The 69,681-nt window shown below is 39.8% G+C and overlaps 1 long non-coding RNA gene across 1 annotated transcript; it reads right to left on the bottom strand.

Annotated features, from left to right (window-relative positions):
* Positions 1-39,586: 39,586 nt before the first annotated feature.
* LOC109498584 lies at positions 39,587-59,749 on the bottom strand. Its single transcript, XR_002155409.3, has 2 exons — positions 59,573-59,749; positions 39,587-39,907 (listed from the first exon to the last, which is right to left on the bottom strand). It is a non-coding gene; the product is annotated as an uncharacterized LOC109498584 (long non-coding RNA).
* Positions 59,750-69,681: the final 9,932 nt, after the last annotated feature.

Genomic DNA, 69,681 nt, shown 5'->3' with positions numbered 1-69,681 from the left:
TTCCCACTGTGTCCCTCGTGTGGCAGAGGAAAGAAATTCTGGTGTCTCTTCTTCCTTTTATAAGGGCACTAATCCCATCATGGGGTCCCACCCTCGTGACACCATCTAAACTGATTTACCCCCCAAAGGTACTATCACGTGGATTAGGGCTTCAACATACAGACTTTAAGTGGGCAGAAACATTCAGTCCATAACATGCCCAAACATAATTAAAGGTTTAATGGAAATGGTCCTGAGGTGCCATTAAAAATTAATCCAGATTTGAGGTATTCTGTATAAAAAGGCAGAGTAGCAATTAAGCCTTTAAAATGGTTTCCACCCAAAAGTTTTATAAGTTTTTAATGTCCTATAGCCGGAAGAGGGAAACTTTTCAATGGTCTTGGAATGAGCTCTCCAAGCTGACATCTCCAGAGACTAGTAAGAAAGAGTCACTGGAGGAGTTCTTGCTACCATGGGAATTGTTCCGCAACACCAGTCAGTACTTCCTGCTCAGTGATGCATCTCCTGGGCTCAAAATGAGAAGACATCCAAACCCAAGAGCCCAAGAAACATTAGCTTTTCTTCTTTCTGGATGGTACAACTGAGAGAAGAGGTTGGGGAAAGACCATTGGGTAAAGCTTTTAATGCAGACAGGGCTTAGGTATTCCTCCGCCATCTAGTCCAGCCCATGGCAGAAAGGAAAACCAAGATACATAGGGATTCAGAGACTGGAGCAAGGTCACAGAGCTAGATCCTCTCAGGACAGAGCTGGAACCATGGCTACAAGGCTCCCAGTAATCCAGTGCTCCTTCTATTTTGGGAGTCTCAGGGCAGCACCAGTGACAGAAATAAAATGTTTTCCCTGCATACTTAATGGCAAATTGAGCTAACAAAAAAAAGCTGGAAGTTATGGGGATAAAGGAAATGCATGAAATGGCTTTTCTGTTTTTGAGGAGTACTGTTTGTTATCTGCCTTTTGCTATCTACCCATTTTTCACTTGAGTCATCTACTCATCCCCAACCCACTCTTTTATCACTAGTGGTAGACATTCAGAGTGGACTGGAGGGGCTGTACTCCCTGTCACTGAGGGAGGGATTTGAAGGCAATTCACAGAGGCTTTGTGAGTATCTCAAGCTCTGTCAGTGATTAACTTATGAATGCACATTTTAGACCAATAGTCAACTTAAATACATTTCCTAAACTGTTCAAACTGCATGGTGTTCCCAGATCTCAAAGTTGGCTTTGGATTTACCTCCAAGGCCTTAGTTTTGTTTTTTTGGTTTTGCTTTACTTTGCATTATTTATTTAATTTAGTAATGAGGAAATGCATTCTAGAAATTTGTTTCTTCCTCTCATTGCTGCTGGAGGGTTTGTGTCTTCCTCACTAGATGTGGGGGCAGATTTGTAACCATAGCAAAATTTAGACATCCTTTGGTATTATTAGAGTGAGTTAGTTGAGCAGTCCAGTTACTTTATGCTTCTGATTTGCTTTAGCTGAAAACAGCATGTGATCTTCAGAGAAGCAATTAGCATTTGATCTGTAAAAAGAGAAGAGGTCATTATTAGGACTATTAGAAAATAGGTGGATTTAACTGAACTTATTGTGATGGTCATTTTTCTACATATAAAATATTGAATCATTATGTTGTACACTTAACACTAATATAATGTTATATGTGATTATACCTCAATAGAAAAAGTGATAATAAAGTAGGAGTTTTTCCTGTAAAACGTAATTTGGGGATGAAAGTGTGAATACTTATAAGGGGAAAAATACGTGTGTGTGTGTGTGTGTGTGTGTGTGTGTGTGTGTGTATGTGTGTGCTTAACATCTCTAGATTTAGGTGTTTTTACTCTTTGAACAGAATATATAAAATTTATGTACATATATATGTATGAAATGTAAAAACATAAAATAAACACATGTTGATTTTTCAGCTAATTCTGGAGTGAATTTCAGGTCTGTTAAATGTTAGCACTCTCCATCTCTAATGCTCCAGCATCAGCCTAGCATTTCATGTAGCAATAAATTGATGTCAATTCCCTATAATCCTCATCACGGTACACGTTTGCATTCTCACCTTAGAGTGTCCTTCACCCCTGTCCCAAAGGCCACAATTCTGTTGCCTGAACTGTCATCATTTTCCCTAGCTACTTTTCACCAAACAGTAAACCTGCTGTGGGAAACACAAACCCACTGGGAAGCTAACTTGTATCAGTTGACCAGAGAGTGGGAGAAAGATGCTGTGCAGGGGGTAGAATGCATTCATGGGAAGCATCTAGGTGGAGAACAGATGGATTTCTACATCACTGTCTCAGGAAAGCCAGTGCCTCCCTGCAATGACCGTTTGGCAGTGGGCAAGCTAGTCAACCATTTTAGGCCTCATTGTATCTATAAAACACACCCACGTTTTAAATAATGTCGGTCTTCAAGGTTGTGATAATATTAAATTTGAGGATATATGTGAAACAGCTTAGCATCGAAGAGTAAACCAAGCACTCCATAAATGTGTTTTTGCAGAGGCACCTCTAGCTGCTTCCACATGCAAACTTATGTGTTTACAAATGCACATGTGGCTGCAAGCATGCATGTGTATGAATGCATGTTCATATGCGCACATGCATGTCCATGTATGTGTGCATGTATGCACATGTATATGCGTAGGACGTAGGCAACACTGAAGCTGTCAGGGATTTGAGTTTTAGAACAACCTTAGAGATAGAGTAGAATAGAACTTCCGTAACCTCTTTTTAAATGGTATTTATGTTAATATTATTTATGTTAAATGTTGTTTATGTTATTTATTTTTGAAAGACAGAGAGTGCAAGCAAGGGAGAGGTAAGAGAGAGAGGGGGACAGAGGATCCCAAGCAGGCTCCCTGCTGACAGCAGTGAGCCTGATGGGGGGCTCGAACTCAGGAACCACGGGATCCTGACCTGAGCCAAAGTTGGACGCTCAACAGACTGAACCACCCAGGCGCCCCTAACTTCCATCACCTCTTGATTTGCCTCTAACCAGAACAGAAAACTCATAACCTAATTCATAGAAATATTATAAATGTATAAAAAGTAATTCAATAAGATCATTTGGTCTTTCGTCTTAATGTGAATGTTAGAATAATTAATGACAGTATTTCTCAAGAAGGGATATAGAAATTCATTGAGTTATTGAATCAATAAATAAATTTGGGGTGACTAACATATGCTGGGCATCAGGAAAACACAGTTGAATTAGCTGGATATCCGGCCCCACCTCAGGGAGCAGACCTTATCCTGGGGACCCAGAGGGGTGTAGACAAACATCTACATCACCTTTCACTAATGCTATCACAGAAGCCAGGGTGTTCCTGCAGCAGGAAGGAGAGTGATTAGTTGCTCTGGCATGGTCAATGAGGGCTGCTGAAGACATGGCATCTATGCACACCTATCCAAGCCCTATCCAAGTGTATGGAAGTCAAGGCATGGGGTAGAAAGACATGAAGGCTTGAGAAAACCAGGCAGCATTGAGAAACAGCAGTGATTTGTGCCTTTGTGTATAAACAGGGGGGCAGGTAGGGGAGAGGGGCTGAGGTGATAAGCTTCCTCACACCCTGGGAGGTGAAGAGCTTAGACGTTCTTCCTGGAAGAGATAAAGACAGGATGCTTCTGATGTTCCAAGCAGGAGTAGTCAATGGCAAGATCAGCTGTGCATTTCAGTAAGATAACCAGCAGTGGTGTGAAAATGAAAAGAAGTGAGGAAATAGAATCACTTTTTACAGTATTTGTGAAGGGCTGAATAATGAATAACCTGGAAGAGGGAGTAAGGAAGAGCACATCTCAGATGCTTTTGAGACATAATTGTTAGGATTTATTGGTGAGGGAGAGAAATCGTCAACATTACTCATGCTTCCAGCCCAGGCAATTTGTAAATGTTTGTATGTAAACCAAGAAAGTTTGCACTAGGTTGAGATGGGACAAACACCAGAAAAGGGTGATGATCATGATTTTAATTCCAATATTTGATTTAAAGAGACATGTAGTACTTTCTAATGGAAACACTCAAATTTCCTGACATCATCTCTATGAATTGGGTAAGCATTAGAATAAGCCAAAAGTCTGCTAGAAAATCCTAGACTGGGTTTTGCTAACTATAAATTTGTGTAATAAGAACAGATTTTTTGTTGTTGTTGAAGTGTTTACTTAAAAATGACATGGCGGGGGGGGGGTGCCTGGGTGTCTCAGTCAGTTAAGTGTCTGATTTGGCTCAGGTTATGATCTTGTGGTTCACGAGAGCCCACGTTGGCTCCGTGCTGACAACTCAGAGCCTGGAGCCTGCTTCAGATTCTGTGTCTCCCTCTCTCTGCCCTTTCCCTGCTCTCTCTCTCTCTCTCTCTCTCTCAAAAATAAATAAGACATTTAAAAAATGGCATTTTGGTGTGTGTGCATGTACACACACACACACACACACACACACACACACACAGATGTACCTATATATATTTGGTGTCTTGTTTTCCTTGACTAATATTCAGAGTTCTGCTGTTGAACTGTGGGCATTGTATGTGCATGTATGTGTGTGCAGGTGTGCTATGTGCACCAGTGTCTACACCAGCTTGCGGCCCACCAAACCAAGTCTTCTAGAGTTGTGCTGTTTTCTTACCTGCCTGTTGTCCAAAACTTCATAATGTGAGGCTCAAGAACTATAGTACACAAGCTTTTCCAAAATTCTCTGAAACCGCAGCCATTATTTTGTAAGTATGGGTATGTTCATACTGTGTCTGAGAGAAAGTTCAAAGCTCTCTTAACTTCTCAAAGGAGAAGTTAAAAAACAAAGAAACATAAAAATATACATAAAGAATTAAAGAATTTTGGAAGCACTGTCTTAAATTACTTTCTTCAATTCACCCTTGAAATGTATGGGAGAAATCAGAGTCCCACTTGAGGTGGAGATATTTGCTCAAGGACTGAAAACAATTATATTAATCAGAAGGATCCCATTTGTTAATTCTGAGAGACTTTTCATCCAGATGGGACATCTTATTTCATATAGTATGTTGAACTTTAATAAGCCCTAATATGATTGTTTATTGCTTCTGACAGTTTCTATGTTACTTATGGTAAATTAAAATAATTAGAATGAGGTTCAGATAGATTCTATTTCAATATCTCAACCCATTCATTGAATAGAATCTAATGATTTTATTCATGTTTCTCCTTCTTATTTTTTAAGTAGGCTTTATGCTCAGCACAGAGGCTAACTCGGGGCTTGAACTCATGTCCCTGAGATCAAGACCTGAGCTGAGATTGAGTTGGACGCTTAACTGAATGAGCCACCCAGACTTCCCTTAGTGTTTGAGGAATAGTAGGATCTTCACACTCAAAATTTTAGAATTTTCTTGACAGAATAAATGAGCTTATGCCAAATGAATTTGGATAACTCAATAAAACTGTCTTTGGCTTCCTGACAGGCACATCTAACTGTGTAGGGGGAAACCCCAGGAAGAGTGCAGTTCCACAGGACCACAACAATGAGGAACTGTTAGGGCTCCTGGTCCTGAAGGGGCTAGGGGAGGAAGCAGCTACCAGAACCCTGAGCAGGTACCACCCACTGACAAGTGATCAGGCCTTCAGTAGAGGGACAAGCCCACCCATGGCCCCTCAGTGGGGAGAGACCTGGGAAGATTCTGTCCAGTCTCCTGCTGGTGGTTCCCATTGGCCAAGCCCAGCCAGAAGCAGAAGAGAATCAGGCTCCCTCCAGTGGAGGAGGGTGGGGAAAGGTGGGTATTGCATATAGAAGACAAAAGGAAAATATCCAGCATAGCTTTTTTTCCTCAGAGAAAGATAGATATCATATGATTTCACTCATATGTGGAATTTAAGAAACTCAACAGATAAACATAGGGAAAGAAAAGGAAAAATAAGTAAAATGAAAGAGGGAGGCAAACCATAAGAAACTCCTAAATACAGAGAACAAACTGGGATTTCCTGGAGGGATGTTGGGTGATGGGCATTAAGGAAGGCACTTGTTGGGATGAGCACTGGATATCATATATAAGTAATGAATCACTGGCTACTACTCCTGAAACCAAGACTACACTGTATGTTAACTAACTTGAATTTAATAACAATAACAATAATAAAGAGCTAATTGTATATCACCAGGTGTGAACAAAGTGTGGAATTACAAGTCCTGTGGACTTTTCATCTGCTTCCTCCTAAACTGTATTCCCTCTCACCCATTTGCCATCAGGGCTCTTCTGCCTGGGGACTTGGTTATTGGGTCCTCCAGAAAGCAGACACCAAGAAGAAGTTAGAAGAGCAAGAGGTTTATTGTGGTTAACGACTGTGAAGGACAAAGTGTAGAGGAAGCAGGCATTGACTGCAAGAGTCCAGACTGTGATGCAGGTCTGTGACTTATGAAAAGAGAGCAGAAGGAAGGAAGTGTGGGAAGGTAGAGCCTCAGATAGCAGATAGACTGGTTCTCCTGTGCAGTCATTGTTTGAGGTTCCCCCTTATAGAAGTGTCACAGCTGGAGAGCAATGGCAAAACTAAGGGTGTAAACAGCGGGAGGCTGTCAGTTCCCTGACATTCTCTGAGGCTGGGTAACCAGGTCTTTCTTGAAGGAGGATCTGAGTGGTGCATCTGTGTGTCTGTCACAGATGCCATGAGTGTCACCGTGTCACCTTACAGTGGGAGGCTCTGATACAGGGAAGTTCCAGACAGACAGTAAAGGGAAACAGTTCTCTGAGAGGGAGGGTCAGTGTGGAGGAAAGACAGTCGAAGCAAAAGGAAGTGAGTAGTCAGTGACCTGTGACATGATCTTCCTTGTGTGGCTGGAAATCTGGTGGGATGATGGGTTAGGGTAAAAAAAACAAAAACTGGAAACCCTGGCTGGAGAGCACAGAGACAGGCCCTGAGTTCATGAGGGATGACCACAGTTGAATGACAATGACACATCAGCCTGATTAGGCAGAAATAAAGCCTAAATTAACCTTGGAGTCTACCTGAGTTGCTGTGTACTATAGGAAGGATACAGAAGTCCTTGCCTGCTTCACAGCAAGTGTGGAGGGCAGCTGTCTGTGGTGGATGTTGGGTCTGTGGGGTACCACAACTGTGGTGGAGACAAAATACTCTTTAGCTGAGATTAGTCCTTTGACTGTAGACCAAATTGGCAGGTAAAGCTGGAGCTCAGGGAATTTGTGGGGCTAGAGAGGGGGAACTACTCAGCATGCTCAAAAGGAGGGTAGACATACATCCATAAGCTGCAGATTTGGTCAGCAACACAAATCCTGGGACAGCAAGGATCTGGAGGATCAGCTTCTCCCTCCTTCACCAAGCATCCAAAGCCAAAACCACCCATAGTCACCATCTTGGGACAGGACTAGCCAAAGGATTATGAGCTACCCTGATAGGAGCTAACTTTGATTCAATTGAATATTGACCTGAAATGAGCTTGTGTTAAAGTGGAAGATACTGAGACACCTTTAAAGACAAGGTTAAATTCTCTTGCCCCCTCCTTATTACTTCTTCCCAGTTACTATTGATTGTCAACGTCCAGAAGACCCCAGGAAAACCTACTGATGCAACAAACCCAGGTTTTCAGATTTACTGCAGTCTGAGAGAACATTACCTCAGTGATCTCAGCCGTGTCTCAGAATGAGGAAGTCAGTCTGCACAGGGTGATCTTTAGGGAAGGAAGGTTTCTCTGGGTGAGGGAGCAGTCTGGGATGGGGCCGACTTTATGACTTAGCAGCTTTGGATTGGTGAGCCCCACAAGATAAGCGTTTTGAAGCAAATTTTTCCTTGAGTAAGCTGCTGGTTTTGATAAGTAAACTATTTGAGTTGACTCACAATATTATTTCTGAGGAGCCTGTATTCGTGGAACAAGCAGGTAAGTTATTTTTGCTTGGTCCCAAAAGTGCTTAACACAGAGCCACAAAAGAATAGCTGGGGCTGTTTTAAGACGTTGACTGGGAGTTATGATGGCTTCCATTCTTACTACTCAGAGGGGTGAAGCATAGTGAGAAGGAGCAGATAAATTGGAAAATCAAAAATATATTTTTTGTCTTTTTTGATAATTTTGAAGAATTGACACACTATTATTATTTTTTTCTTATTTATTATTTGAAGGGGGGCAGAGACAGAGGGAGACAGAGAATCACAAGCAAGATCCATGCTCAGCACAGAGCCCAATTCAGGGCTCAATCTCATGAACCATGAGATCATGACCTGAGTTGACATCAAGAATCAAATGCTTAACTCAGGGTACCCTGGTGCCAGGCACTCAGGTGCCACCCAGGCACCCTGACACACTATGAACTAAAGTCCATACTTTATTCAGGGTTCCTTAGTCTTTACCTAATGGCACCTTCCTATTCCACAATCCTGTCCAGGATGTCACATCACAGTTAGTTACCATGTCTTCTTAGACTCCTCTTGTCCATGAAAGTTTCTCAGACTTTCCTTGCTTTTGATGACTGGTCAGCACATTTTGCAAAATGCCCCTTATTTGAGATTTACCTAATGTTTTACTCAGGATTCCAATAGGGTTTGGACTGGAGGGGAAGAAAATCACAGAAGTAAAGTGCTATTTTCATCACATGATATCAAGGGTGCTTGCTATCGAAATGGCATCACTGTCAGTATGGACTGTGATTGACTGGATTAGGTGGTGTTTGTGTTTTCCCCACCATAAAGTTCCTCTTTGTCCACCTTTCCATACTGTATTCTTTGGAAGGCAGTCACTGTGTGCAGCCTATACTTAAGGAGTGAGGGCTTATACTCCATCTTCTGGGGATCAGGATATCTACAAAAACTGTTCAGCATTTTTCTGTGTGGGAGCTTTGTCTATTCTAATTCATTTATTGATTTATTACATTTATATCAATACAGGCTCATGGCTTTTTATTTTGTATTTTGGGTTATAGTCTAATATATTTTACATATTTTGTTGCTCACGCTGTTCCAGCTTTGGCTGTTGGGAGCTCTTTCCATGGGCTGTGTCCTTTGGATATCCCTCCATCATTGTGTGCTTTGTTTGTTGTTGTTGTTTTTAAGCACTTCCTTGTTTCTTGGCATTCCAAGATGCTCCAGTTTCATCTTGCATATTCTCTGCCCCAGTGTGAGAATCAGCCATTTCTCCAAGGAGTCTTGGTTTCTTTTATTGGAGAATGGTATTAGACACCAAGCTCTGGGTGCTTGGTGTGTCCGTTGCTACTGGGGTATCCTTACTTCTAGTGGAATTTCTTCTTTGCATCTGAGTACTATACTTAACCTTTTTAACTGTGAATCTGCTTCTATACTTCCCACAATAGTGTCAGTTTAGAAGTCACAGAAGTGAGCTATGGAGACAGTGACTTAAAAACTTGGTCTTTCACAATGAAGATATTCCACATGACAGAAACAGTCTAACTGGAAGGAGTTGTCTGTGCACTGCACCTCCAAAACATTAAAAATGGCCTCCATGTGGTACATATGGAAAACCACAGAGTGGTTTTCATTTTTTTAAGGCTAATTTTGAGTTTTGAGCAAGGTAAATTAGAAGTCTGGGAGGCAAAGACCCCATCCTGATGTGACAGATGACTGCTGATGAAGCTGTGATGAATGAGTCCCTAAACCAAACACATCAATACCTGATGGGCATGAGAAGGACAATGCTCCTTTACCTTCAATGAGGTTAAACCCTTTCTCTCAGGCATCGTGTTAAACCAGGCTCCATAGTTACAATTTGATCCCAAGACAAAGAAATAAAGGTCAATGATTGAAGGCAATTCTTTACCTTCAAATTAAAATGTGACAAATTTGTCTATTCTTCACTGACAATATTTTGCTTCTTCTGCAAAACCAAGATTGAAGTGAAAAAAAAAAAGATAAAAGAAAGACTAAGCTTTAAAAAAGTTCCTATTTCAATTCTCTGATTATTTCTATCTGTTGGCTCATTGAGATATTCTCCACAATTGTTATGAATCTAATAAGGTACATAGAACAAAACACAGAACAAAACAAAACAAAGCAACAAAATAACATTAACAAAGAGAACTATGTTCAACTTCAGTGATGGTTTGGATTTCAACTAAAGGAAGTGGAGCTTGATGAGACATTACCTATAAAGGGGAAAAATGCATGCAGTGGAAATCCCTTCTGCTACTAAGTTCTATATTTTGTAATAGGGCCTTCCAGGTGAGGGACTTTGAGAGCAAAGACTCCCCAAGCGATTTCTTATACTTTGTCGTGTAACCTGTTTTATGGGCCACAGTTGATTGGGCCAGGATTCTGTCATGATCTAAAGACACATAGCTGGCTCCTGGCACTGATCTAGGGACACCATTGTCTGTGGGCTGGTTGATGGGTTGGTTTGGTTTGAAAATCTGGGAAAACAGTTGTACTCCATCCTTCCTAGATTGTGGCTAATCAACCAATCACTCCTTTCCTCCAGGAAATGAGATGGGACCTCCCAGAATGGCTGCCAGATCACTGGAGCTACTATAGTAGACCTAACTGTAGCCAAAAGTGTTTCTGGCCTCCATGAAATCTGGTTTTGGGGCTGTTGAGATAGTTTCTTATGCTTTCTAATTTTCTGGGGGGCACCCATGATAAATATGCGTATGCATGGTTCCCTGAGCATGCTTTGGTTTCTTCAACTTAAAAGAGCCTAACAGAACAGTAACTCATTAAAAGGACCCAAGTATATATACAGTGAGTTCCTTGAGGGCAGATATCAAGTCTTACCTTTATTTTTTTTAATGTTTTTATTTATTTTTGAGAGAGAGAGAGAGAGAGAGAGAGAGAGAGAGAGCACGAGCAGGGTAAGGGCAGAGAGAGAGAGGGAGACACAGCATCTGAAGCAGACTCCAGGCTCTGAGTTGTCAGCACAGAGTCCAACGTGGGCCTGGAACTCATTAACTGTGAGATCATGACCTGAACTGAAGTGGGACGTTCAACTGACTGAGCCACCCAGGTGCCCATCAAGTCTTACCTTTGTATTCTAAGTATATGTATTCAGCCAATTCTCAATATATGATTAGTGAAAAGGTGAATTAATGACTAAACGAATGGCATAACAAGACCCAAAGAAATTAACAGTCAGAAGGCAACTGAGAGTAGAAACCAACATCATTTCTTGACCCTGTCTTAAAAACTTGTCATTCTTTCCTGTCCTTATATTAAATAACACTGAGGCCAAGCAAGAGTAGTTTAACTGCTTGTTCTAGGAATCTGTTTCTGGAAAATAAGACCATAAACCACTTAACATTTTATTTATCAAGACTAATAGCTTTCTTAGGAAGACTCTCTTCAAGATGCTCTCTCTGCCATGCCCACTAATCCAAAGCTATAGTATCATAAACTCTATCCAGTCCAAGCCAGTTCCCCAAATGGGAAGAACTACCTTAAAAATCATCTAGCCTGGGCCCTAAAGATGCTATTGATACCTTATCCTAATTTTTATTTTAATTCACTATTAAGACCCACCAAAGTGATGTTCTTCCTTACTACAGATGTGGCAAATTTGACTATTATTCACTGACAACATTTCTTTCTGTAAGACGAAGTGGGCCTTATACACATAGTTTTACTTGATAAGTAGGTTTTTCTGGTAGTCTTTGAGGGGAATTGACAATACAACACAATCTGTTTCAGATTATTTTCTTTTTAAAACATGATTCCCACTTTTTTGAATGTACAAAAATCTACTAAGCACAGAGAAATATGTATTTTTTTTTGTTTTTCATAGAGAAGTTGGAATGAGAAACAAATAAGCATTGTCTGTGTTACTTTGTCTAAGGGATAAAATAATTGAAATAGAAGTTATTTCAAAAACCTTTCCTACCTTAGGATTTGGGTTTAAGTAAATCTATGGACATTTTCTTCAGATTCTTTCTTGAATAAATGTCCTAATCACTTGTGACCATGCTAAATGCATAAAGAATCTAACATTGTCTCAACTCTAACATAGGAAGTGGCTCATGGTACATAAAACACTATGTTAAGGCCTCATGACCCATTAAACACTGAGCTTAATTTCTCAAATACAGACAAAAATACATAGCTCTGGACTTGCAATAAAGTATCTGTCATGAGAGTCATTTTAGCCCAAATGATGCTAAGAAATGTCTGTCAATTCCAGACGTTTCCGACTGGATGGGACAACAGCCACCACATGTCATACAATACACCACACACAATGTAAACATACCATTCATGTCTACAACTGAGATATTTATGGCATTTTCCATGGTTGCCATATCAACCCATGGAGCAACCAGGCCATTAAATCATGTTGTCAGCAGGCCAAGACAGTAACACCGCAAAAAAATTCCAGTTGCTGACATGAAACATTACATTTATCATTTCAAGACTTTTTTTTTTCCAGAGGCTTCTTGCTTTATGCTCATCACTGCTTCTGAGTTGGTCTTTTAGGGTGCAAGGAGAATATGAATGAGCTGTTTAAAATGCAATAGAAATCCCAGCCAATTCTTGATTACTTTTATTTTCCTAGAACTCATTCTCTTAAGGTTATAATCTTGAGGTCACATGCCAGGAGGAAAGATGTGTTGAGAGCTAACGTATCATTGATGTGACTGGCCAGTTTTTAACTTTCTACCTTGGATACCTTGCTTCATTTTTCTTCTCTGGATGATTTTTTTTTCAGCAAATCTCCTAGGTTTCAAAAAAAGTCATTCTGATTTCTTCCAAAACTAGTTTGAGAGCCTCTTATCAAAATTGTTTTCCAAGACCCTAGAGAAAATCTAATCAATGGATATGGTATGGGCTCCACAATACATAACAACAGGACCAAGAGTACATTTTCTGGGCAGTTCTTATTGTATATAATCATATTAATTTCAGAAAAGGGGATTAATTGACTGTATAATTACATATTATTTAAATCTTCTACCATTATAAGACTTTTCACATAAATTCACAAGTCAGAAAAAGTTCTTGGTCACACGTAGTCCTAATGGTTTATTTTTGTTTTTGCTTTTTTGCCTCAGGAAACATAAAGGGGGAAAAAGAATTATCTGTCACATGAAGTGTTAGGAGTGTGAGATAAAAAATAAAGTAGCTGTGATATTTCAGTGTGTAAAATGACAAAATTCTTTTTTTTAATTTTTTTAAATGTTTATTTTTGATATATAGAGAGAGACTGTGAGAGGGTAAGGGGAAGAAAGAGAGGGAGACATAGAATCAAGAGCAGGCTCCAGGCTCTGGGCTGACAGCAGAGAGCCCACACGGAGCTAGAACCCATGAACTGTGAGATCACGACCTGAGCCGAAGTCAGACACTTAACTGACTGAGCAACCCAGGTGCCCCTATAATGACAAAATTCTTACACCAAGGACTATTATGCATACATAGAACAACAGTGGTAGAAAGTTTGTTCTGCTATGCTTCATACTCTTCCCTCTCCTATGTATATCCTTCCTCACTTCCCTTGGCCACCTCCACGCACATTAAACATGCAGGATTGGATGCAATTTTGGCATCTTAGCTGCTTGTATACCCGCTGTTTTGCTCTTCATTCTTTCTGGAGGACAACTTAAGAAAGTATAGTCAGTGGAGTTTTCAGAGAACAAGCTGGACATGAATCTTCTATAACTGGTCATCAGCATAGCTTTTCATTCCTCTCTCATCTCTATATGACCCGCAACCCTTGAAAGGCATGCCCTCCCATAGGTATTGTTCTAGAAAACAGAGGTGGACAGTAACCAAGTGGTGTGGAAAGAAGCCAGGGTGATGGGGTGTATAACATGCAGGCTGTTGCCATTGAGCAGATACTGAACAAAACTGAGAACCTGGAAGGGAATGTGAGGATCTCAGCCACTCATAAGTTCATAGTCAAGCAGGAGAGGTAGATCCTTACAGAACAAACTTTGATATGAGGCAACCTGAGAAAAGGGGTTGGGAATAACATGAGCTGGGTCTTCAAGGATGGGTTGGCAGTTTTTGACAATCTGTAAGTGATGTCCAGACTGAAGAAATCCTTGAACAAGTTCCATAAGGCAGGAAAATGCTGATTGGAGTCCCTGAAAGAAAAGTAGATTATGTGCTTTTATTTATTTATTTTATTTATCTTATTTTAAGTTTATTTAAAGAAAGAGAAAAAGAGAGTGTGTGGGGGAAGGGCAGAGTGAGAGGGAGAGAGAGAATCCTAAGCAGGCTCTGTTCTGTCAGTGTAGAGCCCAACATGGGACTTGATCTCACAAACAGTGAGATCATGACCTGAGCCAAAAACAAGAGTTGGATGCTTAACCAACTGAGCCACCCAGGCACCCAACAGGTTGTGTGTTTCAAAGAAAAGCCAAGCCATGGAGGGTTATTGGTACCTGGGTAAAGAAATTACAGCAGCAAAGGTTTTGAGTGGAGAGAGATGTGGTCAGATCAGTGCTCTCATGGGATATTTGCAAGGTGAATCTGAGGGGAAGGAGGATGAAGCTGCAAGATCATTAAAATTTATTGGAATAATTGGAATGGGAGAGGGAGAAAATAATACAAAGGGGATTTTAAAAAATGGTGATTCACAGCCTGAATGTGTTAGGTGTGGTGAAAATTCCTCTCTTGGATGTTTTGAAGGCAAAAAACATATTTAGAATGAATAAGTAGAAACATATTCATACGATGGAAAAATATACAGCAATGATAAAGAGTAAGGTGTAAGTAAGCACAAAAATACGGTTAAATCTTCTAAAGATAAAGTTGAGTAAAAGAAACCAGGCAAAAAAAAGCAAATACGGTGGGATTCCACTTTTTTAGAATTCAAAAATGAATCCATGCTGCTGGATAGATGGTGGGGGCTTTTCGAAAGGGTGAAGTGACTAGAAGGTGTACCGCTGGCCCTTCCAAGGAGCTGGCCACGTGCTGTTTCTTGATCTGGGCGCCAGTTACTGGATGTGCTTGGTTTGTGAAAATTCACTGGGCGATACATTTCTGCTGTGTTCATGTTTCTTTATGTTAAACTTTTCACAACATGGAACATCTTGTTTTAGAGATCTCAGTGTAAGGAGGGGGCTTAGATATTTAACAAGTGGTCTTTGAAAGTTCAGCCCTTGACTTTAAATATAAGTGGGGTCATGTTTCCTGGATTCCGAAAAAATTAGGAGCTACAATTTGGCAAATTAACCCATTGCATCTTGCAGTGAAACCTGGCATCCCTCTGCCCCAATCTCCCCCTCCCCCTCCCCCCTTCCCCTGCCACAGCTGAAGACCTGGAGCATCGGATCAAAACCCACAGGCCTGGAAATGGGCAGTTGCCACTGGTAATACCAAGAAGCAAACAACTGAGTCATTGTCTTATTGATTTAAAGGAAGCAGAAGAATAAAATTTGATAAGGGCAAATGCGGAGGTGCTATCTCTTAGCAGCTTCAGAATAAAAGCAGTGGAGTTCAGTTCCTGCCGGGGCTTGGGTATTAATCCATCATCCCTTGCTTGCCCCAGTGGTCAGCCCCGCTGTGGTGATTAGCAGAGAAACCTGTAATGATTAACCGGCCTTGTACATACAATGGTGACCTACAGACACAGACTTCTTATCATCCAGGAGCTCAGTACTTTCATACTGAGTCATGCCTGGTGTTCAGACAGGGAAGTTCACAGCATTTAATATGTTTCAAAATCTGGATTCAGTGTGAATTCCTGTAATTCACTAGAACCCTTCCCAACTTGTCCCCACCTGGAAGAAAAGGAAGCTTAGAATTAAAAAAAAATAATAATAAATAAAAACCCAGATTGCTCCCAGATAGATTCCTTAGAAGCATTTCTTAAATTGGGAATTTACATAAAAGCATTTTCCAGACTGTTTACATATTATTAGTTCCTTGAGTTGGGAGTAGTGAAGAATGATGTTAGTGTTGGAATGATAAGGAAAAAAGAGGTATCCAGAAAAAAATGGGACCAAGATTCCAAAAAACAACTCTTGATATCCACATTACTACCTTTTTTTTTTAGTTTCTATTCTTTTATTTTATCCAGTAAAACTGTCAAAAGTACTAGAAGTAGTTGCCAATAAATCCACATTACTTCAAGAGGTTCCTATAAAGATTGTTGATTGCAATCAGTGTTTTCAACTTCTCATCAGACCTGGGTTAATCAGATAGTATCTTGGCTTACCTACTTTGATCAAGAATGTGTTGTGTTCATATGGAACTTGATGTTCTTCGAAGCTGTTTCACAGGTAATACACTTGCTTGAGATCTCTTCCTGTCACTCCCAGCTTTTCATTTCAACTGTTCATTCATTAGAAAATGTCACTACCCGCCTCTACATGCCAAGCCCAGATAACTCAGGTCTGATCCTGGTGACTGGAACCCACAGTCTCCTTGTTGTGACCTGGTACAGGGTCTCCTTCCCTCTGGTGCTGGCTTTGTGAATTATTCCTAACTCCCTTCATCTCATTAGCCAGCTCCCAACCTTTCCAGGACCCAGCGTATTAGGGTGATGTCCTTAAAGATCTAATCTGATCATTTTACACTCTCCATCTTGTTTCCTGCTGGCCTCCATTCCACAAAACGATAAACCAGAATGATACAGACACGCAAAGTATCCCCCACCAAACAAAAACAAAAGAAAACAAAACCTCTATGAGGTAAAAGGAAAATCCTTAGAATAAGAAAGTCATTTAGAGTCCTTCTGAGTTTGACTCCAGATTTCCTTTCCATGTTCCCACCTGGTCTCTCAAAGTCTCTTGAGGTCAAAATGGTTTTTATTTTTTTTTTAATTAAAAAAATGTGTATTTATTTATTTATTTTGAGAGAGAGGAGAGAGAGAGAGAGAGAGAGAGAGAGAGAGAGAGAGAGAGAGAGAGAATGAGAATCCCAAGCTCTGACACAGGGCTGCATCTCACAAACCATGAGATCATGACCTGAGCTGAAATCAAGAGTTGGACGCTTCACCGGCTGAGCCATCCAAGCACCCCATTGAAATGGTTTTTCTATTTGGCTTTTACTTAAGATGTATCTTTTGCCTGAAGTGCTCTTTCCTTGCCTATGTTTGTAAAAATTTACCCATTTTTCAAACCTCAAGTTCCCACGTTACCTCCTCTATGCGACCTTTAGATAATGGTGTACTATGGTGTCTCTTCCCAAATCTCTGTTTAGTGACATCATGTTGGCAGCTTGCAGTCTGCCCTGATGAGAGTATTTAACCACAACAATTGACAAATGCTACTGATCAGAGCTTGATTTATTGTTTTGTTGACGAGATTTAAGAAAGTGCTGGAGAAGATACTAATGGAGCAGATTACATTTCAGAGTGTACTGTGTTTATAGACATTGTACTGTAAAGCACACACATTTGAGGAAATATTCTTCCAGTATTTGAAAATTATTCTCCAATTCAGTAAAGAAGCCACTTAGGCCATTTGACAGATAAATGAAGTTCTTACACATGTTTTTATGGTTTACTTTTCATTTTAGTAGTTGATAGCAACAAAAGATATCACATGACATTCATGTTGGAGCTACACTTGCTCATAGATGAGAGGAACAGCTTCTTTATTGAATCTAGTAGTAACCAAGGATTTGTAGCCTATTTTTAAAACTCATAGTTGAATTACAATCATAGGTTGGGTATGCATACAAAAGTTCAGCAAAATCAACAAAAGCATTCTTTTAGAATCAATTGGCTATAGGTAATTTAAAATAAAGAGTATTTTATATTTTATTATGATTTGTAAATTGCATACTACCCATTCATTATACCAGTGAAATATACAATAAACAAATAAAGACACATGCATGCGTGTGGGCACACACACAGAGACACTTTTTTTTCAGAGAGTCAGTTGTTGTTATACATTTACTAGGACACCACTACCTGTGGGCAAATGCCCATAGAGGGAGGAGGAGGAAGGACTGACTAGCTTAGCTGTTCACCTGCTCACCTGCTCACCTGCCCACGATGTAGTTTTTCTTAGGGATATTAAGGAAAAACCGGTAATGGATGTAGAACTCTCGGCACACCAGCCCTGGACACAGCAATAATAACAGCAATTAGCATCACAACAGTAAATATGACCAATGTCTGTTGAGAGCTTGCTACATCCCAAACATGTTCTGAACTCTTTGTTTAGTCTCCATGGCAGTCCTACTTAGTAGGTTCTGTGTTACTCCCATTTTACAGATTAAAAAAACTGAGGTACGCACAGATGAAGGGGTACTCAGTAAGCTACTCCTAGAGTTAGATTACATTAAAACATGGTTCTTGGATGTGATTCTCTTCTTTTTCCTACCATCCAGTTGTCCTACTCTGTTCTTCCATTCTCTCTTATTTTCCCTTCTTGTGCCTCTCCTGTTTCCTTGCTTCAGCTTCAGCCACCTGAAATAGGGAGAGGAAACATCCAACAAGAGTCTTCTTTTTTCTCTTTCTTTGCTGTTCCCCTTGAGGTTTTATTGACTTAAAAAATATTTTGATTTAACTTCAAGCTCATAGAAATGTTGCAATAATAGTACAAAGAAATACCGTGCACCCTTTATTCAGTTTCTATGTGTGTTTCGATTTGGTCTGATTTGTTTTATTATCCTTTCTCTCTCTCTTTCCTCCACCTACTGTGTGCCAGACATTAAACTGATGCCGTCAACTGCTCAGGCCAAATTGGTTCATATAGTAGCAACTTATATCCTCATTCCCTCCCTACATTCTTATATATGAATAGAGTGATATCTTCCTTTGCTAATTATGATGTCCTTCTTTGTTCACAGCAAAGCACCATTAGCCACAAAGTTTAATGGTTTGGATGAGTGTTACCTTGCTTTTCTGTGGAGTTGCACAGAACACACTTTAACAGGTATGCACGACACTGTCCAAAACCCTTGGATCCAAATTGTGTTTCAACATCTAGCAATTGAGGACTTTTAAAAAGGTAAGATGGGTAATATTGCATGTATTTAATAGCATCTCCTGTGAGGTCTAGGGGAGCAATCCTGTAATCAAACATAAATATTTCTGCAGCAGATGAATGCAGAATAACAAAGACTTTACACTTCTCAGTTCCATTCATGTCAATTGGAGTCACCAATTGAGTTTTGGTGTCAAAATGTCAGTATTCCAGCTCCTTGCTTTGGGGGCTGCATATAAAGGGTATAGGTAGGACTGTGCTTTTTATATGATGAGGGATAGGTGCTAGATTTATACTTTAGTGATTGATCAGCTCTGTAGCATCTACATTTAATGGAAAACTTAGTACATAGATCAGCTCTGTTTTAATTAACAGTATTAAAATTGTAATAATCTCAACAGTACTTTAAATGGCAGGATGTCAACAACATCCTGCTAAATACCACCCCACCGTACACACACACACACACACAGCAGAGTAGAATTTAAGTTTTAAAGGTGATAAGCAAAGGCTAATGCTTTCTCACCAAGAAGGGATCTTTTGGCGTCCTGGGGAATTAAGACTCAGTTGCAAGGAAGATAGTGGCCTTCTAAGTTAGCAGGGACATGTCAGAACCATTGGGACCATAAACTGGTAATAAAATTCTGTGTTAAAGAATAGACACATCTTGGGGCACCTTGGAGGATCAGTCGGTTAAGTGTCCGACTCTTGATTTCGGCTCAGGTTATGATCTCACGGTTTGTGAGTTCAAGCCCCATATCAGGCTCTGCACTGACACCACAGAGCCTGCTTGGGGTTATCTCTCTGTCTCTCTCTCTCTCTCTCTCTCTCTCTCTGCCACTCCCTTTTTGTGTGCTGTGTTTCTCTCTCTGTCTCAAAATAAAGAAACTTGAAAAAAGAGAAAGAATAGACATGTCTGTATATCACAACACAGTCCTTACAACAAACTTATTCACATAAGAGGAAATAATATAATTTATTTTATAATAGCATACTTGTTATCACTTAAAATCACCAGCTTTTCAATAGATGGCTCTTACTAAATAGAATGAATAGTCCCCAGTTAGCAGCCTCCATGGAAAGCTCTTTTCTCTGAAATTTGAATTTTGTTATATTTCCAGCCAGATTCCATCTAACATGAGATCGGATACTATCTCAAACTCTTCTCAAATGACTTCATGCATCTTACCCATTCAGTATATCTATTAGAATGTTTGTTTCTTAAGCTAAACAAATATATGGTACTAAACATATAGTAAACACATTAGTATATTTGGTACTAAACATATAGTAAACTATTTTTGGTACTAAACTATACTATACTAAACTATATTTGGTACTAAACACATAGTAAACACATTAGTATATTTGGTACTAAACAAATATATGAGGTTGGTTGCAGTCGACTTAAAGAAAAAATTGCAAATTTGCGGTGGGCTGGATTTTAACACTTTTCCTGAGTATGTAAAAGCATTTGTGGTTCATTTCTTGATACATATAGTTTATTCTCAGTATTCGTTTATTGGGGTTAACATTAGGCCCATTTTAAAGATTGAGGAGGTGAGAGTTTAAGCACCTTGCCATGGTCATAAATCAAATTAGAGTACATCAGCCAGTGGTACTATGTTTTAAAGGTTCCAACTTAAGTAATAGATTGTCTAATACATGGCCGTGGTACTCGGGATCTGACCAAGAAATCACAGGTTTTCTGAAAGATCACTCTTTCCCAAAGAAGGCAGCAAACGATCTGTCAGAAAAGTTGCCTCTGGGTTGATGCTGTCCTTAAAGTATGAGACTGAAGTACAAACAGCTGAGTGCCTCCTGAAACTGGGAGCATGCAACAGCCAGATTACCAGCACCAGATGCAGTGAGGTAGGTGACCATGCTGAACCCTTGTTTGTTTTTGTTTTTGTTTTTGTTTTTGTTTTTTGTTTTTTGTTTTTTGTTTTTAAGGATATGCCTCATCCACTCAGCAAAGTGGCAGTATCTGCAGCCACCTGCCTGCCACCAGACAGCTGGTCTGGTGGGAATTCTTAACAGAAAGTACTAGGACCTCCCTAATAACAGAGGAGGCATCCAGGTTTGTGGGTGATGCCCTAGCAAGCTGGCAACCCAAATCAGGCTATGTTGGAGAGGAGGTGAGACTTAGTGGTGCTGGCCAGCAGAGGAGCTATTATGACCCGGGGGTGGGGGTGGGGGGAAGGGGAGCCAAGAAGTCCAATAGGTGCCCCAAAGGTGGCACATTCCAAGGACTAAATCAGAGGAGGAGACACCAAGTGTTGGTGCAATATAGCTGCAAGCTAGCGTGATGACACTTCGTAAGCACCTCTTCTGGGCTCAGACATAAAATTACATTTAAATTTCCTGCCTCTATGCAATCAAAAGAAGCCAACCTAACTGAAAGAAATGCACACTTCAAGGCTATAAATCTGAAACTTCCTAATCCCCAAAAGTCCACACTAGACTTCTTGCCTCCATGGAAACAACAAAGCATTCAGCCAACTGATTGGCCTCCAATGAATTTTAGATAAGACAGCTTGGAAGGGAATGGATGTGATTTTAATGCAGAAGAAAGCGCTGGAAGGGAGGTCCACTTGGTTCATATTTGAATAAAGCAAACAAGGCAGACGAAAGGCTGACAGCTGTAAATGACATTGTCAGTACAAAAATTATCAGCCAGTTTACAATCTGTTTGCTTATGTTGAACAAACAGACTGTGTGTGGCATCCTTCGGCCTCATGAATGGCAGAAATACTTGCAGGCTTCAGAAAAGCTATCTGCTCTCCTGCAGCCTGGCCACAATTAGATCGCCATTTGACAGCCACACTGAAAAGGAAACTGTGTCCCCCGCCTTTCATCCACACCCCCTTGCCTCTTTGCTTTCTCTTTTCCTTTCTTTCTTTTTCTCTGTCTTCTTCTTCATAAGACAAGCACTGAAGTTGGGCAGAGACACTCGTCTTGTTATATCGATGGTGTGAATTATGTTAGCTCTGTTGCTGGATCAAGCCGTTTACTGATGTGTCTGACATTCCAAGTGGGAGATCTTCAGTAACCTAGCAAGGCTCAGAGCCAACAGTCTTCATTTTTTATTCCTTACAGGAAGCAGAATCCGGGAGCCCCCGAAAGAATGTCACTTTTTCTTCTTTGTGCGGCCTGCCTCCAAGACCCTTTGCTTTGAACTTACTAACATCGCATTCGGTACAGAAACAAAACACAGCATAAGAAGGGCTATGCAGTGAGCATCCAGCCCTATTCCTCCCTGAGCAAGGCCCAAACCACCCGAATTTCAGGACGGAATAACAAACCGGTGGGCTGTCACTGCTCTTGGGGGATGGGCCCTAGTCTTTAACCCAGCCCCCAGCCTGAGAGGAATGAGTTGTGTGGTCTCATTGCCTAATCCCCTCTGTGTTCTGCAAACTCATAACACAGAAATAGTTCCTTTTGTTTAGAAAGAATGGAGAGCAAACACAGGTACTAATTTTATCCCTCACGTTCTCAGAGGCTCACCCTTGTTTAACTGCATCAGAGAGTTTTAAGCCTCTGGTAGTGGTTTTTCATGGGGCCAGAGGCTATTTGGATACTCTTGGCTTCTTACCTATGAGATTCCTGCTCACCTTGGAGTAAGTGAGGAACACAGGCTCCTGCCCCAGGGCCATTCACCTTTGTAGAACTACATGCTGGAAACAGAATAATCTCTAAGGAAAACAGCCCTTGCCTACAAAAACCAAGGTTTTGATTTTCACATTCCACTTTGGATACTGTCATTATTTATTGCATCTCTTCATTATTTATTGCATCTTCTTCTTGGCATTAGCCAAGAAATCTCTTCCTTGCTAGCGTTAGCCACTTTGCAGAAAAGATCAAGCCTTCCCTTTGTAGCCTCCTTTCTTTCTTCCTTTTTTAACATAAAGGATCTGTTTAAAGGTACTTGGTTTATTCAGCCAGGAAAAAAAAAAATACTGGTGATAGGTGAGTGCAGTGTGTTCATAGCAGATAACATGGGGCTGAACTGGCACACACAAAGCTGGAAGACTGTGGTAATTACTGCTAAGCAGTGAAGCATCAAAACACCTCTTGTACGGAAAGTTCATCCAATTACCACTAACCTAGAGAGGAGGGTTATGTTGTGGCTGTGCTTTTCATTTTAATCTAAATTGCTATTTCTCTTCCTCTGATATGGCCATCGGTCATAAAGAGTTGACCATCATTAAAACTGTTTGATTTGGAACCCTGTCATGTTTGGCTAAGAGGAGAAATGCAAATTTGATGAACGAATAAGGATAAATTTACATATCAGCCTCAGCTCACATGGAGAGAGTAAACATTCTGTTTATCTCAAGTGTCACTGTATGATTTCAGTAGGATCTAAAACTGACCTTGGCCCAGTCATTGCCAAAGACCTACATGAAATATACAGTTGTCCAAATACGATTCACTCAAGTAGAACTTGTGGGCAAACCCCGTGGAGCTCAGCAAACAGGGTTGGTGAGAACAGGGCTGGGAAGCAGTTGGCTCTGCTAAACTCCAAAATGAAACTCTGGAATGAGGGTTTGGTGAAGAAGAAAGAACAAAACATACAAAACAAAACAAAACAAAATAAAATCTGACTTCATGAATCTTATTCCATCACCATGAATTAAAACATCCTGTTTAGCTACTTTCAGTCTTTAACTACCTAACAATTAAAAAGAGTAAAATCTTAAAAACCAGTGTGAACACTTGAATTTGAAGTATGCTTCCACCAAACCTCTGTTTCATCATTTGGGCACAAGACGAAGATCATTTATTTGGTTTCTAAAAACTATAATTGATTCGAGGAACTTCCACACTTCATAGGTAGTTTACATTACAGGGGGATAATTTCTTTTGGCTGTTTGAATCAACCATGTTTTGCATTTTCCACAACATTTTTAATTAGTTTTTCTTCTCAAGCTAAGTCAACATTCATCAGTGTGTGAAGGAACATAAGACTTCTGTTCATAATGAGGCTTTTGAGTGTGCAGAAAAACATTTAGAGACAATTGCAGGCATCTGTATTGATATTTTCACCTCCACTTGCTCACACCCCAAAATTCATTGTAGAAAATGAAGGAGCAGAATGAGATTACTTTCTCTTACAGCAAAGTACACAGAAAGGTGATGGGGATTTTATATGTGTGCATATATGTATTATATATTATTATATCTGATACATATAATATCATAGCATATATTAATATATTCTAAAATGTATTTATTTTTCATTGGAGCTAGTCTGGAAATTTTGCCCACTGTAGAGCAGAAAAATATCTTGAGTCAGAGAAAAGAAACAGTGAAAACTATTTGACAGATACAAATACTTTTTAATTAGAATATCAAAGGACATTCTTATAGGACACGTTTGTACATTTGCTTTTATAGCCTACAAAATAATTCTTTTTCAAAAAAAATAATATAACCACATAGAATAATGCAAAGCTTTAATAGCAGATCCTATAGGAACTTCCTATTTGGGTACAGTTTGCAAATAATTACAAGTAGTAATTACAAATGATTAAGCATATTTAGCAACTTCTTTGGTCAGAGTTAAGCTGAGGTTTTTTGAGGTTAAATGAGTGGGAGTTTGAGAAACTAACACAAATAAGGAGAAAGCATCTCATTACTACCAAAACTATGACCAGGTTTTCCAGTGTTTGAAAGGAAATTGCCATATTGTCTACAGTAGAAAAAGAGTAAGAAAAAATAGTACATGTGTGGGGGAGTAATATATATTTGAGGAAATAAGTCACTTGAGAATCTCTCCTTCAGTATTCTGTGTTCACACACATAGAAACCTCGAGTATTGTACACAGCGTTGTTTCTGGTCTGAAGTGGTTGTAAAACACCAAAAAACTAGAGGCTCACAGTTGAATAAATGATCTCACAAAGTCAATAGGCCCATTCTTTCCCACACTCAAAGATGTTCAAGGCTGAGTTACAGAGTTTTCAGGAAGCAAAGTGTGTCTACAACAAATTGAATATTGATATTTAGTATTAAAAATAATAATAATAACTAAGAAATGAAGGAATAATCACCAAGGGACAGAGATCTGAGTTCCCAGATGAGGACATGGGCAAGCCATGGGCCATCTCTGACCTTGCTGCATTGGTGAATATGCCATTTACTAGAGTATGAAAATTACGCTCTACTTGTCTTCCTGGGAGCCTTCGTAGGCTAGATCCATCCAGCGCTAAAAGTGGTAGCTAAAAAAGTGGGAACCATGATGAATGGGTAAACAAATGTGGCATATCTATCCAAGGGATTATTACTTGGCAAAGAAAACAAAACAAAACAAAACAGATGAATCTTGGAAATATTATGGGAAGTAAAAGAAGCCAGTCACAAAAGGCCACATAGTATATAATTTCATTTCTGTGAAATATCCAGAATAGGCATATCTAGCAATTGCCAAGGATCTTAGAGCTGGCGGTAGAATGAGGAATAACTGCTAATGGGTTGGGGGTTTGGAGCAGGGACTGAAATGTTATAAAATTAGATTGTGGTGACAGCTGCACAAGTCCTTAAGCCACTGAACATTACATTTTGAATCAATTTTACAGTATATGAATTCTATCTTTTAAAAAATGTTTTTATTTAAATTCCAGTATAGTTAATATCCAGTGTAATATTAGTTCCAGGTGTAATATTTAGTGATTCAACACTTCCATACACCACCCGGTGCTCATCACAAGTGAATGATATCTTAATAAAGCTCTTAAAAAAACAATAAAATAAAGAAAGAAAACAAAAACTGACCACCAAGACTGTTAGAAAGCCAAAGACAAGCTGTCAGAGAGAATTGCGTAGGATTCTGAGGAACAAATGGAAAACACATGAATATTAACTCAAATTAGGTCACTCCCCATCTCAGACTATTTCTACCCATGAAGGCAGTAAAGGTTAAAATCAAAACTGAGCTAAAATGTGATAAATATTTGTGGGTTATCTGTGATGTGCTGGGCATGGTAGGTCACAAGGAAGAGAATAAGACACCTTGAGGAACTCACAGTCTAAAAGGAGACAGGCAAACACACACAATTTGCTTGGCCACATGCTGGACAACTGTGCATGCTATTAACAGCAGGCTTGGAAGTCATGGATTGCAGCACAGAAAGAGGAATACAGGCCTGAGGATCTTTGATATAGCAGAGCTGCAGGTATTAGTGAAAGCACCTGGGAGCTTCCTCTTCTGTAAACGCTTTAGAAGTTGAAAGTATCATGTGGCTCTCTCAACATCTACCAAAACTCTTGGTTGCATTAATAATAGTGAGTCTTAAATGAAAATCGGGGTGAATTTACCACTCTGAGATGTGGAGATATCCAAAGTCCAGACACCTAGTTCTGAGGGGCTGCATTTAGAAGAATGTGTTCAGGACCTGGGAAGAGCCACCCATCATGTAAGATACAGAAAGTTGAAGAAAATGTGAAAAAACTACCTGGGCATCTTCCAAGATGACTGCACTTACCAAGGTGAGTGTTGAGTAAAACATAGAATTGTTAAAGTGATATGTTGTCCACCTGAAACTACTATAACATTCTATGTCATTTATACTTCAATAATAATAATAAATCTACCTGGGCAGGAGCAAATGAATGCCTGGTAGTTAACATTGCACCTTAACAACATCTTTGCTATGGGAATCACCTCATTCAATTCTCAAAATCCTAAAAGGAGATGATAAGCAGTGATGTTATTATCCCTATTTTACAAGATAAAGAAGCTAAGGATAGAGAAACTAAGGAATTTGTTCAAGGTCAATTAGCAAATAGCAAAACCACTCTGACATAGCTCTGTTGATTATTCAACTTACGCCCTTTACCACTATCCTATTCTGATTTCTTGTTCCAAATGATCCTAAAGTATGTCCAGCTTACCAATAAATACAATCTCAAGAGGCAGCACGTTCATTTTCTGTACTCAATAAGGGAAAACAGAGAGATACTTTCAGAAATAGCATATTCCCAGTCACTGGAGATGTTCACGCAGGCCCAAAAGACTGTTGGAAATGTGGACGGTCTAAAGTATTGGGATCAATGACCTTTACAGGTACTTTCAATCTAGTTGTTCTGATGTGGTGACTATGGAATGTATGACCAGTACCGGAGACCCTGCATATGGTTGTACAAGTCGGGCACTGCACAACTCTGGGAAGGGGGGCATATTTCATATTCACAGCCATCACGGATTTGAATATTTCTTAAGTTCTAAAAATATTTCTTGGCTTTCCTGAAGATGTTTGTACAGAGTTTTAAGGGAGAGTAGCTATTCCTTATATGCCCCAAGTTTTGATCTGGGTCTTTGGGAGCTCTGACCACACCTGATTTAGAATTATGATTGCAGAAGGTGGGGGGGGGGTGCAGGGGCATGAAGCTAGAGACAGGAAGACAAGTTAGGATGTTATGGCAATTGGTCAGAGATAAAAGGTGAGGGCTGGTGATGGGGGTGAGGAAATGGTGGTTGTATCCATTCAGGAGAGAGATGAGCTAGAGACTCCAGTTTAGAAGTCACATATATGAAAAGATAGTTGTAACTAAAAGAACCAGTAAGTTTACATATGAGAGACAAGGGGTTAGAAAAGATAAATATTGCATCATAACCCTGAGCAGTATGCAAATTTCAGTAGCAGATAAAGAAACCAAGAAAGATTTTCTGCAGCTGGTAGGTAATCAGCAGGGGGCCTGGTTCAAAGAGGAAATGCAGGTGGAGGATGTGGGGGAAATTGATGGAGCTCACAGTGGTCAATAGTTGCTGATCTTTAGGAGACCACTTTCAGTGGATTATTGATGGAGGACAGATGACAGACCCTCAGGGTAATTAGTTCAAAGTGGCTCAGGGTAATTAGTGGAAAGGAAGGAAAGGAAAGGAGAGGAGAGGAGAGAGGAGAGGAGAGGAGAGGAAAAGGAAAAGGAAAAGGAAAAGGAAAAGGAAAAGGAAAAGGAAAAGGAAAAGGAAAAAGAAAGGGGAGAAGAGAGAAAAGGAAAGAAAAGAAAAGAAAAGAAAAGAAAAAAGAAAAGAAAAGAGCAGAGAAAAAGCAAAGAAAGCAACTGGAACTCTATCAATTGACTGTATTCTTATTAAACTCTTAGAGAAAGGCATTTGGCAAAATAAAAACCATGGCATGTTATAACAGAAAAAAAGCATGATGTTAAAGCATGACATATTAAAGAGCAAAAAATATGGTCTTAAAAAACATAACATGTTAAAGCATGTTAAATCTTAAATCTTCATTATTACTCTGACTTACAAAGTATCATGTTTATTAAAGTGAACAATGGTAGAATTATGGATGATTTCCATTTTCTTCTTTATGATTTCAACACTTAAAAGTAATCTTTGTTATTTTCCTGTCTTTTCTCTATTTTCTTTACATATAGATATAAACTATTATTATTTATGTAATTAAGCCCAGCATTTAACGTGTTGGATAAATGAAGGAATACACATACTCTGGTAATTTTTCCCTTAGAAATACATTGCAAATTGTTTCCATAATTAAATGTTTGTTGACAACATGACATCTACTATCTTCACGTGACTCCAATCTTGTGCACACGCACCACGATTTGTTAGATGTTTTTACTATTGGATACTTAGATTGTTTCCCTTTTTTTCCCAATTATAACCAATGCCACAGTGAACATCTCTCCGCCAACCTCTTTGAATCCTTAGGAGAGTCTCGTATCCTGACATCGTATATCCTACTTCAAAGAGAAAGCCATTTTTTAGTGGCTTAAAACAGCACAAATTTCTTTTCTTACAGCTACGAAGGTCAGAGTTCTAAAATCAAGATGTCACCTCCTGGAGGCTCTAGGGAAGGATTTGTGTCAGGCCTTTCCAAGTTTCTAGCAGCTGTCTGCATTCCTTGGCTGGGGTTCTTTCCTTCATCTGTGAATCTCTCCTCCATCCTCCCTTCTCCTTCTCGACTAACTTCTCCTAATTCTCCTGCCCTCTCTTATAAGGATCTGAGTGAGTACATTGGGCCCCATCTGGCTACTCCAGGATAATAGAAAACATATTCTTTTTCTATGTTTATTTATTTATTTTTGAGGGGTGGGGCAATAGAGAGAGGGAGACAGAGAATCCCAACCAAGCTTCTTGCTGTCAACACAGAGCCCTAGGTGGGGCTTGAACCCACGAACCCTGAGATCATAACCCAAGCCAAAATCAAGAGTTGGATGCTTACCCAACTGAGCCACCCAAGTGCCCCTACAAAATGTATTCTTAAAGCTTTTATATTTATTGTAAAATTACCCCTAAGAATGGTTTTTCCAGTTTACATTTCCATGAGCTGTCATGAATGCTTAACTTTTTTTTTTTCTGCACTTCTACTAAGGGAATATTCATTAAAAATGGTTTTGGCCAGTTTTATAAGATAAACATCGAATATATGCATCCAAATGCTAAATTTTGAAACTATTGAAATGTGATTACAAATGAGATCATTGTTTTCATCTATCATTCATTTCTTACTCTTCTTTGATGAGTTGCCTGTTCTTATCTTTTGCCAAAACTACTGATCTACTGATGTGCCTACCTACCTATGTATCTATCTATCTATCATGTATCTATTTTCATTTTAAATCCAGTATAGTTAACGTAGTGTTCTATTAGTTTTAGGTGTACAATATAGTGATTCAACAATTCTATACATCACCTGGTGTTCATCATGATAAATAAATTATTAATCCCCATCACTTATTCCCCTCATCCCACCACCCACCTCTCCTCTGGTAGCCATCAGTCTTTTCTTTATAGGTAATTGTCTGTTTCTGTTTGTCTATTTTTTCCCTTTGTTCCATTGTTTTGTTTCTTAACTTCCACATATGAGTGAAATCATATGGTATTTGTCTTTCTCTTACTGACTTATTTCATTTAACCATATACTCTCTAGACCTATGTTGTTGCAAATGGCAAGAGTTCATTCTTTTTTATGGCTGAGCAATATTCCATTATATATGTATATGTATACCATATATATATATATATATATATATATATATATATATATATTCAGCTATCAGCGGACACGGGCTGCTTCCATATTTTGGCTATCGTAAATAATGCTGCAATAAATATAGGGGTGCATATATCTTTTCAAGTTAGTGTTTTTATCTTCTTTGGGTAAATACCCAGTAGTTGAATTACTGGATCATGGGGTAGTTCTATTTTTAACTTTTTGAGGAACTTCCACACTGTTTTCCACAGTGGCTGTACCAGTTTGCATTCCTACCAACAGTACAATAAGGTTCTTTTTTTCTTTTTAAAAAAATTATTTATAAAATATTTTATATAGTGAAGACATTACTCTTTTGTCTGCTATGTATATCGTAGTATGTGTGTGTATTTTGAAATTTGATATTTTACATAATCAATACAGCACTCATTTACATGGTGGCTATCTCTGTTTGCTATTATGCTTACACAACACTTTCTTCTCCTGAAATCATCTATTCCTCTATCCCCTTTGTTTTTATCTTTTTTTTAAAGAACTCATGACACTGTTTATCTTTTTTTAAAGAAATTATAATTCATCTGGAATGCATGTGAGTGCATGTCTGATATTACATAGGACTTTAAATTTTATTTTTCCCTCATATTTAATGAATTATCTGATTAGCTCTATTTTTTTTCTTTTTCTATCATTTTGAAACCTACTCTTATCACATCCTGGATTTTTATACATGTTAGACTCTCTAGGTTTCTGTTTTGTTCCTTTAACCTGTCTATTCTTATATTGATATGCTATTGTAATCAAAAGTTTTACACAGCAGTATCTTCAAAGGAGACCAATGGCAAGATGACGGCAGTACATTTAATGTGGCTGAGCAGCAAGGTCTCCAAACTAATCATCAAAAGGCCCAAGTTCTAATGCGGGCATTGCCACCACTTTGCTGGATGATATGGAGTCCCCTAAAATTTTAAATATATTTCTTCTTTTAAAAAATGCTGCAGCCCATAGGGACGCCTGGGTAGCTCAGTCAGTTGAGTGTCCGAGGTCGGCTCAGGTCATGATCTCGCGGTTTGTGGGTTGGAGCCCGCGTCAGGCTCTGTGCTGACAGCTCAGAGCCTGGAGGCTACCTCAGATTCTGTGTCTCCTCCTTTCTGCCCCTCCCATGCTCATGCTCTATCTCTCTCTGTCTCTCAATAATAAATAAACATTAAGAAAGAAATTTTAAAAAAATGCTGAAGACCAAAAATTGGAGTTAAAATGCTTCTTTTGCCAATCTTCTAACTTCCTCAGGATCAAATGAGTGAAATTATTTCAAAACACTTCAAATTCCATGTCAAATGTTGTTGTTAACTCATTTTTCCTTTCTGTAACAGAGTAAGAAGTATGGAGATTACAGAGAAATACAAAATATAAGATTTCATAACACTGTTTTTAAAAATTAGTATCTCTGCTTTGAAAGAGAAAAGAAGAGTTATATGTTTAGTTTCCAATTGTACCTAATAATTTATGAGAATCATCATTAGAATTTGCCATGTAACCATAAGACCTGCTTTTTAAAGAAACAAATGCTTCGGAGAAGAAAACCCTGGAAGCATATTTATTTTTTGGTCTCAGGAGAAAAAGCCTATTTCAAGACAAATCTTCATACTGAAGGCATGTGTGGCATTTGGCATCGTCATAAGGGAGATTTGGCAACTACTGATTTAGTACATTTACTAGCTGCTGAACTATTTAAGGGGAAAGGCTGTGTCTTCCAAAACTACTTAACAAATAGTAACTACAGTAAGAAGTTGTCTAAATGAGTACTTCCCTTCTGTTCATATTTGAATAAAACTTTCAGCCACATTTGGCCAGTAGAGAGAAGGCTCCTGCAGGTGGAATGCACCAGGCACAGGGCAGGGAGTACTAGGTCAGGAGTCAGGGAGATGGGTCTGATTTCACTTGACTTGAATTTCCTGCATGCCTTGATTTCAGGCCCCACTTGAAAACAAGGGTGTTGACCAGCTTAACTCTTGGTCTCTCCCATCCTAGCTTCCTACGACTTAGTAACAGTCAACAACACCTGATTCCCCAGGGCCAGGTGAGAGCAGTGCTCATCACCTCTGGTCCTTGAGTTTGGGAATCACATCTCAGGAAAAGAGAACCAGGTGGAGCAGGCACGGTTTATGAAGATTTGGAAGGTGAGTAAGAGCTTTGTGCCGGCAGAGGCCAAGCTATATTGTCCTCCCCCTCCCCACCCCCGGCATCTAACACTGTGCACCAAGCACCCAGTGAATGCTGATGAAAAGGATGAATAGATGGGAAAGCACACAGGTGGTCGACCCTTGGGAAAGAACCTGAAAAGTGTTTACCCTTCCAAGAAGTATGGGAATCTTCTCCCTCGAACAGTCTCCTAGTTTTCAAGTCGACCATCCCACCCAGGATGAAAGGGAATAGGGCTCCTCCCGCACTGGGACCTCCGTCTGGGTTCTGTTTGTCCACACAAACAACCCTCTCCTTGTTTAATCTGCCAGCAGGGTCTGCACCCAGGAGGCAGGACTTCAAGCCAACACCTCCACACCTCCTCTCCAGGGGCAGTCTCAGAACTGATGCACAGCCTATCCCCAGCCCCAACACCAGTGAGCCCTTCCCTTGAAGGATGATGGGTTTCCCACCCCAACAGCTGGAGGCATTGTCTCTCCACCTCAGCCTGGCGGAAACATTCCGTTTAGACAGGTGGCTGAGCTTTCTACGCACTGATGCAAGTTTCCTTCTTTTTTGGCTTCCAGTTCCATCCTCCCTGCAGCTGAGGTCCATACAGAATGGGGGTAAGGGGGCAGAAGGTGAGGTTGAGCAGAAGAGGAACCCATTCATTAGAGATTCCTTTTGATGAGATAGGATTATTCTACCTCTGCTTGCCAAGAAATGGAAGCCAGAACATTGCAGGCAGGTGCTCCCAAGTCTAACTCAGACCTCCAGTGGTGTGCTCGGAAGCCCCTTAGCCAGAGAAATACAGAGCTAGTAGGAAAGCTGGGTGGGATGGCCATGTTTCTGGCTTCTAGCAATGTGCCCAGTTGCTGTTCTGACTGCCCTATACATCGCTCGTTAAACGGACCCAAGCTCCATCTATTCTTAAGGTATGCCCTTCCAGGTGTTCCTCTGTATGCAGGTAGGGCTCAAAGTCAGGCTCACCATGGCATCCAACCTCATGATTTCTGCAAAGATTAGTTTAGTTCTGCCTAAATTGGCAGAAGTCTTGCAAGTTAACAAACGAAGCAGGCTTTATACTTAAGAGGTGATTGTTTCCTTCATGTTAGAATTCTACCTAGGTAACAGTTTTTAGAGGGAAAAGTTAAATTATTTTCTGTCCCTACTATCATGGAGTCATTTGTCATGGAATCTTTATATTTGAGAGAAATGTATCCTGAGGCAATCACACATCCCTAAATTTGAAAAGACCACCATAGATTATAATGTCTCCCAATTCATTTCAACCAAGTACTATATCACTTAAAGGAGAAAGTGAATTCCCTCAATTCTGTGATCATTCTATAACTAGCAACCCCTGTTTCCTTGTCCAGCCTCATGAGGTGACCACTATATCTGGGAATTTTTGGAATAAGCACCAAATTACAGCAAAAGCCAGGCAGGTGGGGGCATTAGGTATGCAGCTGGTTTGATTCAGTAGTTTGAGTGTTTGCTTCTATACACCAGCCTCTTAGTCTGTCCTATTCAACTTTGTCCCTCTGCAAATGAACAATTAATGCATGGCCCTTAGTAAATGTTAAATCTGCAAGTATAAGACAACCATATAAAATGTTTCCATAAATTGTAGGTCTCTTGCCTTGTTATCCCCATTTCTCTTAAGAAGGACAGGGGCACCTGGGTGGCCCAGTCAGTTAAGCGTTCGACTTCGGCTCAGGTCATGATCTCATGGTTCGTGAGTTTAAGCCCCACTTCAAGCTCTGTGCTGACAGCTCAGAGCCTGGAACCTGTTTCAGATTCTGTGTCTCCCTCTCTCTCTGCCCCTCCCCTGCTCACACACACACACACACACACACACACACACACACTTTCTCTGTCAAAAAGAAATAAACATTAAAAATATATTTCAAAAAAAAGAAGGGGAAGGAATCAGGATGACCACTTGGCATATGGGGAAGTAAAGGCACAGGACACAGAGGCGTCTGCCTGAGTATGAGCTTATGTGATAGACTCAATGCAGGCACCATATCACAAATCCCTGAGAGAGTAAAAGGCGGGGGGCGGGGGAAACCTCATGGACCTTTTCAGCCATAAATAAATTCTTATGCAAACATATTTCAAAATGTGAGCGAGAGTGTGCACCCATTCGAATGAGGTTTTATTCACCACGGGGAAGGCTGCATTTTCATACGTAGGACTTGGTGGTGGGGGAAGATGAAACCGTCTTCCAAAGAAATGAGGTCACATAGGTTATGGTTCCTGGAAGATGTGTTAAAAAGAAATAATTCCTACTTCTCATTCATAGGAAAACAGGACTACTCTCAAGAAAAATTCCAACTTTTAAACATCGTAGTGTGATTTATTTTATGGATAGACTGCATTTGTGGTTTTATAGAATTGACATGCACTTGATCTAACCCAGCTAACAGGTTGAATTTTTTATGTAGATGTTTTCTTCCTCGATAAGCTGAGCAGTTTCTTACTCACAAATCCTTTCTGAAATTTCATATTCTGAATGAAGGCTGGGGAAGGACCACATTAGAAAATTTCCTGAGGTGTCTAACATTCTTTTCACTTTACCCTTGTATTTTTGTGTAGTTGATCTCTTCTTACACATGGATGTGTTGAAGCAAAGTATTTATGTTAAACACAGGCAGAATATCTAAAGCAAATATTCATAATTAAATGTTGTTATACAATGAGCAATTAGGCTCCTTTAATAGAAGCAAAGCTTTAGAAAGTTCCATGTCATAATTTTCTTTATAGCTCCTTAAAATAAGGGAACATTATTTTTCTGGCTTCTTTTCTATTTACACAAGTAATACACGGTGATTTGCAAATACAGCTTAGATATTACCATTATTAGTATTTTGATATATACACATATACATTTTTACAGATTCAGGGTCATATTGTATGTAGATTCTTGCTTTCTTTTTTTTTCTTTTCTCCTTTAAATAATATGTGAGCACTTCCCCATGGCATCACATATTTTTTGAAAACATGCCCTTTAATGTTTTCTGATATAAAGTATTTAGAGTACCACCTATGTGATATCCTAATATATTTTATAATACTCATCAGTGTCTACTCATTTGTTGAAAAAAAGTTAATTTCTTTAAATTAACCAATTTTGTGGGGAAGATAACATATATTTAGTTTGGCATTGAATTAACAACTATATAATTTGATCAACAGTTTGACTTTTCAACTGCTGTTATAATATATATAAGCTTGCAGTACATTTGGTGGCCATCAGGGCCCCTTCTCCTGCAGGAGTCAACTGACCACCATGCTTCATTTTAAGCCAAGTTCACGTGCAAAGAGGCAGAGAACAGAGATAAAGGATGAGTGTACTATGCTTTGGTGCATTGTAATAACTAGATTTCTCAGGAGCTTCACAGAGGGTATGAAATTTTAAGACACGAGGAGAAGGAAGACCCAAGATAGAAAGAGGATGGCTTCCCAGTGGGATAGCTGGATAAAGAATTTTTTTTCTAAAGAAACCATTGTTTTCTAGCTTTTTAAAATGAAGTCAGATACTCAACCTACTGAGCCACCCAGGTGCCCCTGTTTTCCAATTTTTAACTAGTTTTGTATTCCCAGGTAGTTTAGTTTCAGCCTAGTTATCCAAAACCAAACCCATGACCAACAAAAATCCACAAAGTTCTGGATGAGTCTTTAATGTTTTTTTTTTCTTCCTTGAGTTGGCCAACTGGTTCTCCTGCCTTTAAAATATCTCCTACCAAAATGCTTCTTGCTTATTTTAGGAAGCAGAAATGTGGAATTTCAAATGAAGTCTTCAGCATTATTTTATAGGTGGAAGTCCCCAAGTCCTTGTTGGTTCTTGCCATTAACCTTTGCAGGGTCTTGGAGTGCTAATGATTCTAGGTATCATAGACAATTATCTTGACTATTTAAGGGGAGAATGAAGAACATTTGGAAAACAGAATCTGGGTTTATATTTACATTTCAAGCTTCATGGTTGACTATCATGACTTCATGATAGCTTAACTATCTCCCAATTTATTTTCTCTGCCATGCTGAAAATTTTTCCTGCATTTCACTGAAACTGACCCATGATTTACTGTTTTTCATCTATTGACCTTTAACCTCCTTTTTAAGGTAGATTGTTATAAAGTTACCCCTGGTTTAGAAGATGTGCCATTGCATTGGCTTTTCACTCATAAGTAGGTCATTAAATCTAGGCAGCAAGAAATAAAAGGGAGTTAGTTTCATATGATAACATAAAGGGAGAGTGGGAGAACTATTACAAATGAATGAAGTAGGGGTGTCTGAGTGGCTCTGTTGATTGAATATGTGACTCTTAACTTCAGCTCAGGTCATCATCTCAGGGTCACAGGATCGAGCCTTGTGTCGGGCTCTGCTCTAAGTGTGGGACCTGCTTAGGATTCTCTCTCTCTTTCCCTGTATCTCCCTCCTCCACTTGCACTCTCTCTCTCTCTCTCTCTCTAAAAAGCAAATGAATGAAGCAAAAAATTTGGCTCTTTCTGGTCTGAGAACACACCCTTGGAAGCAAACCCTATAAAAATATATTCTCAGTGAGTCAAGCTGCACATTTCCCTTTCCTTCTCTCTATCTTAGCTCAGGCAGTCAAGTGTGTGCCAAGTATCTGCTGCAGCCAAACCTCCCACATCTTGTCAGAGAAGCCCATCGTTACCCAATGGAAGCTCATGATTCAGCAGGTACTTAACGTGCGATCTCCTAGGAAACAGAGACCAGGTATCTGAACAATACATTGCTGACTGACCACATCTCCAGCCACCAAATGCTTCCTGTAAATGAGCAGTCATTTTACTCCAAGAGTTGCAGGGTTGGCTTGAGTCCTGGGGCAAATAATGGAATGAAATCCTCAACCAGATTGATATCCCACCCCCCAAGAAGTTCTATGCATTCATTTTGGAACACAGGTTGGTTTCTGGGCATTCTCTTCAAACTAGGTTACTGTGTGGAAACTGGCCAAAAGCGTCTGCAGCAGCCACAATGACAACTTTCTGGCTTTTTGCCATTGGTGATTTCTCCATAGCCACTCAAGTATAAAAGACTAACCATAGAGCAAGAGCTTTCCAGCATCTGTGTATACATTCATCATCTGTTAGCCAATGTCTAGTTATGTTATCTAGTCTTATATGTGAGGTTTGTACCAAGCACTGAGAATACAGAATTGAATAAGATCTCATCCTGAAGAACTCAGTCTAGCAAGAAGAATGGCTTTCTAATCTAGTGAGTGTTCTATAGGAGTACATTTCACAGTGGAAGGAATATGAACAAAATGCTGCAGAAGGAAGATTGGGTATGAGAAAAGAACTGAATATGCTTTCACAGAAGGAGTGAGACATGTAGAGCTGGGTCTTGAAGGATGAATAGGAGTTTGGCAAAGAAGGGGGTCAAGTCCATTTCTGGACTACATGTTTGTTTGTTTGTTTGTTTGTTTGTTTCTATTATTTGAGACCACTTCACCACTGTGAAGTTGGGAACAATTCATTTTGTTTTATCCTCAAGAACTTAAGGGTTCAGGTAAATTTAGCAATAGACATTGTTTGGTTATAAAATCACCTTGTACAGTCTCCAACAATGGTTCTACTTTTTCACATCAATGTTTTCAGGTGAAAATTACTCTATCTGTAGCCACTTAAACTCTGAAATGTCAGTAGGTCTCCTAGTTTCTATTTCAGCTTACTTACTCGAATAACAGTTTATCCCCAAAAGCCTCTTAGCAATACATTTTCCCCCTCTCAGGACTTTCCTAGCTGACCTATGAGTGACAGCTGCCATGTTCTTCCTAGTCATTCACTGCAGTGCAGCAACCTGGACTCAATCATTCTTCTTCATATACTTAACTAACCCCCACTTTCTCTGGACATCCCTGCCACTACAACCCTGCTTCTACTCTGTTCCCACCTCCCTTTTGCCAAGTCTTACCCAGTTGAAACTTCCTGGTCATCCACCTTGATTTTCAATAAAGCTAACATTTCAAAATCTAGTTTGCTTGCTTCTCTCTCTCTCTCTCTCTCTCTCTCTCTCTCTCTCTCTTTTTCCCTCTTTCTCTCTTTCTCTCTGTAAATAGACACTGTGGTCTGAAACCAATACCAGAGAGAGAAAAGAGTTGTTTTCCATCGTCCATATCAGTTACACAAAAGTAATTCTACTCTCATTCTTATGAGTCATCTGTGAACATTTTTTTTTCAGTGTAACTACAGAGACTAGCAGAGACAACAAATTGTATGTGTTTCCTGTCCTTCTCTTCTCTCTTTCATTCTTGGTTCTGCTCATTTGTACATGTACCAGAAGGTGCCCAGGAAGAAAAAAATTAATAAATTCACTCTGGCTTGTAGCAGGGGTTGACACTTCCAGAAAGTTCAAGTTCAAATCTTCTGTACTCTCTGAGAGGTATAGTCATTGATTGATCCTTGTGTCTATAATCATGGAAAATTGAGAGTTGACCAGACACATTATTGGCTTGAAATTGGGGTTGTGAGAAAAAACTGTGTCTTATAATCACAACAGAGTGTGCAAAATTCTATCCCTTACCTCAAATAAAGGCCACTAAGCCACAGACAACCTCCCTGCTCATCTTAGGGAGCCCTTAACTCACTCTGGATCCCACTACAAGGCTTTGGGGTCTACCTGCCACTCAGAATAATCACCTCCACACCCCTACACCTCAATGTCTTTCTCTATGAGTCATCTGCAATTCAAGTTGAGGCCAAACTTTGAGATTGAAAAAAAATTTAAAAAGCAAATCCAAACTTACTATTTGACAGGAAGTGAAAAGATAAGAGGTGATACTAGTTTAGGAGCACCCCATCATAGAAGACAAAAGACATTCAGCTCTGTGTAAGCATGATTGGGGGAGGAGCAGAGAGAATGGAGATCAGAGGATCCAGAGCAGGCTCTGTGCTGGCAGCAGTGAGTCCGATGTGGAGCTCAAATTGATGAACCACGAGATCAGGACCTGAGCAGAAGTCAGACACTCAACTGACTGAGCCACCCAAGTGCCCCTACATAGTCTCTCTTCTGGTCTCACCTCCAACACCAGGATGCATGACCTCTCTTGGAATGCATTGGGGCTCTTCAGAGGCACAAATTCTAGAACATTTCTTCTTGTAACAGTAACCTGATTTATTCTAGTCCCAAGTCTGAGTCTCTTCCACTGTCAAGCAAATTGTTCTCATTTAACATATATAACAGCTAGCATCAAGGTTAGTATCAAACATTCAGATATCATCCTATGTGAATCAGTTCAAATGTGCACCTGAAACATTTTATTATTCTTTTTTTTGTTGTTGATGAATTTTATACTTTAGTTTGGTTTTGTTTTAAGTAAACTCTGTGCCCAACGTGGGGCTCTGACTCACTACCCCAAGATCAGGAGTTGCACAGACTACCAACCTGAGCCAGCCAGTCTCCCCAAAACATTTTATTCTGATCACACAAAGTGAATATAGAGCAGAGAAACCTTATCAATGATTAAAACCTAGGATTTTACTCATTTATGTTAATTCACAAATTCCAATTTTAATGGCATTCTCTCAGAAAATTAAATAGAAAACATTTAAGTAACTTCCAACTGTCAATCATTTTAAAGCAAGAAGCATCCGTACAGGTAGTAAGTAGAAAGCCATCATTTGTCAGAGATTTTATTTGGGGTGGCTCATGTAGACGCAGGGGGTGAAAATTTTCAGGTATTGTTCAATAGATTGGAAACCCCTTTCGGTCCAGGTGTTTATCTGACCGGGTATTTTTGTGACCAAAAGAGAACACACATGATTTGCTACCATGCTTAATAAGTGGACAGGATATCTGAAATGGGGATTGCTCTGAAAACATCCAGGAGTCTTGCCTTGGGTGCACGTGGAGTGTAACTGCCAGACACCTTTCCTGTCCCACGGAGTGGCTGAGAGTGTGAAGTCACCTCTGCATTAATTCCATGATCACGTTGCTACTGAAAAAGGGTAGCAAGGAAATGAAAGGATTATTTAGGTAATTCCCAAAGGAATGTTCTGATGGTCTCAGAAGTTAGTTAGGTTTGCCTCATTGTTAGATTTGCCCAGAAACAAAACAAAAGGAGGAGGTGATAGAAATGATTAAGCACAACCCATCTTTGGGAGCCCAAATCTCAAAATTCAAAAGATTATGTTGCTTTCAATTTTCTATCGAAATATCTTTCACATTTTGCATTTTATTTTAACACAAACTGATACCTTGCTGAGAATATCAAAATCCTACATAAAGTCATAATTCCTTTGTGGTAACATGGAGAAAAAAAATTTCTTGGATGACACTTGACATATATAATTAGGAAGAAGACAGACCCTCTAAAAGCTAAATGCAATGTTTATCTTGAAATGTCCTAAGGTTAAGACCTTGCTAGCAAGTTTTTATTGCTGAGCTGCAACCCTATGTGAGAAATGGAGTTTATAATAGAGATGCTGGTGCACCACCTTAATTATCACATTGCCACCAGCCACCAGCATAATGAAGGAATTTTCTTATTTTTGCACAAGGAATACTAATTGAAACGGAGCAAGGATTCTCATGGCCGCACTGCAGTAAAATGGCGCCATCTAACGGACAGGAGAGCACAGCCACATGGGTGGCATTTCAGCAGGACAGTCTCCTCCAGTCCCTGGACAGCTGGGTTTCTGCCCTTGGATTTCTAAACTCAAAAAACAAAACTGAATCCTACTGTGTTCCACAGATCGATGGCCACTCTGTGGAGTCAGGGATTGGGCAGATGCTACCAGTTTTCTCTGAAATCCCCTCCACAGTGACCTTCTCAGACCACTACAGACTACAGACAAGTGACATGGATTGGGCAGGCTGGAAGCACAGGGAGAGGGGGGTAGGAAAGGAGGGAGGAGGGAAAGATGAGGGAAGGGGAGAAGAGGGCAGTGGGGGGGGAGAGGGTGGGGAGGAAGAGGGAGGGGAGAAGAGGTATGGAAAGATCATTTTGCGCCAGATGTTTTGCTCTTAGATATGCAATATAACATTTAGCACTCAATCTTCATGTGGAGTCTCATCTGTACATATAAGGAGTGTGAAACAGAAGCCAAATTAACCACCCCAAATGGTACTGTCGCAAGCAGCAGAGAAGTCTACCTGCTTCTAGGACCGTGATATTTCTAGAAGTGCTAGGTCATGAGTGGAATAACCTGGTGGCTTTTCTCAGAAAGGGAGGGTTCACTGCTCCTGTGTGATGGTTCTCATGAAAAATCAGGATCAACTGGAAGGCTTAGTAGTGTCCTCCTTCTTCCCCATTAGACCTACCCGTTAAACAGACTTGTAGAAATAAAACACACCCCTCCCCACATCCTCATGTGCATTCCCCTGCATACACAGAGTTCTGGCTTAAATTCTCACTTCACCCCCTTCCCTGCCTCAAGGATGTGATTTCCCAGTTCATCAAAAATTCATCCGGGGATGAATTCATCCTAGCAGGACCAAGAAATCCATTGGGTTTTTAACTTTAAGTTAGGCAAACAGTCTCAGTAGAGTGAGCCCCTTTTCATAAGCCAGAGAAAACTTGGCCCTTGCTGTTCTGTTTCATGGAAATATATGGGAAACAAATGCCACTTGGTGACCAAGGGGTATTAATAGATCTGAAAATACCCTTGCTTGAACTGTCACCTACACCCTGGAGATCTGCTTAACAGCACTGAATGGATGTGGGGTTTGAGGCTAAAGATAGCATCCCCAAAGAGGCTGAGAATCCCAAATGTGGCAAACCACACAGTACATTCCTTGAATGGAGGGCATTTTTAGCCAACCGGAACAGGGACCACTGAATAATTTTAGTCATTTTAACAACCAAACTGATGCACCACAGAAGCTCAGGTGGAGGGATGCACTGGTACTTTGCTAAGGCAATGGGCAGTGCTGACTTGCTCATTCCCCAGCTGGCTCAGTTGTATTGTCTAGACACAGCCAGCCTGGGGTTTTCACCACCATCCATTACAAGGGCAACAGGCACAAGTGACAGGGACAGGACTGCTTGCCCTTCACAGAGGTCAGAGCAAGCGGACCCAGCTGGAATGTCTCCCATTGGTTTAGTAGAAGGAAAAAAAAAGGTATCGCTTTGGCTTTTTACACGGCCAAGATGGAAGCAATTGCGGTCAAAAGCGAAGTGGTTTCTTTTGAAAAGGTGTATTGACATGTTATAGACTTTTAGCAAGGCTTGATCTTTTCCCTCAAATAGAAGAAAGCTCGTTGGAATCTTTAAATGATAGGCAACCAGAGTCAGATTTCTGTTTCTTCCACTGTTTTGTTTGTTGTTTGTTTGTTTGTTTGTTTGTTTTGTTTTGTTTTGTTTTGTTTTTCCTGAGGGAGGTTTTGGCTTTAAGAGTTTGCCTCTGTCCTTGTTATTCAAGTGTGACCCACCACCTTTATATTCTACAAAGTGCGTCAGACAGGAGGAAGGGAATACTTACTGAGTTAAGGATGTGTTTTGTACTGCAGAGAAAGCCTGCTGCTCCTGGGATTTGAGGGCCCATGGGAGGTAAGGAGCCCCTGCCCAGTCTCCTTGGAGGAGGTTAATAATATTTAGGTCAGAGCTTCTTGGGGTACTTGCAGGTGTTCTTTGAAAAAAGACTTGAGTAGAAAGTAAATTTGGAGATGCTGGTTCAAATGAAGCTAAGAAATTTATTTTACTCTAAGGCTTTTTAATCTGTGAAGGTGCCTGTGATGTTCCAGATGGGTCTGTAAGTAAAGGCTACCTTCATAACACTCAGCACTGTGGCCTGTGGGTGCTAAGAAGCCAGGATGATATGGCAAAGGGCTGATGTGGCCGCTAAGGGAGGGACAGCTGCTAATGGGATTATGTTTGCCCAAAACATTGAGCTACAACCTGCTTTTTTTGTGGAAATATTAACATATCAGAAAGCACAGGACACACCAGCACAAGGAGAATAATGAAAGCCATCCTTTCTCTCCACAGGTGCAATATAGCCAAGGGAGACCAGCTAGTCTCCATGCCCTGGGGGAGAAAGAAGGAAACAAATGTTCTGAGCTCTTTTTAAGCATCTCACTAGCTCTGTTACAGTATTATAAGGTTTCAACATTAGGGATATTAAGTTGTAAATTTGTCCGACACTTGGCTTTATGGAGAGGAGAGTGACCCAGGAATGTCAGGTGAGTTGAACATTCTGGAGACCAGGGTTCCCCTGGAACATGGCACGTGAAGGAGTCATTAAGATGGGCTCATGAATCCATATGTGCTCCTAGCATCAGCCAAGGCCTGGTGAGATATGTCTTGAGCTAATCTGCACTACTCTGTTTCAAACATACAAAAATGCTGCGGTGATTGATAAAACACAATTAATGTAAACATTTTGCTGACTTCACAGGAACTGTCTCTTTAGGTATTTTCTCAATAGATAAGACTAGTATTATTAAATTTTTGAATAAGCACTAAAATCACATGGTTTGGAAACCAGAAAAATACCAAAAGAGATAGAATAAAAATATCTCTGTCCCATTCTTGTCCACCCCTATCAAGACTTCACACTTCTAACTGGGTAAGTCATATTCTTAGCTTCTTATGTAAATTTTCAAGTTTTTGCGGCACATACAAAAGCACATCAAAATGTAGAGTTTTAGTTCCCTCTTTCTGACAAAATGGCTTGCATGTTTTACATGCTACCCTCATTATTTATTTATTTTTGAGAGAGAGAGAGAGAGAGAGAGAGAGAGAGAGAGAGAAGGGGAGGGGCACAAATAGGAAAACAGAATCCTAAGCAGGCTCCATGCCTTCAGTGCAGAGCCCAATGCGGGGCTTGAACAGTGAGATCATGACCTGAGCTGAAACCAAGAGTCAGACACTTAACCAACTGAGCCACCCAGGCCCCCTACCCTCATTTTTTTTTAAGTCTGGTACAACTGCACTGACATATTTCCTGTCTGTTGAAAGAGACTTGTTCACATAAGACCCTAAAGCCAAAAGCTTTTTGAATCATGCACTATTAACAGAGTACTTGATCTTATGCATCACATCCCACTTGTTTCTTTCCCTTTGCATGGATGCCCATAGAACACTTTTCATGATGCCTGGGATCAAAGCTCCATCATTTCTTTGTGACAGTCTGTCCCATCTGCCTCCAAAGGTAGACTACCTCCTTTCATCTCCTGTAGAATGACAAGAAATCTTATCCTGAACCTATAGAGTAGCCCACCTCCTAATTTTCAATTCTACTAGGGCAGAGGGTCACCAATGTGGTCATGATTAATTCTCTAAACAAATCAAGGTGAGCTGGACTGAAACATTACCCAGAGAATACATGATGCAGAATCTAAGTCACCATGCCTGATACTCTGGACATTATTCTCTGACTTATTTAAAAGGAACAAGGAATGGGATGCCTGAATGGTTCAATCTGTTATGCGGCCTACTCTTGATTTCAACTCGGGTCATGATCTCATGGTTCATGTGATCAAGCACCATGTCAGGCTCTGCACTGATGGTGCAAAGCCTGCTTGGGATTCTCTCTCTGTCTGGTCTCTGACCCCTCCCCCTGCTCTGTCTCAAAATAAATAAATCTTTTTAAAAAAGGAACAAGGAGTCATTCCACCTGTATGGCATTTAGGTGGGCTTTGGTTGAGGGATAATTCAAGCAGCATTCATTCAAATCCTGTTGATCATCAAAATTCCAGGGGCTGAAGAGATTTTGAAAAGTACAGATAATTGTATTCTATCCAGACACTGGTGATTCCGACCCTTGGAATCCCTTGGGGTGGTGACAAGCCATGATTATTTCTAAGCAACCCAGCTGATTCCAATGATACGGTTAGAAGGAATATATATGCCCCAGTGGGTCTCACAGCCTTCACGGATGCCATGATAAATAGAAAAGACATGGAAAGTAAGCCTATCTCCAAAAACGTGTCCAGTTTGGTTGAACTTCCTTTTAGCACAACATTGAAGAAAACAGACTACATTTCTAATTTCATTTGGTTTGTAAATGTGAATCTGTCTTTTCAAAGAATAAATAGTAGAGGGTCAGAGGGTTTCTCAACCAAAGGAAAAACACCCCAAATATTTTATTTTATTTTATTTTATTTTATTTTATTTTATTTTATTTATTTTATGCCTTAGGACTGATAAATATGACAAAGGAAGTTAATGACTTGAGCTTGAGCTAATAGGGTGAATTAGAAAATTCTGATGTGGGTGAAGTGAACTCTATGTAATCAATCGTATAGCTCTGTTGGGTATCAACAAGGTGCCTCTCTCTCTAAGTTTCCTCCCCACATCATTTGATAACCTTACAACCTAATATAATACAGAGCTGGCAGAAACAGAAATCCACAGAGGTCAGGGTCAGCAGGAAATTTCCATGGACAAGTGTGGGAGAAGCCAAGGTCTTTATCAGAAGGCACATGAGAGTGAAAAGAGTCAGACAGAGAAAGACAAACACTGTATGATCTCACTTGTACGTGAAAGTTAAGTGCACTGAACTCATAGAACTTACAGATGGGTGGTTGTATGAAGCCAGGGTAGGAGGTGAGGGAAGAGGGTGGAGGTAGTCAAAAGGTATGAACCTTTGGTTATAAGCTAAAGGAGTCCTGGGGATGTCAAGCACAGTGTAGTTACTATAGTTAATACTATCTTATATATTTGAAAGTTGCAAAGGGAATAGGTCTTGAAAGTTCTCATCGCAAGGAAAAAAATGTGTAACTATGTTGTGGTGATGGATATTAATTAGACTTATTGTGATGATCGTTTCCCAATATATACAAATATTGAATCATTATGTTGTACACCAGAAACTAATATAGTGTTATATGTCAATTATATCTCAATAAAACCGGGTAGGGGGAGGAATGGTGGGTGCAAAAAAAAGGGCACAAGAATATCTGAGTGTATGTCATGAGTGTGTCAAAATCTGTAGGAACCATGAACTACACCTGACCAAAAATACAGAAGCAGCGGGAAGTATAGTTAGGGCCATTCTCATCCAGGGCTATTGTTAGTGGATTTAGTGATTAATTGCAAAAATGGTTCCAATTCTCCCCAACTCCCTGTATTCACATACTCTGCAATGAGATTTTGCAGCTCATCCTATCAGGATATGAAATCTATTTCCCTTCCCCTTGAATCAAGGCTGACCTATACAATGTCCCCTGTGACTAACTGTGGCCTAGGAAGTGTGGCAGAAATATATGAGGGTCAGAACTGAGCCTAGACCTTAAGACACCGCATGCTGTGATTTCCTCTTTTGGGACCTGGGCTACTGCCATGGACACACACCTGGGCTGGCCTGCTGGAGGATGACTTACCACATGGAGCAGAACCATGTCAGTCTGGTGGTCCCCATGGAAAATATCTAAGACTTAAAGAGACTCCAGAGAAACAGCTAGCAAAACAAGAGGAAACCCATAGTATATGTTGCCAAAGAATGCTGGGGTGGGGACATTTCAAGAAGATTGTGGCTGACTGTGTTGGATGCCATTGAAGGCTCAAAAATGATGGAGACAGAGATACATCCATTGGATTTAGTGTCATAGAGATTGTTGGTGACCTTGACAGGACTTGTCTTATTCTTAGTGCTGTGATGAGGACAGAGGCCAGGTTGGAGCCATTCCAAGAGGAGAGTGAGGAGATTAAGACCATGAACGTAGTCTCTGATGAAACAAAGTAAGATGTGATGATATTGTGTTGAGAATCATTCCTAGAGAGGGAGACAATTTTGATATAGGAAAGAGTTGCATGACCCAGCAGCAGAACCCTTGAAAGACAAGGATATTGTTGCTTAGCAGACAGACAGCCATACTTAGACTTGTTTACTGGCTAACCCTCAACATGCTTTGAAGCCCATGCACAATATGTGAAAGTTTATTGTGTTTCTTTGTTCCTCTTAACTCTTTACTCCTGTATAATGCTCATCTAATTATGTGGAAACTAACTTTATGGTAACTAACCTGGCAGACGCCATCTTAACCATATGATCAAATAACCATATCATCAATAATTGGACCAACTAACATAGGTGCCTCTTGATATGATAATCTAAGGACAGAACATCACTGCTACCATTTTCCTGGCAAAAATGTATCCGTTAAATCTAATTATGAAAAAGTATCAACCCCCAAAATAACTAGGCTGTTTTCTTCAAAAGTGTCAAGGTCATTAAAAACAATTAAAGACTAGATAAATATTCCAGATTAAAGGAGACTAAAGAACCATGGCAAATAAATGCAACATGTGGGTTGTATCTTGGACTAGATTTTTGTTTCTCTTTAATATAAAAGACAATTTGGGGATAATTTGCAATAGACAAGTAAGGTCTCTAAAGCAGATGATTGTGTCAATTTTAATTTTCTGATTTTAACAATTATATTGTAGTTTTGTAAGATAACATCTTTCATCACAGAAAAAGATCCTCAATTATTTAGGGATGATGACAAATTATGTCTGTCTTACTCTTATTCAGGGAAAAATATACATTTGGCAGAATTTTAAGATAATCCCTAGGATTCTCAAATTCTGTTGTACATGCCTATATAATTGCCTCTCCTTAAGTCTGGGCAGAGCCTGTGAGTATGATGGAATACCACTCTCATGATTAGACAGACTATGAGTTAACTCTGAGTTAATCAAAAGGGAAATTCCCCTGGGTGGGCCTGACCTAATCAGGTGAACCTTTTAACTAAAGGTTAACCTTCAGAAAATACTCTTCTATTGGAGGTCAAATTGACATTCTGTGGGAAGTTCACATGGCAGAAAATGACAGGAGGCCTCTAGGAGCTAAGCATGATCCCCATCTGATATGTAGCAAGAAAATAGGTCCCTCAGTCCCACAATGGAGTGAATTGCATTCTGCCAACAACCAGCAAGCTTGGAAGAGAACTCTGAAAACGAGAGCAAGACCCTAAGCAGAGAACCCAGTAGTAGATTTGTATACAGACCCTTGACCCCTGAAAATTGTGAGACAATAAATGTGCACTGGTTTAAGTTGCTAAATTTATGATAGGTAGTTACATAGCAGTAGAAAACTAATAATGATATCCAAATATGTCAAAATATTGACAAGTAGAGAGAAAAATTTATAGTTCTCTGTACATTTTTTACAACTTTTCTGTAAATCTGAAATTATTCCAAAATAAAACTTTACCCGATGCATAACCCATAGAAGGCTTAATCTGTGTTGGATACTGTTAATTTAAAAATATATTGATACATTCAGCGGTGCCTGGGTGGCTCAGTCAGCTGAGCATCTGACTCTTGATTTCTGCTCAGGTTGTGATCTCATGGTCAAGGGATAGAGCCCCGCATACAGCTTCATGCTGAGTGTGGAGCCTGCTTGGGATTCTGTCTCTCCCTCTCCCCTGCTCGCATGTGTGCACTTACTCTTTCTCCCCCTCAAAAAATAAAATGAAAAATATATATATTGATATGTTCAAATCTCACTAAATAAAACAAACAATCCCTTCCTCCAAGACTTGGGTATGATTACAATTCTTATTTTTCAGATAAGGAAACTGAGGTTCAGAGGGTTCAGGTGACATGCCTGAGGTTGCACAGTGAGTAAATGGCAGAGCTGGAATGTGTATCAAGTTTCAAAGTTTATATTTCTAAGCTCTGTGCTGTAGTGACTCAGTGACATTGAAGTTATAAAATATCGATCAAGATGTGCTTGAGCATCATCCTGCAATGCTCTGAAGTCCAGGGGGAATCATTTCTGCTTTACCTTCTGTCTTTATTTATCATACAAGCATTTGTTGTCATGGTATGACAATCACATCAGAAAGACCCACAACATTGGAATTCAAACAATAGTATATTTGGCTCATATTGACCATATTAAATATTAGCAAATGTATTCATATACTATAAATTCTCTCATCCCCCACCCCCAGATACTTACAACTTTTTATAATAAATATATCAAGCTAGCAAAGTGGAAGCAGATGAGAAATCTGACTAGAAAGGAGACCAAATTGGACCCAGGAATGAAAGAAGAACATAAAAAACGAAAGCATGAACGTCAATCCAGAATGTACTTCCAACCTTCCAGCACACCAATTTTGTACATTTCCCATATTCCAAGACTTGGAATAAGATGAAGTCACCCAAACTCCATTGTGAAATCCAGCCTCCTCAAAATCCATCTGACCTCAGAGAGGCAAACAGTGAGTAATTCAAAAGATTTTTGAATGAAAGTGTCAGTTTAAGATCCTCAGCATAAAACATACCTACAAAGCCTATTTGCAAAGTAAATTTACTCTGGATTCTTGATACCTATGAAAGTTTTTTCTATTGTATTTATTTAAAATTACAACAGTTTACATTAGAAACAAGCTCAAACAATTAAGGTAAAAGATAAATAACTGCATACAGTTTAATTTTACAAAATGCAAACATACATCTTTCATTGTTCCATTATCTGAGTATTAAGCGCCACATAATTGCACAAGGCATTTTCAAATGTCTTAAAGGCTCTAAAATTACAGAGTTGACTTTGGTGAAATAGTCTTTATTTTCCTCCATTATTATACAAATAATTGACCACACAGATTAAATTTAAATCGGAATTGGATATGTCCCCTACAGAGTTCATTTCTCCTTTACTGCTAAAGCTTGATAGCTAATGATGGCTCATGGAACTTACTTGGGCCCTTGTGGGACACACAGTAGGGGTCCAAATGCCTGTAATTTTGGATGTTTTAGCTGGGAGGGATCTTATGTTTTCCTGGGACCATGGTGACATCAGAGCAAGGTTTACCTGAGACAATCCAGCTTCTAGCTAACCCAGGGTAATTCTAAGAGTGTCCTTTTCACTTTGAGAAATGTCTCAGCTTGGGAGACAACATAGATAAGGAATGGAGGCCCAGGGGTGGAGACCTTGAGCCAGAGACTGGCTGTCTGCCCCTGGGAATTCTGAAACCCCACTCACTCCCTGTTGCCTCCAGACCTGTACTTCAGGAGCAGGATGTGAAAGGAAGAGTCCTTTTCATCCTTATCTGAGAATGGAAAATTATTCATCACCATAATTACTCACCAAACTCAAGAGGAGAACAGAGGAGAATGTTTTTATATTATTTCTTCTTAAACAAATATACACCATGGTGGTTTTGTCGATACATTGGAAAACGAAAATGGAGAAAAAGAAAAACAATTTGAAGCAAATTCCTTCCCTTAGAAATAGTTAACAGTTACAAGCTATAAGTCACAGAGGAGTCACACAGGAAGTGATTCTAATTCTCGGTGATCAGAGAATATTTTCCACAGTGCATTCAACTTTTAGAAACTTGATCCGGTGACTCACAATTAGTTCTGAAACACTATCCATGCTGGCACATTTTTTTCTCACCATAAATCTGAGATATTAACCTGTTATAATTACAGGGGAAGAAGGGGAAGAAGGGGAGAGGGGGAGGGGACCCAAGGAGGAACGGAGCTCCCTTGTTAATATGCTAAAGGCCAGAGGATGGACTTGGGTCTCTTTTTTGTCAATGTCAGAGCTCCTGGCACACTTGGAGGGCAAGGGGTCTGAGGCAGATCACACAGGGAGCAGCCAGGAGCCTTCAGAGTAGACAGCCGTGCTCAGCCTGTTAAGCTTAATCTGGGTTGGGAGAAAAGTATTCGATTTCACCATTGTTCATTGCATGATGCCAGGGATGCAATGGGCACCCAGTCCCTTTTGACCAAATGAGTTGCTAAGGCTGGGTTTTCATAATTTGCTGTAGTTGCTGGGCTTGTTCTAGTCCAGGTGAAATCATAGACTAAAGTGTTTCAAGGTGTTTTTAAAAATGATTCTTTTCCTTTTCCAAATGTGTATGAATGTCTAATTTTTCTGTCAGATGCTGGAGATACTAAAGTGAACAGGAAAGTGCTGCTACTTCTGAGGCTCCCAGAGTCATGTAAATAACCAAATACTGGGGACGCCTGGGTGGCTCAGTTGGTTAAGTGTCTAACTCTTGATTTCAACTTCAGGTCATGATCTCACAGTTTGTGAGATAGATAGAACTCATGTGGGGCTCTGTGCTGACAGTGTGGAGCTTGTTTGGGATTCTCTCTCTTCATCTCTCTCTGCCCCTCTCCTGCTCATGCTCTAAATAAGTAAATAAGTAGACAAAGAAACTTAAAAAAAATAAACAAATACTGAAAGCAGCATGGTAGACTCGGCCAGGTTCATGAAACAGACTTGGGTTAAAATCCTGACTTCTGGGATTGAACTTGAGTTGAAATGTTAGGTTTTGTGACCTTGGCCAAGATATTTATTATTATTATTGACGATATCCCCTCAACAGGGCTAATGATAATGTTAAGTCATAGGTTGTTTGAGGATTGAGTTATTAATATAAGGGGTCTGGAGGGCTACCTGGCACACAGCAACACTTGAATGAATGGTGACTTCTATTTCATAACTGCTGGGCAGGCTCAGACACATGAAACTGGCTGACTGTGTCCATGTAGCTCAAAAAAATAGTAAAAAATTACTATACCATGGGTATAATAATATAATGATTCGCAATGGTCTTCACATTGCAAGTATTTTTAAATGTTTTTTAATTTATTTTTGAGAGACTGAGATAGAGAAAGAGAAAGAGAGTGAGCCAGCGAGAGAGAGACCAAACAGGGGGAGGGGCAGAGAGAGGGGGGGACACAGAATCCAAAGCAGGCTCCAGGTTCTGAGCTGTCAGCACAGAGCCAGACTCAGGGCTCAAACCGTGAGATCATGACCTGTGCTGAAGTTGGACACTTACTGACAGAGCCACCCAGGCTCGTCACATTTCAAGTATTTTTTATTGTTCACATGAGCTTATGAGTTATGGGTCCCCATCCTGGTCCCCATTTCGAAGACTAAGGTGGGCCATCCACTCAAGTAGTCAGAATCCATGGATGGTGATGGGGCAGAAGCCCCAGGTGTGGACACAAAGCTCCTGGGATGGCATCTGTAGTGAACCGTCAGTCCTGGCACCTGGCTAGAACCCCTTGGGTCCCTTTTACCAGCACTGGATCATCTTGAAAGTAGTGAGAGATGTGGCGCCTGGGTGGCTTAGTCGGTTAAGTGTCTGACTTCGGCTCAGGTCATGATCTCAGGGTCCGTGGGTTTGGGGCCCCATGTCAGGCTGTGTGCTGACATCTCAGAGCCTGGAGCCTGCTTCAGGTTCTGTGTCTCCCTCTCTCTCTCTGCCCCTCCTACTGCTCCCTCTCTCTCTCTCTCAAAAATAAATAAACATTAATAAAAGGAAAGAAAGAAAGTAGGGAGAGATGACCACTCACCTACTTGCCAAAAAAGCCCTCTGAAGTGTCATTTATAATCTGGAGTCCCTGGGGGATCAGGCTGAGGTTGGGGACTCACCTGAGAGCACACTCTCGCTTGGCTCTCTTCCCTTCCTGTCCTGCTCCCCACTCCTTTCCCGGTTCTTGTGGGAGCATGTCCTTGACAAGCTACTCCCACCAGGACCCCAGGCATAGGATCTGCCACTCAGAGAGCCTGAATCAAGACTGCACCTGGCTGGTGCTTATGGAACACATCCCAACCCAATTCATGGTGCTGTTGTCCATCAGTAATTTTGAGGTGCCAGATGCCTGAGAAGTGGGACTGAGTTGAAAGACCAGCATTTTCAAGACCAGCCCTCTTGGAGCTCTCCTCCTCAAGCCACAAGTACTTGCCCTCTGTAGTGCCAAATGCCCTGAGGACTTCGAATACCTTATTTGCTCCTTGTGGACACAGTCCTGCTCAAAGCCAGAGCAGACAATGAATATATACCAAACACAAACACAAATGCTACAAGTGCCTCACTGTTACTAGCTTGAATAAACATGAGGAGTGGGCACCAAGATCTCCACTTTGTGGATGAAGAACAGAGAGTTTGAGTTACTTGCCCAAGGCCTCACAGCCAGCCAGGATCAGAGCTTGGATGTAAGGTCGGCCCTGCTCAGAAACATTATTTTAGCCTCAGTTGTATTCTCCCCGGGAGTTCCTTCACCTACGTACTGTTAAACATACAGATTCATGGGCCCCATTCCAGATGCACTCATCTGATCTCCGACAAAGGAGTCTGGAAATGCCAAGAGATTTTTCTGCCCACCAACATTTGAGAATCAGGGGGCTGGGGGAAATTAGGGAATGTAGGATGGCATCCTAACTGCTGCTTTGTTCAGATAAAACTATGTGAATTTAATTTAAAAAAAAATTAAGTTTATTTATTTATTTTGAGAGAGATAGAGCATGAGCAGGGAACGGGCAGAGAGAGAGAAAGAGGGAGAGAAAATCCCAAACAGACTCTGTACTGTCAGCTCAGAGCCCAATGTGGGGCTCGAACTCATGAAACTGTGAGATCACAACCTGAGCTAAAATCAAAAGTCAGATGCTTAACCAATTGAGCCACCCAGGCATCCCCAAACTATGTGAATTTTAAATATAAAATGCACACACCACATTGACTCTATGACCAAGACTGATGCCTGGTGTCCTGGTGTTCATTGTACAAAAGGGGATGTGTGCATGCTGACATGTTGTTGGATTTGGGGTGGGGGTGGGAATGATCCACTTCCGAAAGAAGCTACAGCAGTTCACTGCCTCCTGATGATCTCCCGTGTCTTTGGTCATGGACTTCTACAGAGGCCCTGTTACCTACTATCAGCAGAGCCACCTCCACACAAAGTAAATTCAGGCTTTAGGACTTGCCAGCTCTGTAATGACTCTATCTCGATTGACTTAGTGCAGTCTTAGACATGCCCACAGACATCTCCATCCCGTCTTGCTCACCAGACTTTGCTCTCACCAGCCTGATGTCAGTGTGCCCTAAGAGGGTAGCAGACAGGTGGGCTTTAGAGACTCTGAAGTTGGGGTTACTTTTAGTGCTTTTGCTACTTATTCCCTTTTGTCCATAAAAGTGTTATTTTTCAGGGGCGCTTGGGTGGTTCAGTCGGTTGAATGTCTAGTTTCAGCTTAGGCCATAATCTCACGGTTCGTGGGTTCAGGCCCTGTGTTGGGCTCTGCACGGGCAGCTCAGAGCCTGGAGCCTGCTTTGGATTCTGTGTCTCCTTCTCTCTTTGCCTCCCCCCCCACCACTCATGCTCTGTCTGTCTCTCTCTCTCAAAAATAAATAAAAACATTAAAAAATTTAAAGTGTTGTTTCTTCAGTTCATGATTTTGCCCTTCTTCCTTCTCTCTATTGTCCTTTTATAAATCACTGACTTCTGTACAGAGATGACTATTTCCCATGGATAGGGCTGTGTATTGACTCACTGCCATGTAGCAAGAAGGATGATCTACAGCTAACTTCCCAGGAGATCACCCAAAAAACCTGTTGACCAAGCAAACTTCAGAGTTCCGGACCATGTTCGTCAAGAAAGCAGCCTTGAGAGTTTTGACCATGTCTCAGAATAGCAAAGTCATGGGAGGGTATCTGTGAGGTTTTAGAGCCTGGGTGGGCAGTTTATGATACAACAACTTTGCATTACTGAGCACAGCAAAGTGAGGGACTTTAAAGTGAGTCTTGATGAACAATCACTAGTCTTTTTTTAAGTTCCTATTTATTTTGAGAGAGAGAGTGTGTGTGTGTGCAAGTGTGTGCAAGTGGAGTCAGAGGACAGAGATAGGGAGAGATAGTCCCAAGAGGTTCTGCACTGTCAGCACAGAGCCCCGTGTGGGGCTTGAACTCACGAACTGTGAGATCATGACCTGAGCCAAAAATCAAGAGTCGGATGCTTAACCAACTGAGCCACCCAGGTGCCCCACAAGCATTAGTCTTAATTAATCTAGTTGGTTTAGGGTCTTATCTTCTAGGAGTAGAAAATGCAACAGAGGCCTGGGTAAAGTGCACCAGGTTCGGTATTGTTTAACAGATGTCAGGAAATCAATCCCTTTGGTTTCAGCTCTCAAGAAGAATAAATGATATGCACTGGGTTAAAAACACAGACTTCACCTCTGAAAGCTCAAGAGCATGTATTCAACAGCCACAAACTTTAAATTCTGATGCACCTAGCTTCACAGAACCCCAAATCCCTATTGGTATAAACGTCACCCTAACAGGATGTGGGAGCAGTAGAAGGTACAGGGCTAGGGGCTCCTAAACTACACACACTCCCAGGGGAGCATGAGTGGCGGTGCTGAGTTAGCCCTAATTTCCTGGAGACACCAAATGGAATGAATGGGGGCTGAAATTAATAGTTGTCACTGAAAATAAAATTGGACTTTTCACGTAGCTGCTCTTGTGCTCTGAGTTTTTTTTTAAATGTACCTGTGTGTGTTCTGTGTGTGTGTGTATGAGAGAGAGAGAGAGAGAGAGAGAGAGAGAGAGAGAGAGAGAGATCTTAGGGCTGCCCAGGAAGAGGACCTGAGGTGAGGATTTTGAGAGCAGGTAAATGATCTGGAAGATGATCTCAGGAAGCACCGGCAGGGAATGAGATGAAGAAAGGAGAGGGTATAAACCAGGGACATCAAGATTAAGCCTCTGGGACAGGAATGCACCAATGGGAATCCTTGTTCTCAGGAGGTTTGCACACACACGCAAATTAAAACAACAGGAAAAGTGAACTTCAAATAGAGTGACTTGAAACAAGTAGGATCTTTTGTGGCAAAAAGAAATGCAATCAAATAGTGCACCTGCCCTTTCTTCTCAGCTGGGCTTTGGAAACTTGTTTGTGAAGGTTCAGGTTTGGGTCACATTATTGACTTTTGAGGTTTTACTCAGATGTCAGATTCTAGGTAAGACTTTCTAGCTTCTTACATAGCACAAAGGGCGTGGGGTGGGGGAAGGCAACCAGTTCTTTCTCTTTTTCTCATTCAACAAGAATTGTGTTCCACCAGATGGGCAGTGATACTTTCTCTTGCATCACCATTGAGCCATTTGCATGAAGAAACAGAAAACAACAGGAGCTTCTGCTTGCCTGGAGTCCCTGGTGAGGCAAGCACCCATCATTAGGAGAAGCCATGTGGTTGTCTCCCATTCACTCTCCATTGTTTCTCTCCCAGCTGGGCTTAAAAAAAATGTGAGCAATTCTTTGTTGTCCAAAAAGCAGGTGTTAGAAAACGTGACAAATTTATATAGATTGTTGTCTTGTTGACAAGAAATCAATAATGGCAAAAGGAACACTGTTCACATTTAGATGAAGGTCCCGTTTCCCTCATCCTCTTCGGGGAAGGGAGTCTTCACCGCAGTCTGTCATTCTGAGCCTCCTCCACTCAGAAAAAGTAATATCAGGGGCTATAAGTGGATTTTTTAAAGTTTATTTATTTTGAGAGAGAGACAGAGACAGCACGAGCGGGGAGGAGCAGAGAGAGAGAGAATCCCAAGCAGGTGACCTGCTGTCAGCACAGAGCCTGACATGGGACCTGAACCCAAAAACCATGAGATCACGACCTGAGCTGAAATCAAAAGTCAGACTCTCACCCTACTGAGCCACTCAGGTGCCCCATAAGTGAATTTTTAAAAAATAAATTTTAAAGAGTCATGAATCCAGCCTTATGTCCATCTTTCAGTGTCTATCAGAGTGAGGACTTCGGGACACTCACGTTCTCCAATATCAAGGAAAATTGTTGCCATGAGGGTCAGTAAACAAAATTAGAGGGGCAAGAATAAAAACAGTCAAATCAAAAGTTTGTGTTAAAAAGTAACTTCTGGTTAGACACCATTTAATCAGAAAAAGAAATTACCTGCAAATTCTTGTGCAAATGACAAACTTGCAGGTACTCAGGGTATCGGGCTCCCCACTTCTTTGTTTAGTGATGGCTGTGTTTTTCCTTCAAACTCCTGGCCCACATGCAGGTCAAAAGCAGGAATGGAGTCAACCTTTTCCTCTTTTCCTGAATTATTACTTACTTACACTCACTTATTTTTAGCTCTTCATTCCAAAGCAGCATATTTTCATAAGAAATGACTGTGTTTTATTTTCTGCAGTCTCAAGATCTTGGAAGGCTGTCTGGAACAGAGCACAAGCAGGGAAGGGGGCTCTCTCGTTGGCTGTATGCATTTGTAGAGGTGCAGGCTAAGGCACCATACAAAGAGACCACAAGTACAGTGACTGATATGAGGTGGAAGCTTATTTCTGTTTAATGATCCAGAGTAAGATGTACTGTCCAGGTAAGCAGTTTTCCATCCTCAAGCCAAGCTATCATCTCCGGGAGCATAGGAGCTGCTTTAGTTTATAGCTCTTGGCCAGTGAGGAGGAAAAGACCTCCTTCTGCCCCTCCAGGAGAACAATGGCATCCTTTCTGCTTGTGTCCCATTAGACAGAATTTAGTTACACACAGCCACGGAACTTACAAGGGAGTTGGAGCCATATTTGCACCTCTAAGAAAGATCCAATGTTGACAAACAACTAGCAGTTTTCTGCCACTTGGAGCCTCCCCTTTGCAGGTAGGTTTAACAACTGTAGAGAAGTCAGGCATATAAAAGAGGTTTCAATTCTTGGTCTCTTGGTAGTAACAACCTAGAATCATTTCATGATGAGGCTAGTTCTGGCTTAGTAACAAAGAGAGTTGCAATGCATGGGTGCCTGCATGGGTCTGGGGTTGGAAAGGGATACACCTAGTGCATGTTAGATATCCCCTGCATGGGGATTAGAGACTGGTGTATTAGAGCATCTTGCTTCACAGGGAATATGAGAAACATGGTCACTTTCTATATACTAATGTTCTCCTACTTTGATATTCCTAGGTTGCTTTCCTTGGTATAATCCATCAATTTTCAGAGTACAAAAGTTCTTGAAGAAAGAAGTCTACAGCTGTCAAAAAGATGCAGTGTTAATCTCAGGTGAAACACTTATTTGCAAGTCAATGGAAATTCAAAGCACTCTCAGAAAATATAATTCATGAGTGACATGAAAAAAAAATGAAAGCAAAGTGGCCAAACTTTCATCCACAACCATAGAATGTGGTATAATCTCAAAGATCTGCAGGTGTTTGGCTGTCATCCTAAATGGCCCCGCCTCCTTTTCCATAGCAGCTATTAGAGATTGTTTTGCAAGTGATAAGGAGCAAGAGAAGGTTGTCTCAGCTTGGCTTTCTAGTGACTGTTTCATAATACCTCTCTCTGCCAACACACACATTGTTCCCTCATATTCTTTCTAGTCAAAGGGAGACCACAGCACAGGCTTCAGAAGCCTTTGTGTCTCTCCATTCTTAAATTTAGGAACAGCTGTATCCCTCACTGGCATTATGAAGGTGCTACAAGCTGTTACTGAGGCACATAAATAAAGAAAGCATTGTATAAAGAGAGGTGAAAATATCCAGGTGGTATTTTTTTTATCCAGGTGAATTTCTTAACCCATCCCAATTCTGGCAGATATTAGCCAAAGCTTTGCACCAAGTGGAAGAGATGATATTAAGAAGATGTGGGCCCTCATCTCTCTGAGAGAAATGGCAAACATGTAAATCATCAGGAGGTTAACTGCACAAAGCATTTTGTTTATAAATGTGTTGCATCCCTAGATTTCTGTTGTTTACTCTTGAGCATTTTTAATTTTCAAAGAATTTATCCTCATTTTATAAAAGTGATTCATGCCCGTTAAAGAATAAGATACCACATAAAAGTAGAACAAAGAAAAAAAGTCACTCATACTTTTACCCAAGTCATTTCAAACTCTTGTGTACATAAGTTTTTCATTCTATTAGAATAAAACATGTTAGATTAAATGTTTTGTTTCTCTTTCATTTAACATTCTAGCATAATTATGATCCGTGTTATTCTAATTCCTTTGTAAGTATCACTCCAAATTTTTTCCTGAATCTTTCTGGCCCATGTCATTCATCATCCTGCACCAATCCCCTTTTCCTGTTCTAGTTAGCATGTTCTCCACTCCATCCAGAACCATCCCAAGCCATTCTAGAATGCCTCCCTTCCACACCGCCTCCTTGATTCCTAGAGCAGGCTCAGTCCTACTCATGGAGATGGGAAAGGAGCTCCAGCACACTGGGGGGCTCTCACACAACAGATGTAGTTTTGCCACCAAGTGACCTGGGACAAGCCACTTAACACCCTCATTCATGTTCTGTAATAAATCTTTTTCCCCCTGATTTTCAATGCCAAACACTGTGAAGGAATAGAGTTTTGTTTTCCCATGATGTCTATGGCCTTGTATCAATCAGCACCCTTTGGGTCACATGCTGCAGAAACCATTCTGGTTAACTTCATTGTAAAGGGGATCCTCCCAAACTGTATGGGAAGGGTGGAGACCAGGACAAGAGAAAGGACAGGAACAGTGGGAAGGAGCTTTCTGGGTATGATAGCATGGCCACAGTGTGGGAAATAAATCAGCCATTGCTCCTTCTCATGTCCTGAAAGCAAACTATTCATCATTTAAGGTCCTAATAAAGAGTCCAATGGGTCAAAAGTAGGTGGTGACCAGTTGACTTCTCAGTGACAAAAGGAAGTGAGTGAGTGAGTGAGTGAAGAAGACTCTGGAGGCCCCCACCATTCTTTCTTACAGTCCCACAAATAAAAAGAGATATTTCCCAAATGCAATTTGAAGTGATATTAGGAAGGGGCTGAATAGATGCTAGGCAGCAAAAAAATGACATGTCCACCTGAGCTTCTTCCTCATCCCTCCATCCATGATGCTACGCTTAGCTGAAGAAAATCCACGTTTTCATTGCCTCCTTTCTGTTTTCTCTGTCTTCTAGTTTTTCCTGCCTTTCCAGTTTCTCCTTGCTCTCACCTGTCATTATGAGTCTCTCCCTGTAGCGTGTTTATCATCAGTGCCACCCGCTGCAGTTCAATTACGTTATGAGAATTTTCTGGATGTGATAGCTTATATTACTCACACTTTTTTTTTTTACCATCACCTTCCTACAGGGCCCTATTCCTTGTGACATGCAGGTCCCCATCTGTAGTGAGTGCATCACTCCCCTATGACTTTGGGCTCTGCATGTGATATGCTTGACCAATGAGATGTGAAGCAGTGACATCATAATGCATTCTGTGTTCAAGCAGAGGTTTTGAGAAGAATCTGGAGATGCCTCCAGCTGTCTTTCTTCTGCACTTTGTCAAGAGAATGGCATGTCCTGAATGGGAGGTGCTCCTTTAGCCCGGGTTCTGAAATGAGAGGGTACATTGGAGCAGCACCATAGCCCATAGCAAGAAGTGTTGTAAACCACTGAGACTTGGGGGTGTTTTGTTACTGCAGCAAAGCTGGAGTGAACAAAGCAAAAATCTGTGTGTGAGCAAGGCTTTTCTGTCTCAGAAGCAAGATCTTCACAGGCTGCCTGCATACATTCTTTCCACCTTCCTCCAGTACCTATGACAGCACTGAGCACGTGGTTAGTATCTCATAAATACTGAATGTCCAGGGAATTACGTATTTATCTCTCTCATCCTACCTCTGGCCCCATATCTAGGTTCTAAAGAACTAAACAAAATACAAAGGTAAAACCCAGCTTGGTAAAGACACGGGAGGTAAGGTGAGAAGGAAACACTACGGACTTGTTAGAGTAAATAACAATATATATTATTTTAAATCTGCATCTACTCAGTATGTTCATTGTGTGGCGAAAAATAACAGGTCACAGAAGAAGGTCACAATCGTCATAATAACTCAATACACAGTCTCTCCCTCTTAAAAAGATGTGTCATGGCCAAAGATGAATGCCTTATCCACAAAGACAGGACACAAGTGAGGAGGGCAGAGGTCGAAAGTTATTTGTGTTAGTCAGTATGCTTTTGGGAGTCATACACACTGGCCTGAAACAAAACTTTAAAGGTCAGTTTTGTCTGCTCTCTGACTCCCTGCTTGCACCTGCCTTTATGACCCTCTGTAGACAAAGGGAGGGCCAGAGGCCTTCAGAAAAACCAACACTAAACAGGCTGTTTCCTGCTGTAAAATGAAGCCAAGGGTTAACTTTTTGTTGAATTAATTCCAAAGAAGGGGCATTCTTTATAGATCTGGTCCCAAAATATGATCTCCTTTTTTATTTTCTCAAAGTTCCTCACAGGTAAATTTTCAGGAAGCCCGAATCCTAGAGAGCACATTATTTGTAATAATATTTGAATGGAGATGGGAGTCTAAGGTTGTTTTTCTCCATGTGAGGGAAGACTAAGCAACATTGCCAGTAGCTCCTGAAAGGAAAAACCAACAAAACAAAACAGAACCTAAGAAAGTAAAACCCAGCATGGAAACCCATACACTTCAGTTCAAGATTTTAGTATGTGGGGCTCGGCGGAACTCCATGGTAACGGTAGCTGGGACCATGGTGCTGGGATCACATCCAGTGGAAGAAGCAGCATGACCATTGCTTTACCTTTCTGAGCTCCTCACCTGCAAAATGAGGATGACATTCAGGATTGCATGGTGTTATTAGGAGGATTCAATAAGACTCAGGGAAGTGTGTATAAGTGTGCCTTACACACAGCTATCCCCAGGGCGATACAACTTTCTTCTCTGTAGATCATACATGTGTGTGCAAAGATGGATATAGAAATGTGAGTGCAAGGAAACATAGGTATGTGGTATATTATGGATTTTAAGTGGATTTTATGGTTTAAGGAATTAGTTTTATTACTTCACAGTAGCAGCCTTAGATGTCTGGGGCCATCTATTTTTTTTATTACTGGGGTTCATGTACACGAGATCACTTGATCCTCATCACAGGCACTGAGACAGGTACAGGAGGGAACCTCCTGTACCTCAGGAGCACAGAGGGGAGGCAGGGGGCAAAGGGAAGAAGAGGAGCAACTTGATAAAAGTAAATAATATCTATTGTTTCAACTCTACATTTACTCTATATGTTTATCATGTGGGAAAAAATAACAGAAAGTTGATACATTCAGAACTTTCCAGAACTTTCAGACTTTCCAGTTCAGTGTGGTTGACTGATCCTTTCATTTCGAACATATTCTCTAAAAGGTAAAGGGGCGCCTGGGTGGCTCAGTCGGTTGGGCGTCCGGCTTCGGCTCAGGTCATGATCTCACAGTTTGTGGGTTTGAGCCCCGCATTGGGCTCTGTGCTGAGGGCTCAGAGTCTGGAGCCTGTCTCCAATTCTGTGTCTCCCTGTCTCTCTGCTCCTACCCCACTCATGCTCTGTCTCTCTCCTTCAAAAATAAAAAATAAAAAAACATTAAAACATTAAAAAATAAAATAAAATAAAAGGTAGAAATTACAGGAGGCTAGAAAATGATTTAAAATCTGCAGCAGGAGGAAAATTATTTCACTTACCATAGTGTTTTCAAGATTCATCCATGTTACAGCATGTGCCAGAATTTCCTTCCTTTTAAGACTAAAGAATATTCCACTATATGTATATACCATATTTTGTTTATCCTTTCATCCATGGGTGGACATTTAGGTTGTTTCCACCTATTGGCTATTGTTAATAATGCTGCTGTGAATGTGGATACACAAATATCTGTTAGGAGTCCCTGATTTCAATTAACTTGGGTACATACTCAGAAATGGAATTTCTAAATCATCGTACTTCCACACTTAATTTCTGGAGGAACCGTCAATACAGTTTTCCACAGTGCTGTCACCACTTTACATTCCTACCTGCAGTGTACAAGGGGTCCAAATGCTCCACATCCTTTGTAAACACTTACTCTCTGTTTTGTTTCTTCTTATTTTTTCTACTAACTTTTGTTTTAAATATTATACTTCCATTAGTAATAAAGTTATGCTGCTTATTTGAGATCTTTAATCTATTTTATTCTGTTTCTTGATAATGGCAATCCTAATGAATCTGAAGTAGTACCTTACTGTGGTTTTGATTTGCATTTCCCAAGTGATTAATGATATTGAGCATCTTTTCATGTACTTAATGGTAATCTTTGGAGAAATGTCCATTCAAGTCCTTTGCCTATTTATTTATTTACTTACTTTTTTTTTTAATTAAAAAAATTGTTAACTCATAACCCCGAGATCAGGAGTCACATGCTCTGTGGACTGAGCCAGCCAGGTGCCCCCTTTGACCAGTTTGAAATTGGGTTCTTTGGTTGCTTTGTTCTTGTTGAGTTATAGGAGTTCATTAGGAATTCTAAATATTAATCCTTTATCGGATAAATTATATGCCAATATTTTTTCCCATTCTATGGCTGTCATTTCACTTTGTTGATAGTGTACTTTGATGTACAACATTATTTTTAATTTTATTCTGATGAGGTCCAGTTTATCTACCTTTCCTTTTGTTGCCAGTACTCTTCTTGTCACAGCCAAGAAATCACTGCCAAATTCAATGTCATGAAGCTTCTCTTCTATGTTTTCTTCTAAGAATTTTATTGTTTCAGGTATTGCACTTAGGTCTTTGATCTATTTTGAGCAAATTTTTGTATATGGTTTAAAGTAAGAGTCCAACTTGCTTCTTTTGCATGTGGATGCCCAATTTTCCACCATTTGTTGAAAAAGCTGTCCTTTCCTCCGTTGAATACTCTTGGAAACCTAATAAAAAATAATTTTACTCTATTTGCAAAGGTTTATTTCTAGGGTCTCTATTCTATTCAGTTATTCTGTATACCTGCATTTATACCAGTTCCACACTGTTTTGATTACTGTAGCTTTGCAGTAAGTTTGAAATCAGGAAGTGTGAGACCTCAAATTTTGTTCTCTTTAAATATTGCTAAGGATATTCAGGATCCCTTGAGATTTCACATAAATTTTAGAATGGATTTTTCTATTTCTAGTAAAAAAAACAACAGAAATTCAATAGGGACAGCATTGAATCTGTAGATCACTTTGGGCAGTATCAATATCTTCAGAATATTAAGTCTTCCATGAACATGGATGTGTTTCCATTTATTTATGTCTTTTTAAAATTTATTTTAACAACAACTGGAAACATTGTAGTTTTCAGTGTACCAGTCTTTCACCTTCTTGGTTAAGTTCATTCCTAAGTATTTTACTCTTTTTGGTGCTATTGCAGATGGAATTGTTTTCTTAATTTCTTTTTCAGCTTATTCATTGTTAGTGTATATAAATGCAATTGATTTTTATGTTAGTTTTATATGTTGAAATTTTGTTAAATTTCAGTTATCATGTCTAACAGCTATTTTTTGTGGAATCTTTAGGGTTTTCTACATATAAGATCATGTCATCTGTTAACAGAGATACTTTCATTTCTTCCTTTCTAATTTGGGTGATTTGCACTTCTTTATCTTGCCTGACTGCTTTGGGCTGGAACTTCGATATATATTGAATACAAATGGTGAAAGCAGACATCCTTGTCTTGTTCTCAATCTTAGAGAAATGCTTTCAGTCTCTCGCCATTGTATATGATGTTAACTGTCAGGTTTTCATATGTGGTTTTTATTGTATTAAGGTAATTTTCTTCTACCCATGGTTTGTTAAGTGTTTTTTTTTTCAATTTTTTAATGTTTATTTATTTTTGAGAAAGAGAGAGAGAGCAGGGGAGGGGCAGAGAGAGAGAGGGAGACAGAATCTGAAGCTGGCTCCAGGCTCTGAGTTGTCAGCACAGAGACTAATGTGGGGCTCCAACTCATGAACCATGAGATCATGACCTGAGCTGAAGTCAGAAGCTTAACTGACTGAGCCACCCAGGCGCCCTGGTTTGTTAAGTGTTTTTACTTATGCATACATGTTGAATTTTGTCAAATGGTTTTTTCTGCATCAATTGAGATAATTCCATATGTTTTCCCCCTTTATTCTGTCAACGTAATATATTACATTGATTGATTTTCATGTGTTCCTTGAATTCAAGGAACAAATCCCACTTGGTCATAGTGAATAATCCTTTTACTATGCTGTTGAATTCAGTATAGTAATATTTTGTTGAGAATTTTTACATCAATATTCATAAAGGATATTGGTTTGTAGTTTTCATTTAGTGTCTTTGGATTTGGTATCAGGTAATGCTGGTCTCGCATAATGAGTTAGAAAGTGTCCTCTTCAATGTTTTTGGAAGAGTTTGATAAGGATCAGTGTTAAATCTTTAAATGTTTGGTTGAATTCACCAGGTGGAAACCATTGTATCCAGGGTTTTCTTTGTTTGAAGGTTTTTGATTACTGATTTAATTTTCTTATTAATTATAATTAATGTAATTACTAAATTTCCTTACTAATTATATAATAAATTAATTGTATTCCTTATTATTATCTATTTTTCCATAATTCAGTCTTGCTAGATTATGTGTTTCTAAGAATTTTTCTATCACATCTAGGTGATCTAATTTGTTGGCATATAACTTTTCATAGTACTCTGTCATAACCTTTTTTTATTTCTGAAAAGCCAGTAGTAAAATGCCTATTTTCATTTCCAATTTTTGTTATTTGTGTCTTCTCACTTTTTGTTTTTAGTCAGTCTAGCTAAATATTTCTCATATTTGTTGATCTGTGGAATAACCAGCTCTTGGTTTTGTTGATATTATCTACTGCTTTTTCTTCCCTATTTTATTTACCTTTGATCTAATCTTCATTATTTTTTTTCCTTCTGTTAGCTTTGGGTTTAGCTCATACTTTTTCTAGTTCTTTAAAGTATAAAGTTAAGTTTTTAATTTTGAATCTTTCTTCTTTTTATTAGATTTTGTTAGTTGTAAGTTTATTTATTTATTTTGAGAGAGAGAGAGGGAGAGTGAGCAGGGGAGGGGCAGAGAGAGGGAGAGAGAGAATCCCAAGCAGGCCATGCACTGTCAGCATGGAGCCTGACACAGGGCTTAAACCCATGAACCAAACTGTGAACTTATGACCTGAGCCAAAACCAAGAGCACAACACTCGACTGACTGAGCCACCCAAGTGCCCCTCTTCTTTTTTTAATGCAAGCATTTACAACCATAGATTTGCCTCTTAGCACTGCTTTTTACTGCATCTCTCAAATTTGATATGTTGTGTTTCATTTTCATTTATCTCAAGATATTTTCTAATTTCTCTTGTGTTTCTTTTTGGACCATTGATCATTTAAGAGTACACTATTTAATTTCCACATATTTGTGAGTTTTCCAGCTTTACTTCTGTTATTGATATCATTCCATTGTTATCAAAAAAGATACCTCTTTCAATCTACTAAGATTTTATAGCTCTTTTGTCCCTCATTTCCTGCATTACTGCTGTCATTTGTGTTTAGTTGATTTTTTGTAGTGGTACATATTGATTTCCTTCTCATTTTGTGTATATTCTATAGATGTTTTCCTTGTGATTACCATGGGGATTACATATAATATCCTATAGTTTTTAAAAATCTGTAAATTTATACCAACTTAATTTTGATCAAACACAAAAACTCTACTCTCTTTAATCCCATTTCTGTTATTGATGTCACAAATTACATTTATATAAATAACATATGTATATATATACACACATTAACATAGACTTATAAATTTTTGTTCATTAATCTTTATTTCTTATAGCAATCTAAAAGTGAAGTTATAAACCAAAATTATAATAATAATGTTTTTTGTATTTGTCTATGTATTTGTCTTTATTGGAGACCTTTATATTTTCACATGGCTTTCAGTTACTTTCTAGTGTCCTTTCATTTCCACTTAAAGGACTATCTTTACCCTATATTGCAGGGCAGATATGGTGGTAATTAACTCCTGTAGCTTTTGTTTATCTGGAAATGTCTTGACTGCGCTCTCATTTGTGAAGGATAGTTTTAGCAGATATAGAATACTTGGTTAACAGTTTTTTTTTCTTTCAATATTTTAAATATATTATTCTACTATCTTCTGGCTTCTAGAGTTTCTGCTGAGAAATATCCTGATAATTTTATTGAAGATCACTTGTACATAACAAGTTGCATTTCTTTTCCTGTTTCAAGATTTTCTCTTTGCCTTTGGCTTTCCATGGTTTGATTATAATAGGTCTACTGTGGGTCTCTTTGGGTTTATCCAAACTCAAATTTGTTAGGCTTCTTAGATTTGTAGACCCATATTTTTTTTCAAATTTTGGATTTATCATGTTTTGTTTGGGGTAGAGCATTTGACTGTATAATGTTTTGTTTTGTTCCTTTAACGAAAATATAAGACATCCTTAAGTAGAAGCCTTCCTGAGTCTAGTGATCTGTCCAACCCTACACCCACAAGCAAAAGAGTTTCTTCCTCCTGCATTTTAATATTTTCTGGCTTGCTTTTCAAACCTAGGCCAATCTCTCTTTTGTAGGGAGCTTGCCAAGCCTTCACAAACTCAGGTCAGTACAAGGAAATAGAAAGTAAACAGGATTTATAGCCAAAGCACCAAGTTTAAGTCCAGATGTTTCTTAGTTTAATTATTCAACCTTTCCAAGCCTCAGTGTCTTCATCTGTGAAATTTAGACCTGTCTCTCTAACCCTCATAGTCATTGTAAGGCCCAAACAATAGCAGGTAAAATTTTACCTTTTAAAACATTTATTATTATTAAATATATAGTAAAAGTGCTCATTGCCCCATTCATATCTTTTGGGTCCCAGTATATTCTATTCTCAACATGCAGATTCCATCTGTTGGAAGATCTCTCCAGACTGTCCAAATTCCAGCCTGTGTCAAGGAAAGGAGGTCAAAGGGGCAGTGGCCACCTTTCCTACAAAGTTACAACTTAGAAGTTATACAATCACTTGCACTTTCATTCCCTTACCCAGGGCACAATCACATGACTAGCTTTCCTATATGGGAGGCTGATGACCATGTGCCAGCTAAAACAGAGAAGCTGTATTACTCTGGGATAGTAAAGGCATAAGAAAGGAGAAAAGGATTTTGAGGTATAACTGATTGTCACACATGACATTTCGCTGAGTCTTTTTGTGTCTCAGATTTGAGTGAAGCAAGTTAATATTTGCTTAGCACTTGGTAAGTCTCAACAAGCTGAAGTTATTGTTATTATTGGATTATCAATAATAATAGATATATCTCATTAAGGAGGTCTCCTCTCCACATCTTCCTGTGTTGTTCATAAATCCTACATACTGCGGCTAAACATATCTCTCCACAGAATCTGAAGTCCCAGGTCCATTAGGAGATTTTGACTCTTGAGCTTGCCAGATGCTTATACTCCACTCAAGAAACACTAGAAGAAACACCACTTGTTTCCCCAGTGAAACCTTACTTATAATATCCTATGATAAATAACACACCTGCAACCTGCAACTCAAACTGTAACCCTGAGACCTGTGGCATCACAAGTCATTGGAGACTTGACTGCTGAGTCATCACCTACATTTTAACAAGATTTCCAGGTGATTCACCTGCACAAATTTGAGAAGCACCAGTGTTAGCGCTGGATGACAGAACCCAGACACCTTAGCTGGAGAATAGACTTCTGATTGGGGCCTTTCAAAAGCTAACCATGCTTTTAACATGCATCCAGATCTAGGCTCTTAAGACATGCCACCCAGGTATAACCTAGGACACCAGAGCTCTCAGCTAGGAAATCTTAGGGAGTCTTAGGCCAAATTTTCAATCCCTTATGAGAAGTTTTCTGAATCCTTATGAAGAAATATAGGAAGTAAGAGAATAAAGGCTTACTGAGAAGCATCATTCTAGAATCTGACTCTTGCTTCTGTACTTACTTTTCTAAATGTGTCACTTATGAGGATATGCATTAGAAAGTAAAGACAACCAATTCTGGTGGTCTGGCCCAGGTATAAATTGCTGATACTATCACTAGAGTTGTCACTTTAAGCAAGGTGCTTAACCATTGAAACTCCATTGGTATTTTTTTTTTTTTTGGTAAATAACATTTTTTTTGTAAGGCAACTTTTTGAAAGGCACCAACTAAAAGTTCACACTCCAGCCTTGATTCTCTCAACCGCACTAACACTGGTGCTTCTTAAATCTGAATGTGTAGGAGAATCACCTGGAAATCTTGTTAAAACGTAGATTATGACTCAGATTTTAATATCTCTCTTACCTACTTCATAGAGTGGTCTACTGCCTTATATCATAATAAGTCTATTTTCTAAATCTGTAAACATATTTTGCGTATGTATTGAAAATGGCTTTATTCTGCCCTGCAGACTTCAAAAACGTAGAGAAAGAACAGCAGCCCCAGTCATTAGCTCGGGGGTTACTACATGATAACAACTAGGAATTTGGGAATGGCATCTTACATTTTCAATGCTTTCACATGCATTGCACATACATTATTTTTTCAATACCCCAAAACCATGAAGAAAAGTACTGTTATTTTTCTAATATAGATGTGGGCATGAAGGCTGAGACCATTCAGAAATGAGTTTATATGTAGATCATTATTTTTCACATTTTCTTTTCCAACCTGACCTTATAAAAATAAAGATTCATTTCATATGCCATAGACGTCCTTCTGAAAACAATGGTCTGAAATATGATGTCAGGTATTTGCAAACAGCACAGATGTATTTAGAGCAAAAGAGTTAATTATTGTAATCCTAAGAGGTGTGGCTCCCAGGGAGACTACTGTGTGGCTAAAGGGGTTCAAAACCCCAGAGAACTGCTTCTCACATTATAGGACACTTTACCTCCAGCTCCTCAAGGCAAAGAACCTTGGGTGGAAAAAGCTGTCTCAAGTTACAAACAAATTCAGCTATGAAAGTAGGTGATGGAAGAAATGAATGAGGATCCTAGTTAATAAACCAGACTTTACCACTTCAAAAAAGAATGCACATAAGCTTCTGAATTTGGTGTAACTCCAGTAGAACATATTTTATCCATATCTCAGTTAGGATTAAGGCTTAGAATCATAGAATGTTCATGTTAGAAGTGACCTAGTGATAAAAAAAAAGTGACCTAGTGATGTTAAACACTCATATGTACCTCAAGGGATTTGTGCTTCAAGGAATTCAAGCCACTTTTCTAGTTTTACAGAGTTTAGTGTGATAGATGTGGGATCCAAAGTAGGAATTCTGACCCTCAATATAATGTTTTTCCTACT

This window comes from Felis catus, chromosome A3 (genome assembly GCF_018350175.1).
Source record: "Felis catus isolate Fca126 chromosome A3, F.catus_Fca126_mat1.0, whole genome shotgun sequence".
NCBI lineage: Eukaryota > Metazoa > Chordata > Mammalia > Carnivora > Felidae > Felis > Felis catus.
This window is presented reverse-complemented; position numbering and strand designations above follow the sequence as displayed.